Genomic DNA, 72089 nt, shown 5'->3' on the forward strand with positions numbered 1-72089 from the left:
ATGCTCACTTGCTCTCAATCTTCCAATCTCTCAACCCAACTCACTTTTCTTCTCAAATCACACACTATAATGGAGTGGGGAGAAGTTATTTTGGCTCTAAGAAGTGTTCTTTTTCGTTCTCCAGCCGTCACCAAAGGAGGGGGGTTGAGGGGGTATAAATACCCATATCTAAAAAACTAGCCGTTAGAGACTTTTCTGGCCTGATCCGGAGTATCCGGGGTAATTCGGAGTATCCGGGTCAACTGAAATAGCCCAACCCGAGACTCTCTGGTGGAGCCTCACCTGGAGACTCCGGACAACCCGGAGTATCCGGCCTAACCCGGAGAATCCGGGTTTAGCACAACTGACCTCTGAAAAACGGCGATAACTTTTGATCCCAGAGTCTGATTTTGACGACTTTGGACTCTATGGAAAGCTTATTCAGAGGGATACACATCCCAACTGAATTCATGACCTAAAACATATAGGATAAAATTAGGAACACTCCGAAACCCAATTCGGACACTTCCACACTTTCCACACCGGGATTTCTAAAAAGAACTCTCACTTGGGTTTGGTTAGAAACTCTTGAGCACTGAGACATGACAGTTAGCTCACATTGCATCCCTCTTAATAGTGTGGAATACCTATACTCAAGTTCAAAGATAAAACTCGTTTGAACCACTTTGAGCGTTTGAAAACTTTCAAGTACCGCTTCTTTCTTTCGAACCTTGAGGGTTGCCAACTTTCATATATTCTTCACTTCATCTCTTCTTAATTCTTCATATGATTGATGTGAATCACCCATAGCTAACCATGGCATCACACGGTACATCGGCGCAAAGCCTTCACTCGCTCTTCACCACCGCCTTGGTCCTTGGCGCCAAGCCATTTGTTTGCCCTTCACCCTCGGATGGTTCATCGCAGCCGAGTCTTGCTTGCCCTTCACCGTCTTGCCATAGAAACCATTTTGTATTAGACATCTTCAAGGAATTCACTTTATCAAATATGGAATCCACTCTTGTTCTTCACTCTTGGCACATATGATTTTAATTCAACTTATACCTTCTTATGGATCCTAACCCTAACTCACTCTCAAGCACAAAGCACATGGGTTAGTCCATAAAACCTAAATAATAACTTTTATACCTTAAGTTACTTGAACTCCACAAGTAACTTATTAGCCTTCATGCATATTGTCAATCTTCATATAGAACCTAACCCTACTCATTCTTAAACACATAGCAAACGGGTTAGTCCATAAAACTCTATTAACAAGTCATACCTTTAGTTACTTGGTCTCCACAAGTAACTTAACCTTCAAGCTTATTGCTAATCTTATTGAGCTTCTTCTTCTTATGAGCATCACTAAAATCTCAATGACTTTCGATGCAATTCTTTGAACTCATGACATTTCTCAAAGAATCCATGCTTCATCATTTATGCATCTCTTATGGAATAACCTAATAGCAATTCTCAATATGATTGTTAGTCCATAGGCATTGTCATCACTTTCCCGAGCATCACCTAGAGCTCATTCATCTTGATGCATTTTCAATCTCCCCATTCACCTAGAGCTCATGCATATCTCTCATTCATGCATCACCTATGGAATAACCTACTAACAAACTCACCACCATTGTTAGTCCATAGGTATTGTCATTAATTACCAAAACCACACATAGGAGCTAGATGCAGTTTCAGTGAGCCACTCCTTTAAGAATCTAAGTTTGCACTGCTAGAAACTGCTTGAGGGAAGGCTACGGCAGTGGAGGGGGATTGTCATTGCCTTGTCCATCACAAGCATTGGCATTGTTTCTTAGGTTCACCATCTGAATCGGTGCAGGAAGATGAGGAAACAAGGAAATAGATAGAACAACAGAAGCAAGAACGGACAGAAAAAGACAGAGATAGACTCCCAAACTAACTAATATATTATTATAAGGATGCATTCATGAAGAATCTCTTCACAATACATCACTCACTCAAACAAGATCCAAATCATTACATAGCACACCACCAACTCAACTCACTAACTAACACACTATTCTAACGACTCAAAACATCTAAAGGGGTAACCTCCTAAACGAACTCAGAACTCTGCTAAAACCTCAGGGTAATGGTGCTGGACGACGACGGCTTGAAGACGGTGCGGGGAGCACGGAGTCTCTTCCTCAGACTCGTAGTCAGAAGAAGAAGATTCCCAACAATCCAGGTGATGACGCTTCTTGTTGCATAGCTCACTCTGCGCCTGAGCTAGCTTGCCTCTGACATACTGCAACTCCTCGGCGGTACGATCCAAATCACGACTCAGCTCCAAATCCAGGGCAGTCTGCTCTCCAAGCCTGGTAGCGCCTTCTACGATGACGGGTGTAGCGGCGATGTTGGTGTAGCCACTAATACGCTGAGGGTAATGGTTGAACTGAGTGAAGATCAGGTCGTCGTTGTGGCGGTGGCAAAGGACCAGAAGGGCTTCGCGTGCGGGGTCATGAATTCCAGCCTTGAAGGCATACTCAAGTGCCTTCTCGAATCCCAGATTGTGAAGTATCTCCCAAAGCTTGGCGGGGAACCATCATGCACGGCATCCATTGGAGTGCTAGACACGACTCCAATGCTGAACACGGGGCAGTTGCGGTCTTCCAAAAGCCATAGCACAGGTCGAGGTCAACGGTCGAGCAGGAAGATGACCACCAGTGCTCTTGCGTGCAGTTTGACAGTTCCGGGCCATCTACAACATTTTGAAAAGAACAGGGAGAGTCAGTAACAGGGTTTAAACAGAATAAGCCAATAAAAGCGCAGAAAAGCCAAGGCAAAGTTTTTTTGAAAATAGTTTTCTTAACAAAAATAATCCTTAAGACTCGACTATTCTAACTAGGCTCGCATCCTATGGTCAACATGGCTCTGATACCACCTCTGTTACACCCAGTTTTATAAAGGGACAAAAACCAGATGCAAACCACATGTATGCCATGATCAAATTTCATACATGCAGCGACTTCATCATTGTATCAACGCAGTGCCATTATTACAACGTTTAACTAAAACAAAATAGATAGACCTCAAAGTCTTTAACTAAAGCACACAAACTAAACACAGCGAAGCTCCCATCTTCCACAGGCAATTGATCGGGGGATACACCAGCCTAGCAATCTTCATCTTCATCGATGTAAAAGTCTGGTTCTCCTTCAATGTCTCCATTGTCTGAGCAGCAATTTGATGCATATTTGGATGAAAATAGCAAGTGTGAGTACATATTGTACCCCGTAAGTGTGGGAAATATATGACATGCAAGCTTGATTAAAGGAATAGGCTATAACAAGTAAATTTTCATAAATGGCAACTATGCTATCATAAAAAGAGTTATAAAACCAACCTATTTATCTATGTGAACCCCTAAACTCCCAACTCCTAGAAATATCTCCACATGTTTCCCAACTACTTGAATTCCACGTCAGGTTCCTAAACCAACCAACTTGATACCCATCACACGTAACCAAGAACCATCCACTGAGATTTACCCTTCATAGGTAACCAACCAAAGCATCTAATCATGTGAGGATCCAATTCTCTCATGACCGTGAGCATGATTGATATATCATATTGTACACTCTGCAGAGGTTATCCAGCTTTCCCCATGAGTCATGATTTCCTTGTTGCCGTGTTGCACAAACACTTAACACACGCCAGTTGTGTGTCGCCCGAAGATCACTACAAGGCTGTTAGAAAGCATCCTCCCAACAAGAATAAGCCCGCTAAGGTTTCACCACCGTCAAAGTGGAGTCACACCACCCAGAAGCCCCCTCATGTGCCTTGTAGCTCCGGAAAGAATCACTCTTCCCTTCCACTACACCACCAGTGGCTCATTCTATGCTGAGGATCCTCTAATTACTAAGCCAGGCCGTACCCATATAAGCCTCATGGATGGACGATAATTCTTGGGTTGTCACTCCATGAACCAGTCCTTAGGACACCGAGCAAACACTACCACCCACCAAAGTGTTTCACACACTTGTGCCTCACGCACCATCATCAACCAACCTTCTGCTCGACATCCCTAAGTTCCATTTTGCCACACAAGTTACCATAATTCCCAACTCATAGTTGCATAGTTCATTAATCATGTTTAACTGATAACCCATCCATACCCTTGTGCAAAGCTAAGCATAAACTACCCATAAACCACTACTGACAGCTAGGCGACAATGAATATATGAAACATGGTACTATAAGTAAGTGGGATTCAAAATTAATAGCATTCATGTTTGAAATAAATAACACATTTGAAAACTTGGATCAAATGTTCAAAGACACTTGCCACTTCCAACTTGCTGCTCAGACTCTTCAAAGGCTTGGTCCTGGAGATTCTCGAACTGCTCTTCGTCTGCTCTCGGAACACACCGAAAAAGCACACACAAAACTAGCTAAGAACAGTATACCAAACAATATCTAACATCTATGAAAAGTGTACTAAAAGATAGGATACGCTGCTATGAACGCGAGAGCACAAAAATCGCCTAAAACAGAGCTAAAACGAGAAAGTTATGCTAAAAATAAGTTTAGGGTTAAATCTGAAATAGAAAATGACTTATTTTGAATAAAACAGAGGGGAAAGGGGTCTTTTTAAAAATAGAGGGACTAATTGCAAATATTAGAAAGTTTAGGGACTAAGATGTAAAAAGACATGGGCTTTAGGGTAAATATAGGAAAGTCCAGGGGCTAAAGTGCAAAAGTGCCACTTTTCCCCGAATTAAAATAATTCAGAAAGCTGACTGGGTAAAGCTATGGTGATGTGGCATGACACGTGGGCAATTTGTTGAGGTTGATGTTGACATGGCAGGCTGAGGTGGCACAAGAGCTTACTGGGATTACACATGCCACGTGGCAAAATTCCATTGACTCGGGCGAAGGGGTATTCTGAAGCTAATCTAGACCGTCAGTTATAGATCGGGCAGTGAGAGATGAGGGAGGGGAACGGCGATGGCGAACTCGCCGGCGAAGGCGAAAACCTCGTCGCTAGGCACAAGGGACGACGGCGAGTGGCGGAGGAGAGAGAGGACTGGACGGTGAACCCGTTTGATGGCTTACCTCGGATGGTGCAGTTCCGGAAGGTAGTCGGCGGCAGTGCACGGGAAGAATTGGGGAAGGAGCTCTGGTGACTGAGACGCGAAGGGGTGCGGTGGAATCGGCTCCTCGTGAGCACACGGTCCCGAAGTTTTGCTCAGTTAGGGCGGAGAGGCGACGAGTGCGGTGGATGGTGGAGCTCGGCGCGATGGCAACAATGGCGGCGGCGGCTGGAGCTAGAGGCGGCTCAGTTCGAGGAAAAATAGATCGAAGGAGGGGGGCACGGGTTTATATAGGTGGGGGAAGAGATAGATGCGGAGAGTAGCTTGGATTCAGTGGGAGTTTGTTGGGATACGGGCTCGGGGAGGCAGTGACGTGGTCATCTCGTGTCCAGCTCGGACTCAGGCGGTGCGGCACGAGGAAGGAGACGGCGCGGGGCCCACCGATCAGCGGTGCTGAAGAGGAGGCGGGATTTGGCCGAGTGCCTTCGGAGCAGCAGTAGCAGGATTGCTGGGCCTGGCCTTCGGCTGGCCCAAGCAGGAGGCATGTGCGGGATTGGGCTCCTGAGCGGCGGCCCAAGCGGGGAGGAGGAGAAGGAGGGGGGAATGTGCTGGGCAGGCGAAAAAGGATAATGGGCTGGAAGAAAAAGGAGAAAAGGAAAAGAGAGGAAAAGATTAGGCCAAGGAGAAGGGAATTGATTTTTTTTTCAAATTCTTCCCAAAACTCAAACGGCGCACCTCGAGGTTTTCAAAAATCATTTTTCACACAATAAAACTCTAATGCTTCTACTCTAGCATGAATGCATCAAACTTTAATATAGCCTAAGTTAATTATTAAATTTAGAATAAGTTTTCCACCTAGGATTTTGAGAAGAAGAACAACACCTTAATTCTAAAGAAAAGGTAAATTATTACTATTTTCAAATTTTTGAAAATTAGGGTGTTACATTGATTGTCTTGTGTTGTGTAGGTGATGGATACAACTTAGTGGTCGACAGCGGGATAATTGGGGCTAAGCGGGGTGCTTGGTGCCAGACGATCGAGGAGGCTGGGCGGAGTTAAGGGTGATCCTAGCTATACACATGGAGCTCAAGTAAATCGAGAGAAGTTGGATGAAGATGACATGTTGACTAAGTCAAACGAAGGGGATGCCGGTGTAAGTGACAAGGCGGCCCGAGGGATCGGGAATGGGAGAGGCTTGCCGATAGTCAAGATTGCAAGACGGAGTATATGTATTGACATTGGAGTGCTTGATTAAGGTGTGAGCAAGTGGTGGGTGAGTCACGTTTTGAGAAGCGTGCAAGGCGGTTTCACAGTTTGGTCTCAAAATCGTGGAAGGATGGAGCGCACGTGGCATCATTGCGAAACTTGCGTCAAGGCGAAGTTAAGTCATGAAGAAGCCACAACAATTCGATGGACAGAGCAAAAAATAGACCAAAATGCCCCGGTGATATGTAGGAGGCTATTAGAAGAGAGGGGTATTTTAGGAACAAGAAAACTTAAGGGTCAAGGAACCTCCCTAGGCAGGGTTGTAGGAGAGGTTTGAGCCATCCATTTGAGTTTATATGCTAGGCTTTTAGAGGAAAGGAGAGATGAGAGTTTAGCCTTTGTAATATGTGATAGCTTTTTGTGAGGAAAATACCTTGTCATCTGCTGAAAAGAGGGCTGACATTTGCAAGAAATGAATTGTTTGTTTCCTCCGATGCTTGTGTTCAGCTCTTTCTAGTTTCCCTCTATTGGTTTTCTTCCTTTGTTGTAAGTTTTTTCTTTTTCATTGTTATTTTTGTTTTGATTGATGAGCTGAAATTTTCTTATCTTGAAAAGTTATTCTTCTTGTTGCTAAAGGCATAAAATTTACATTTAGAATTGATCTGGAATTTCCTGGTCTCTAAATCATCAACTTAGAGAATTTCTTCTTCTGATGATCTTTTTGTTAAATCAAAGGTTTCTTCCTTCAAGTTGCTATCTTTTGTGGCAATAACCATTGGAATGAGTTTCAATGGAACTTAAGGTTTATGTACATCCATGAGAGTCATGTTTTCCTTGGAAATTTTCATAGCAACTTGTTTATCTCTTGTTTTGCTTCCACTCTTAGTTTTGATATGCGTTGGGTGACTAAAATAGGAGGAGGTCATCAAAAAAATTTATGAGTCACCTATTCACCCCCTCTAGTCGCCATTCTCAGTCCTACAATATGCATATTTAGCAATTAGATGTAGTATTTAAACATATGTTAGGTATTAGATATAGGATTTAGACATATTGTAGTCATAAGTTAGGAAGTAGATGTAGGATTTGGAGGTGTTTGATGTAGCGACCTAGGAATATTTTGTTGCAGTATAGAATACATGTTGGGCCATGTTTGTAATGAATGTTCCAGTATAGAATACATGTTTTACCTAATTATTTATATTTTGTCGCAATGATGTTAGGATTCTTTTATGGTTGCCAGGTATGTCGGATCTGTGACAGTTTAGGATTTTTTATGGGAACAATGAAATATTATATGGTGAAGAAGGGGTAGTATTGTCTGTATTTCTGTCAATGAACAAGGGTATCTCCATACATATGCACAAAAGTGTCGGACACTTGTATTCTTAGTTGATGCGGGGCTTCAAAATAGTTCCTAAGGTTCAAGAGATGACCATTAGCATTATAGGCAATTGTCTAAGAGATGGTGTGTACTGGGAGGTGTACCCATTTACAAAAGATCAAGTGTGGAGGAGGTACCTGCATGATGTTGCGCAAAGAGGTTGGCTTCCGATGTTGCTTGTGCAATGAAAAAATAAGGAGATAGTTGGGGAGATGGAGGGTGGGGTACGTGGAATAGGAGGGTTATGAGGAGGAGAATGATAACAATGTCGATCGGAATGGTGCACATTTATCGGATTATCCGATTGAACCAACCGGTGAGACAGACGAGGATGAAAGAATCCCTTCTCTAATTAAACAGATGGAGCGGGATGATCATAAGGCGGATGAATGTGCTGAGTATGACATGTCGGATGATGAGGACAATGCTCCTATTTCTGTGGACTAGAAAAATTCCAACTTTAACAACCTTGTGGTGAATGAGGAGAATCAAGTGCCCTGGGAGTATACTCATAATGAGATGGCCGAGGGTGCTAGGTATCCTACTAGTCAGGACATGAAGGATGTTGTGACTCAATGGGCGACATCGCTTTGACGATAGTTTTATGTTGTTATGTCAACCAAAAAGAAATATAATGTGAAGTGTGTGAAGGAGGGTTGCCCATGGTGGGTGCATGGCTTCAAGGGGAAGTGAGTTGAGTACTAGGAGGTGTCAATAGTGATAGATCACACTTGCACCTTGGATGAACTTGAGCCCAGCTATAGGAACATCACCTCAGCCTTTGTCGCCAATGCGATGTACGCCCAGATTGTGAACAATCTGAACTACGAACCAGGATCCATAATCAAGCAAATTGAGGAGGAATACAATTACACTATTAGCTACAACAAGGTATGGAGGATTAAGAGGAAAGCAATTGATATGAGGTTCAGGACCTACGAAGCATTATATGATAATCTTCCGCATTTAATACAGACCATAGCTTGAAAGGACCTGGGGACGTATTACAACTTTGATAAGGATGCATTATTGTTCAAACCTGGCAAATATGTCTTGAAGCGATTCTTCTTCGTATTAGGAGCATGTATCAAAGCTTTTGAGCTTTGTCGGCCTATCCTGTGAATCGACGGTACTTTCCTTACTGGGAAGTACAAGGGCTAGATCCTGACTACTATTGGTGTTGATGGAAAAAACCAAGTTCTGATGTTGGCATTTGCATTTATGGAGAGTGAGAATACCACAAGTTGGTACTGGTTCATGTACCGTATCAAGATGATAATTGTTGGTGCTCGACCGAACGTGTGCCTTACATGACCGTCATGCTGGGATGCTAGCAGCAATTCAGGATCAGAAAAATGGAAGGACAATGGCGTGATGGGACTTGTGTGGCCAGATTTGCAAAGTAGGTAGTGCATAAGGCATTTGGGTGCAAGATTCTTTTGCCAATTCAAGAACAAAAACCTCATGAACATGCTCAAGAAGTTGTGTGGTCAGAACCAGTAGCATTAGTTTGATGCTCTTTGGAAGACACTGGATGAGCTAACAAAGAAGCAAACACATGAGCGTGCAGGGAGGCCCGTAAGGGGACCAGAGGATGAATCAGTACCTCTCGAATCCCTGCAAATAGACAATAAAGCAGGCATAACGCGGAGGATTGAGTCATCAACTAGGTCATTTAGCGAGTGGATTGAGAATGAGATGAAGGAGTAGTGAGATCTGCTCTACGACACAAACAGGGCTAATTACGGCATTATGACTACAAATTTGGTAGAGGTTTATAACTAGGTGATCAAAAGTGTGAGGGGGTTACTGCTGGTGGGGATTGTAGAGCTCATACTTCAATGGACATACAAGTATTTCAGGAAATACTATGCAATAGTGCACCCAGCGCTGAATGATGCTCATCCGATTTATGGGACGAAGATGACTGAGTACATGAAAGATAAAATAGAGAAGACAAAGTGCACCGAATGAAGATCATGGGAACTGCACATCACATATATGAAATTCTATGTACGGACAAAAGAAGGAGGGGCGGGGGGCAAGCGTGAGAGAGTTATCCAAGAGTGCATCATCTTCGATGACAGGTGTGTTTGCATTTGCTACAAGCTGATGCTACTGCACAAGCCATGCTCTCATGTGATTGCCGCATGTGTTGTGACAGAGATGAGAACTCAGAGGTACGTCTCTAACTACTTCAGGAAGGAAGCTCTATTCAACACCTAGAAATATGAGGTCTATGGTTTCGGGACATATGGATCTTTCACGAAGGAACCTGGGCTCAATTGTGTTTTCATCCCTGATCCCAACAAGATGAAGCACAAGAAGGGACATCATCGAACTACGAGGTTTTGTAATGACATGGAAGAAGTAAAAGCCGAACATCGCGTGAAATGGTGCAGCAAGTGTAACGGAACCGGGTACACTTACAAGAAATGCACCGTTGGTGTCCCAAGTGTTAACCCTGTGGAAGTGGGTCCTTCTGGCTCAGGTGCAGATGGGAGACATCCTCATGGTCATCGATCGTCTACTTCATCTAGTTATATATTGTAATTCGTGTTGTGATGGATATTCATGTGCACAATATTGTAGTTTACTGTTATAGTACTGAGATTTCCAGTATGTTTATGTTGGTTTTCATTAACATATTTATGTACGCTTTGAACAATCAATTATGTTATATTATATGTTGGATGCTTACTTCTTACTCTATGTTTGTTTTCTTATAAAAATATAAATAACTTGTGAACATGCAGGTAAGGCATAGCTGAAGCTGCTTAACCCCCAGTTTGACATTTAGCACCGTTCATATCACTTCACTGTGCAGGTTGAGGAGATGTCGATACTACGACCTCGTGTGCCGGATGAGCTCATTAGGATTGACAAGCGCTAGATCTCGAGGTTTGTCCATTTTCAATTTGACATTGTATACAGCTTGTTTTCCATATCCATCGCTAACTTTGTTATGTTTTCATGTTGCGTGCTGCTGGGCTGCTTCTGTTGTGTCAGTTGGTGGAGGTGGAAATGTTGGTGTGGGGCTCAAAGGCAGCCACACGATTCAACTACGATCGGGCCCTGCTCGTAGCCCTTGTTGACAGGTGGCATCCCGAGACGCACACGTTTCACCTCTCGTGCGGCGAGATGGCGCCGACACTCAAGGATGTCTTGCTCCCAATGGGCCTGTCTTACGCGGGTGCCGCTGTTGGGGCTAGGAACATGGCAGCACTGAAAAGTCTATTAGCTAGACTACATCGACCTATTAGGGCTAGCACTGAAAAGTCTATTCGCTAGACTGCATCGGCCTATTAGGGGAACACTAAAAAGCCTATTCGCTAGTCTGCATCGGCCTATTAGGGGTAGAACTGAACATTTTTTTTTTGTGTTCATATAATATTTAATGAAGTTTACGTGAGCTCATATAGGAGTCTTTATGGCATCACTTGCATCTGATCAGATGTGTTGTTTTACTCGAAATCAATCCACAGTCAAGGAACACCGCAAACATCCTTAGAAAGCTACTTAAATATTGTATCCAAAAATTCGAAGTGTATGCTTTGACTGTCGCAATAAGGAACTGAAAATTGTATTATTTCTGAAAACATCATGGAGGGCCTCATAACTTACTTTGAAGTATCATAATTTTTTTTGCGCAATTTATTCATACATTTCCATATATCTTGTGTGCTACATAAACGTCATGGAGGACATTTTTCGATAACACCAAAGCACCACACACACTAATAAGTAGATCCACACTGATAAGGTGAAGGAAAAGAAGATCCACACTGATAAGGTGAAGGAAAAGAAGATCCACACTGAGTCATCTTCTTCACTCTCGAAGCGTGTTTGAATATAGAAATAGGGGGGATGAAACGATGGCGTATATATGAATCATGGCTTTAATGGCATGCACAATGACCAATCACTCAGTCCGTGCACCGCCACTCGGAAACTACACGCCCGTGACTTGTCAGAAGTGCGCCTGTGACTTGGTTCCAACACATGGCTAGATTCCCTAAGATCTTTAACACATGCCACCACTATCCACTCTATATAAGGGTAACCCTAAGGACGAATATGCTTTAGTGCATATAGATTGACTACTTCATCTCCACCATAATCCCATGCGTGGCTTCCGGGTCCGGGTCCAACAAGGGTAAGGGAAAGATGGACCCTTATGAGTTATGATGTGACATCCTTGATACACTCAAGTGTGAGGGTGAAGAGTGAAAGAGAAATAAAGACCCAGAGTAGAAGAAAAGGGGGATGGAGCTGCAGATACAAGCGCACGAGGCACGCATGCCATGGTGCGACTACGGTAAAATAACACACCAGAAACCATTCCTGCGTGTACGGTTGCTTGGTACCGATATGGGGTAAGTGTACATGACATCCTACCATGCTACAAATTTCATCTAATTCACATGCTTCCCTCCAACAGCACGATAAGCCTAGGTGCAAGTATAAATGGTATGCGAACGAAGAAGAGTATACGAATATCAACTGTGGCTACGAGGAGACTGAGGCAATGAGATGCACGAATGTCAAACGGTTGAAGATGAGGCTACAGGAGCTTAATGAAGAGTGGTGGGATAAGTACCTCACTATATGTGGTAACATGCAGGTTCCTCTACAATACGTGTGTGGCCTACCGGCTATGTCGGTGTCTATGTCACATGGATGGCACAAGGGTACATGTGCAGCAAGCCCTACCCCCATGGTTGCAACTTTCAAAAGATTCGTTGGGAATATCTGAATGAGAAGCCTCAATCTTTTCCACCAGCCCCGCAGAAGTTTTCTTGCACCCAGCAATTTATCTTTCTATAAGGCATGCTTCATTTAGCGATAGAGTACTACATGCCGTTATAATTTGTCGTAGATTCTGTAGGGATAGGGTCCGAGTCGGTGCATGTTGCCTTATGTACTGTAGCAACATACATGCAACGAATGCTTACGATGAGTCTTAAGTGATGTACTTTACATTCATCAATGAAATGATCGGAATTTATCATTATACCAATACATCTTTCTACGCCCAAAACTTTCTAGGATTCTCTGCCTTCTATGTAGAGGCAACAATAACTCCTTGTTGAACTTTTGCAGAATGACATGACCACACCAAGCAACAGCTTTCATAGAAAATCTCTACCATGAATCAATGGCACAACTTTTTCAGTTTTCACAGGGAATCACAGGTCTTTTGTCCTTGTGCACAATACTCCCGTGCTCCAGCCCCCAGTCATTCCCATGCACCGGCCCCGACCACCATAAATAACCCTAGCCTAAACCATGGGTACACCACTCCTTCCTCCCCTCTCTCAATTGCAATGTCTTCCTCAACTCCACCAAATTCACCCAAGAAACATTAGGCAACTTCCATCCCCTAGGGGGTCTAACCGCCGATGTGCTTTTTGTGGTGACTCTTGTAGGCTTCACGAGTCCTAGAACATCCCCTACATCTATGGTAGACGCTTCTTCATATGTGTCAACTACCAATACGACCTGTCTCGATATGGACTGTATGACTACCCACCGGTATAGCGACATAGATTATTCATGTGGCAGCTTTCATATGATTTCATGCACCATCTTACTAATCTTCTCTCTTGTTTCATTTGTCCAGTTTCCTACACCTATATGTGACTTCATGGGATGGCTGGACATACAGCAAACTGAGAACAAGAAGCGGTGGATCAACATGAGCATCTGGTGGAGGAGGCAAGCTTATGAACGTCGAGAGTACGAGCAGCAGCAGGAGGAACTACGGCTGAAGCGTCAGGAGGAGCGCATGAGGAAGATAGCAAAGGAGTGCACCGCGGCTGAAACACGCGAAACTGAGAGGGAAATGAAGTGGGAGAGGGTCCGTCGTGCTAAGGCGGCAGGCCTCGATGCTCTCATGAAGGGCAAACATCCTAGGTGCACTCAGTAGAGCATTTATTACAACCCGATCTATTTTCATTCCCCAAAGCATATTAGGTTTAGCAGCAACACACAATTATGTTAGTCTTTAGGCGTACCGTACATCTCAACGTTTGTTGTCATCATCTCTTTATGGTTAGGGTCTATTCGTGTAGTGACGAAAAACCCCATGACCCATATAATATTTATCAGCGTATGTAACCCCTGTGTCGAGTTATATTCAAAGGACAATGATGTCGCATAGAGGGGGGTGAATATGCGTTTTAACAAAACTTCAACCCCTTTTACTATTTGGCCTAAACTTGCAACGGAAATAAACTAACAGATTTTTCACAATTCAAAAACCTAAATATGTTAGGCTCAACTAGTGCACAATAACCCTAAATTAGTGTAAATGTTATAATCCTAGTGTGTGACAAAGATTATTCAAATCTAACAAGATATGCAAGAAAACTCTAATTGAAAGTTTTAAAATTATTGTTTAGCGAAAGTTCCTATTTTACCATTCACCGCAAGTTCTGATACTGTTCATCAGAACTTCCGGTCAACTCAGAAAAATAGATTTGAATATCATGAAATTAACTCAATGCACATACAAATAAGCATATAAGAATGTATATTAAAGTAATGCATAAGGGCAAGAAATACGGAGATAAATGATTTTTTACCGAAGTTTGGATATCTACCGATATCCTATGCCTCTATTGAGGAAGCTCGATCACACTTGAGCTAGGTCTTTTTCAACTCTTTTCCTCACGACGTTTCATACATGCACTCCTCGTCTCCACTATGGCCAACTCTTCCTGTACTCTAGAGATGATGAGTTTCGCAACCACTTCTAAGCCTCCTCACAATCTTTGCTTAAGGAGATCACCAGCAATCCGTAACTGAGCCGTCTAGAGGACAGTGGTCTCCAAGAGTAATAAACTCACAAATTCGCGCACGATCAACACTGACTGCTCAAATACATGCAACTAATGCGACATGTACAAGCAACCTAAGCTTCACATACCTCACTCTGTCCTCACTAAGCCACTAAGACTTGATTTTCACAAATTATTGATAAAGAAGGGAGGGGAGCATTCAAATATAGAACACCAAGTTCTAACATCTCTCATAAACACCACAAAGGCAGCAAAAACCACTTCAAAGCTCTGCCCCCACACAAGGGGTATTTATACCCCCCACTATAAAAAATCTAGCCGTTACAGGCATTCCGATCTAACCCAGAACTTACGGGTCCTAAGTGGGAACTTCTAACTTAGGTCGAACAATTACTGTTACAACTGAACTCGGAACTTCCGGTTCAAAACTGGAACTTCTGGTTCCATGATAAAGCCAAAACCGAAAGCTTTCTTTTGGGTTGAACCCAGAACCCCTGACTAACTTGGAACTTTCGGTCCAAAACCAGAACTTCCGAAATCATCATAGCTGTCACTCTGAAAATAGTGATAACCTTTGATCCTGATGTCCGATTTCAGCGATTTTGAACTCTATGGAAAGCTTATTCAGAGGGCTACATATCCCTACTGAATTCATGATCTCAAACATTTGATCAAACTAAGAATACTCTGAAGACTGATTTGGACACTTCCTCCAATTTTCCAAAGCTTAATCCTCCAAGATTAAACTAGGAACCACATGGAACATGCCAAACACCACTAAAGCTTGACTACAACCACTTTTCGCCAGTAAGGATGACAACACAAAGGGTTAATTCTAAAACACCTTTTAGATACCCCGAATTCCTAAAATAAACTCTCAACACAAACTCATCCCGCACTAAGCATGGTTTGAGCACTCGACATAACAATTGAGCAACGCTTTCAGTAGCCCCTCTTGATAGTACTGCTATCGATCCTATAACCTAGTCTCCCACCAAACTCCTTGCGGCTAGTAAAACTAGAAAACCTATTCTAATTATACCTTTGCTTTGAGCAATCCTGGACTTGATGAATACATCATCCAAGCATCGATGCTTCTCATAGCTCTTCAAGTCTTCTCGTCACTTCTCTTCATCTTGATGACGATGATCATCCTCGCTTCTTACTTTGATCTTCACTTGATCTCGAGAAGCTCGATGAAGCACACTTGATTGCTTCATATGAACTAAGAATGGAAAGACTTCTCTCTTTTCATCATTTTCATCCGCTTCACCACTTAGACATGAATCGCAAGCATCAAGCACGCAAGTTATCCACTAAGCTTGTCTTAATCCTGCTCTTCCAACTTGGCATATTGAATACCTCAATTCAACTCATGTATTCTTATGGAACTACCCAACTCACTATTAAACACAAAACACATAAGTTAATTCATAAAACCTAATTGACAACTTTATACCTTAAGTCACTTAATCTTCACACATAACTTGACATTCACTTTTATTATCAATCTTTATATGGAACATAATCCTACTCACTCTCAAACATATATATATATATATATATATATATATATATATATATATATATATCCACAAAACAGTCGTGCTCCGCACGAGGCCCAGCCCACAGTGGGTCGTCAGAGCTAACAGCAAACTACTAAACAATCACCTCAAATCAAAGGAGAACACCTTGTTTTTGGCATGGATCTCGACAATTCAGATGGAACAAGGACACCTCAATAATATGGTGATAAATTACAGAAAAGGCACAAACTTTTAGAAGCAGATGATTTTGTGAGCCAACACAGCAAGCAAATGAGCAAGTAACAACTAAATTTTTTTCACTCATCACAGGCGACCACTCTTCTGCATTGGCGATTCAAAACGACACACAAGCGAATACATGCTATCTGAAAGCAACAACAGCACCGAAAAGTTTAGGCATTTCTACTAGTTAAAAAAAAACATATAACATATCCTTGCAAGATAAAATATCGTGCTGTACCCTTACACAATGGAACTAGGAAGGGTAATGCATAAGGATTCAAGTCTGGCGCATAATCCAATAACAGTAAACTACCAATAACCAAAATGCACTCTCAAGTTTCTTCCCCACGTCCATGCATCATCCCCAACCCGAGAACATCACAATCTCAATCCCATTTAGGTGAACCGGCAGGCGATCTACTTCTCGGAGGAGTTGGGCCCGCGCTTCTTGCCGAAGCCGACGACGGCGGTAACGAAGCGGCGGTTGTACTGCATGCGCTTGTGGGCGCGGCCCCGGGGCTTCTTCTTCTTGTCCTGCTTCGCCACCTTGGGCGTCTGCCCGCGCACCTTCCCCGCGCGCGCCAGCGACCCGTGCACCTTGCCTGCACCATTGGCGCGACGCCCAAAGGTCAGATCCCCAAACCAAGAAAACCTGGCAAAACCGCTTCGGGCCAGGCCCGTGGGGAAGTTTTGGAATGAGCAGGGAAGAGGTGGTGGCTTGCTTACCCATGGCTGCGACGAGGAGGGGCGAGTGGTGGCTGGCGCGGCGGCGGACGGGGCTAGCGTTTCGTGCTGGCGGCGCGGCGGCGGAGAAGAAGGGAAGCTGGAGATCTCGTTGGGTTTTATGGTGTGGGGATTTTCCACTTTGGCCCTCGGTTTTCAAAATCTACGCCAACTGTGCTGCGGAGACGGAAGCGTAAAATAGAAGCGTATTCTCCGGGAACACCCATCAAGGATTCCAAACAGAGAGGATAGCAAGAAAGTGGATACGACTTCAAAAGATGGAGCTTGCAGCTTGAGCCAACAGAAAAATGGTAATGTCATTTTAGATTTTATTTATTCGGATTGTGTCAACGGTTGAAAAAAGGAAACAACTATATATGAAAAACCTTGAAAGTCAGTTGAAATTTGAGTCCACCTCTTAATAGTTATTTTTTAAAAAAAAACTCATTTTCTTTCATTCTTTCTTTCTCTTTTTTTTATGCAACACTCCTTCCTCGCCCCAAAACATACGAGCTGTGTTTGGGAAGTTCATATATAAGTACCTATGTTTTTTTATTTATCGTTTAGGATATCACATGGTCTTTAATACACATGTTTAACATTATTTTTTATACTTATTTTTAGTGAATTTGGCTAAATAAAATCATATGAAAGTATTTTTCATAGGAAGTCTACTTGTATCATTTTTATATGTTAAATACTAATAATTTTGTGTATATTAATGGTAAAAGTTTTTTAAATTTGATTATATGGCATCTATTTGAGAATAAAAATAGTACAATATAGTCTCTCCACGTGATGAAATTAGATGACACGATTTATAGGCCTATGTGGCCTATCGGGTTTGTTCCATCTTCCGTGTCTTAAGAGCAACCTAGTGCAGCGTATAAATTTTAGGAATGTATGGATAACAAATGGTTTATTTGTCACACCAGTTTTGTCTTTGAATACCGAACACAGAGCAAAGAATTCATGCTATTGGTTACTTTCTTTTTTGAAAACTCCGGTACAACACATAGACGTATACACACTCACACCACCATGAGCATATACTCATGCAACACATATTAAAGACTAAAAATATGGAACTTGTATATTGACGAAATTATTATAAATATCTCGTTACCGACAGGTATATCACCTACTATTTCACGAAAAATACTACCAACTTCACTAATCATGCAAGCATTCTCATGCCGTTGGTTACTTTGCTCTACGTAGCCTACACTTCTTCACGGATCAACTTGGAACACAGAAACTTGAGTCTCACACCACATGACCAATTTAAATGTGAATATTTTACCATACATTTAACAAAAATTATCCTTGCCTCCCAAAAAATTCTGTAATATCCCAAACAGAACTTTAAAGGTACTTACGGTAAAGTTACATCATATGAAGCATGGAATTTCATACAGTGAGTTCATATAGCTCCCGTTCTCTATAATACATTGTAAGGCCCTAACTAGTGAACCGTTACACTACTCTTGGAACTGAGAAAGCAAAAGATAACCATGTCCTGTGACTAGTCATGCTATAATTCAGTGAGTGCTTAATTCCGATGTTGCAAAAGGTTTTTTTTTATTACGAAGGAAACACAGTACATCCCTGTCCTTTTACAGGACCCTAGAATAAAAGAAAAATACAAAGAAAAACAACCAGGTCCTTTCCTCCACCTTCCATATCTCCAGTACCCTCCACCGCAAGCACACGCCAAAGCTGGAGCGAGGCCCACCTACCAAGTCAATGAGAGACTCCAAACCATGAATATGCCGCAAAAAACGACACTTGGTCCGAGACACATCTAACACCTTGAAGTTTACCGGCCATCACCTCACCGAAATCGGTAGGGGAATAAGACCAGCGCCATCCACCATGAGAGCCAAAGCAGACAGCCCAGAAGAAAAATCCACCGTCGTCAGCATCTACCGCTGGCGAGGAGGAAATCAAACCCAAAAAAGGGACGAGCAAGACTTTCCCTTTCACACAAAAGAGGAAGTAAACTAACCTCCAAGCCGCCAACCCTTGCAAAAGGTAAATTGTTCAAACATCATTCGGGAACCAATAATAGGTTGTACTAAGAATCACAAACAAGAGCACACTTACATCGGTGCTGACTTATTTTAACAGTCCAACGAATAGAATGGCGATGAAGATGAATAGCTACAATAACTGAGTAATATCTATTGTTCAGACATTCAAGTTCCAAAACAAGATTAGCCCTGTCAAGGTGGCATTACATGTGAAGAATTGTCGATCATACTACCATTGCAATGCTGATGTGCTCGAGTCCATCAATGCAGACTATCTTTGATCTGTCCCTTTACTGCCGACTGCCGCGATCACATCGTGGGGCCAAAACTTTCCATGATTAGAATTATAATTTACACATTTACTAAAGAATCAACAAGGCCGCAGTCCGTTAGCGCTGCAACAAGTGATCTTGTGGACATCTGCGGCCTCTTCTAGCCCCAAGGAACTGACTACAATGTCCTGCACTCTCTGTTTGCAGTTGAAAGCCTAAGGCCTTCACGGAGAGCAAGCCCAAAAATCAACAACTTTCTGTAGGGCATTCTCTACGCATAATACATATACAAGCTATTTGCAGCAGCACATGCGATGGAATTCTCAGTTGGGTGCCAGGCGAGATGGAGCAACTTCGTCGAGAAGTCAAATGAATTTCCATTGGCATCAGCGCCTGCATTTTCTCCACCTATAGCATAGATCAATGTTGAGACTGGATGAACACAATAACTGCTAATCTCATGAAAATAATTAAGTCAATGTTGAAGAGAAGTCACCTCTCCGAACACCACAGGTGAAAGAAGCTAATGTCCGTGTGGGCCTTGTCGGATTTGCAACCTGACGCCTGATGATACCCCAAATCCAACAAAATGCTTAGCATTACAATTGGAGAACGAATAGTTACAAGACTTTTGACTTCATATAGCAACTAAAATGTGAAGAGGGCAACAGTAATATGGTGCGCTGGGAACTGATCTTGACTTCTGAAGGCTTGTGACTCATTCAAATATAATGGAACGGAGAAAATCTATGTTCCTAGAAAGAAAGGGGGCAACAGTGCTCCATGTAGTACTATTGAAAGAGTTACTTTTATGATGCAACTTGAAAACAGAAGAGAAACGTAGTTCCTGGTTGGAGTTTTATTCTATCCACCAGTCATCACCCCTCCCCACTTTCCAGGCCACATTCCCAAACAGGATGGCAAGGGGTACCATTCCCTGGTAACTCATGGGGAAACCCTATATATGAACATATTTACATGCATAGATTGATACATATACATGTCTAAAACTCTCGTGTTTAGGCTTCCATTATCGTACTATGAATTTACTTGCACAATGCATAGATTGATAAATTAATACATAAACTTACACAATTGATTTAATATCAAATGAAATCATGTCCCTAATGAGGCCCATTTCCCACTACATCCCCAGTAATGGATAGGGACAGGAGTAAACTAGCACTATATCTAAATGGGGGCAGGAAGGTAGCCCCCACCCCCCAAAAAAAATCAAACCCAGGCCCATGGCCACAAAGGAAAAAGAAAACAGTGTGTATATTAAAATGTTACCTCATGGGATTCCTACTTGCTTCCAAAGTAGTTGCCTCCATACTTCCAGGAGTACAACCAAAAACACGAAACATATTACTGCATTTAAAGATACCAGCAAAATGAAGTGTTAATAGACAGGAATTGTATAACATCACACACCTAGTCAATAATGATTTAAAGAAATACCCATAAGAACCAGTTGCAACACGAAGTCCATCCCCGCTAAGACAACACTCAAACTTGTCAAATATTGAGTCATTCTCATACAGATCACAAAGCTGAAAATAGTGGTAGCATACAACTAGATTATATATTTGTCATCACATGGCTTGTTCATTAATCATTAAGTTCAGAAAACTTCACCTTAGGTCTTAAATGTTCATGGACCTGGAAGGTTGAAACAGGACCAGAATCCATGTTAAGATCCCAGAGCTGGACAGAAGAAAAAGATCAAACTTCTCTTTTTGAAATGGAGTATAAAAAGAATACACTTGAAAAGAAAATATTGGAACCAACTCTACTAAAAATAAGCACTCTGAAACAGATCTTGATATTCAACTATGTAAACATAAACTTGTATACTGTTAAATGAACTATCATCACAAACTTTTAATGCGCAAGCACTGCAAGTAATAAAAAGAAGCAGAAAAAGATTATTTTTAAGTTCATGGAGATTTACTGGTTTTAGCCAATATTTATATAATTAGATCCATCAACCAACTAGCAATATTCAACCAAACATTAAAGGCAGATCAGAGTGGAAGGCTAAGAAAGTTGGCATTAAGGAGATGATAAGTAATCTCATAATCTATTCCTGTTAGTAGCTAAGCATAGTTCAAATAATAAAACAGTTCCTAATCATGCATACGGGTGTTAACAAACAGGCTGGAGCCATTGGAACACTTCTATAGCCATACACTTGACTGTTGATTCGTTTTTTCAGTACACGCACTCAATTTCATGCAATACTACATAGAAGGGCTACACCCAACCGTTTTTTTCCCTCAAACAATAAGGCATCCAATTAACTTCTGACTTGAAGCAGTAGCAAATATTTGAAAATGATATGTAGTATGAAGTCATAAAACAACTTTTGATGCCACAACATTCAGTAAATGTTCTGAATTTGAACAAAATTTTGGGGGTAAGCTAGGTAAAAGAGTGGAGAAGCTAGTAACACACCTTGAGAGTCATATAATCACGACCAAGAATATATCTTCCATCCCTTGAAAACTTTATGTCCGAAATTGACGCAATAATCTCCGTAAAGAAGGATCTTGATCCAGGTGCTTCATGTTCCTCAAATCTGTTTATAGGCTTTTGTTAACTCACAAAGCATCGAGCTAAACTTTTGCAATATAAATAAAGGTAGCACATTCCCGATCCATCAGACAAGTCACCGATATTGTCCAGTACAGAAGGATAGTTACAAGGAGAAGGTACAAGGGGGTTAACTAACATCTTGGAATGGTTGTCACACAATGCTGATTGTCGCAGATCAATAAGTCGGATAGAGCCCTTTGAGCTACTATAGGCCAGTGTATTGCAATGGGTTGGATGGAACTCCGCACATGTAATCACCTCTGAAATATGAACAGGATTGTATAATAAAGTACATATACCAAGACAAAAATAATCATCAAATACGACTTCTAGCAATTGCAAGGAAAATGAAGCTGGAGAACGCCATGCTTATATCAATAAAGAAATAATATATATCGAGTGCCAGATTGGGTAGTTTTGATCTCATACTCTTCTATAAAACAACTACATTTAATTAACAAACTATCTCTCACATGAAGAATCAGCCCCATAAAAGATTTCAAGATGGCCAGAACTCATATGCAAACTACATTTGTAAAGTTGTGCTTCTATTATTTGATTGCCAAAATTCCATTAAAAGCCGACTCTAAACAAAAATGATTCATAAGATTCAAACAGCCCCATCAGTTGTAGTTACTTATAGTATCACAAGCGCAGTACAGTAGCCCACATGCTACATGAGTGTCCAATTCTCAAATTGGTACCAAGTCCATCTGCTCTATTTTAATCTACCAGATTACTACTTAATCCAGAAATTACTTAGTGCCTAGTGCAATTGTACCAGTGGCCATCCAGATAGCAGCCCCACCAATCCCAGCAATAACACATATGCTACCATGAAACTTTCCAGAGAATGACTGTAGTACTGGCCCATGTCAAGTTGAAGTAACAGAATGGAACCAGCAGTTTCTAATTTGTTCAAGAAAATGTGAAGCGTCATGTTTACATACAAAAACAGTGAAGAATATGCTTAGTGTAAATTTTTCATTTCATGGGATTAATCAGTCAATGAAAACCAGCACTGGAACCCTATTTGTAACTTCCTTTTTGGTAGGTGGTTTCATTGTACCATTAACTATAATACCCTTATTTGACCAAAAAAACCTCACCATACAGAAACCAATACAAGGTAAGTTTGTGTAGACAACTCAAGTGCCAAAACAAGATGGTGGGGACAAAAAAATATTGTACGGTCTTCACCTGCCATCACATAACTTTGTTTCTGAAAATACTATGATATGACATAAAGATGACCAACCATGATAATATCCTTGTCCTTATCCACACTCATTTAACTGAAAAATATTCTACAGCTAGAGATAAGTAGATTCATCCGTGCACCTCCATATAACAAACGCCTACTGAACAAAGTGATAACATAACAAATTATCATTTGCTACAAGTTTTGGAAAAAAACATGAGTTTTCAACAGCTGGGGTCCGAGGCTAATGGGGCGAACCACAGCTGTGATGATGAACCAAACATTAGCCACCAAAAGTCTAAGTTCCTAGCTTGGTGGCAAGCCAAACAACTATCAGGGAAAAATCCTAACCTGGATTGTAATTTAAGTAATAAAGAGAGAGGCACAAACTATTATCTCAAAATAAGATGGAAGTCATAATGATCAAAACCTATCCAGTTAAGTAGTTAACTGTAAGACATGTATAGCCAGCACATTTCAGTATGTCATCATGCCACACCAGCAATATTGCAACATTTTCGTGATAAATGGTAAAGAAACTCTTCATCAAGTCAAATTGCTCCATGCTGCATCATTTAGTGAGGAAACATGAGACTAAGTTAAATTACCCGTTAGATCTTCCATGTTTGAAGGCTTCACGTCAACAATATTAAAACTCTGGCTGTTTATTTCCAAGTTCCATAGATTTATTCGCAGATCATCTGCTGATATGAATGTCTCACCATCACTGTGGATTAACAAACAATAGAACAATGTATCAACACAATGCACAATATTTACATCATCGATAAAGGATACAACCACGGAGAACTGTTGAATTACTGTGGTATAATATTAATGAGTAAACATAGGTGACTATGTGAGCAATTCACCCATTAAAAGGCATAATAGCTAATCGTGCATGGCACTTATCTAGAAGGTAATATATGAGAAGGTGTGGGAAAACTTTTCATGAAAGAGCAACCCGCAAGGGTTAGGTGATAAAATAATACTAAGCTGTAATGGTGGCCACAGCCGGCTGCTCATGTGGGCCCAAGGAGCACCACAACAGCAGCAGGAGATAAGTCTTACCTTTTTAATTAGGAGATAAGTTTGATATGTTATGATTCGAGTTGATTTGCTTAGAGATAAGTTTGGTAGGAGATAAGTTAGGAGTCAGATTGAATTAGGACTGCTTAGAGTAAGTTTGGTAGGAGATGAGTTAGGAGTTGGAATTTAGGATTGTAATTTCCCCTCTCTACATAACAGGATAGCCGCACATCATTGTAATCAAGCAAGAGAAGAATTAATCTAAGACTCCCCCAATATTCTAAGTCTCCCTTATTTATAGTCTAATCTCTCATCCCTAACAACCGACGCCATTCGGCTATCCTCCCAGCAGATGTTTATCGCCTAATAATCCTAGGATCATAACATAAGTATTACTGCTAACTCTTTGAAAGTGAGGAAAAACCCGCGAGGGTAAAATCATTTTATCTTGTTTTCTGTTTGAATGTGAGGAACACCAAACATAAGGGAGGGATGCGATTGGAAAGAAAGAGTGCAAAAGGGATCCCATTGAAAAGGTAGAATTCAATGTCATGGCATGACTGACCTATTATTTGAAATAGAATTTATATGGTAATCATGAGCATGAGCATATACACGTCGACATCTAGCAACAGGGTTTGCCTCTAGACTTGTAACCTGCATGGGGTTGAAACTGAAGTCAGTTGGACTGGACAACTGCAAGTTTTGCATGGCTGGCACTAAACAATTATATAATTTCAATTTCAAATGCTAGAGCTGATCATATGAGTGTTTTGCAGATAATATAAAAACAGAGGCTCAGTATAACTACCACAGGCAAACGGAGTGATGCGTAACCTCCAGGTGGAAATGAGAGATCATTGTTCGGACAATTGAACTTCTCTGAACATCCACCATTTGGAAGAGGTGCCTTAGAACTACTGGTACCTGCACTAACAGCACTACTACTTCCTACACTTTGGGAAGTGTCCAAATTCATGACTGAAACTCGTTTGACTTTCTTCTCTTGCACCTGTACAGCAATTAAAGCAATAGGTAACCAAAGTCAAAGTGGATGGCACTTGGTAAGAGCATACTCAATTAAAAAACGCAAAACAATAATGCCACGTGATAAAACCACGAAGAACAAACTCTACACTTTGTTAGTGTTTTCAAAGTTCTAAAAGTAATAATAAAACGATATGACTGGTGCAATAATCAAATTTCTATATGACCAAAGTGTACAGCCAATGTTGACGTAAATTTCATGAATTTTTCTTATTCCAGAATCTAGTTCAACACAGACCCCTATGACAGTATTAGCATGGAGCATGCTCAAATTCAACAACGGACATACAATTCCACCATGTTAGGGCTAGAATTACACTGAACAAGTATATATGAATTAGGATCAAAAATAAAATGGCATGCCCAGAGAATTTAAACATCGCTCCTAACATAATTTTTCCTCCATACCTTCCAGTATTTGATTGTTTTATCATTTGTGGACAAAAGGGAGAGAGCATTGTTGGCTGTCTGGCACCATTTGATCTTGTTGATCTTCTCCTCTATTTCCAAACTTTTGAGGTAGTCAAACTACAAAAATCACATAAAAATAAGAAGAGCATTGATATAACTTTCTATCTACCAATAAATTCAACAAAAAAACAAGAATAGCACATTGTGCTGCAATGCTCTATTCTATGCTCCGAGTGTGTATAGCAGTGTGAAATACAAAAAATGGTACCATGCCCAGGCTAAATAACTTTTTTTTTCTCTGAGCTGTTATTCTCAACATCAACTTCTCAGTTTTATTATGTGAACACAACTTTATGGCAATGGAGAGTTTCAAATGAAATGACAAAATCCTGCTTATTAACATGCCTCAGGTTCATGACTCTGAAATTCGGTTTTGTAACGGAACTCCAGGTGCCTAGTAATTGGAACATCTTGTCTCTCCAGTTCTCTCCGGCTGCCATTCTGCTGATAGTACGACTTTATTAGAGCAAAATTTGAAATTGAAACCAACATATGCTCAAATATGTGGTGCTTAGTGCTTACATCCCGAGCATCTGTCCTTTCGAACAAAACCACACGTCCTCCTTTATCCCCCGTGGCAAGATGATCACCAGATCTATCAAACTCGATGGCAGAGATGATGTCAACTGCAACAGAACAGCATACCGAATCAACATACAAGGCAACATTTTTAACTTAGCTAACACAAAAGAATGAGATTCCTCGCCCATTTAACGATGCAATGGATCCGGGAAGTAGGTTTAGACTCGTTGTACCATATACAGTAGTTATCCTTCAAGTCCCAAATAAAAAAGGATAGTTATCGAATGGTCAATAACCCAATTCACCAAGTAAGTCCTCAGGATAGAGCAAAATCTAAATATAACTTTCAGATGGATAAATGTGTTGTACCTTCAACGAGTCTAATTTGATCGTATGGATAAATGTGTTTTACAATCAAATTAGACTCGTATGGAGTCATCATGGTTATTAAGGCGTAAAGGCGAGGCATGGCGATTCACTATTGCCTTACCGCCTTAGTGCCTAAGGCGTGAGGCGAGGCAACGCCATATCATCATCCTATCCTAGTAAAGTAGTAAGCATAGCTACAAATTCAAGGGGCGCGATGGAGGTTGGATCTGGCAGCGTCGCGGCGTGGCGCAGGAGCTGGAGATTGGGTCTCTCCCTATGTGTTCTCTCTCTCCCTCTCCTCTCTCCTACTTATTGCGCCAATTTTGGATTCCCTCCTCTCTCTCTTGCTTCTTCCCGCCAGAGGCTACGGGCTGCCCATATGGCGCCCGCCTCACCCCGCCTTAAGCCATGGAGGCGCTTTACGGCCGCCTTATGGACGCCTTGAGAATAAAGCGGACGCCATACCACTTCAAAGCATGGCGTCTAGCACGGCGTCGCCCTCTAGCCGCCTTACCACTTAAGCGACGCCTTAATAACCATGGGAGTCATTCCCCACAAACATATCGTACTCAGTTCACCTCTCGAACAAAACAAAGTAGGAAATCAAATAAAAGACAAAGACATCCACCATCAGTAATTCAGTATCATGAGCCTCCCTTCACAGTAGCCTGTTTTGACTCAGAAAAATGTAATCACAAGCTTCATAATAAGAAGCATCAGGTCCGGATATCAATTTCTTCCATTTTCTGAACAAGAAATGATCAGATGAACACAACTGGACCAATGTGGCATGTTGATAAAAAAAAATCACAGATGGACCATATATAGTGTCTCACATGGAAACAAGGGCATCACTGAATGGAGGCAGTTCTGTTCCGACAACATACATTCAAAACGAATACAAGAGCAAAGGCACTGTGCACCAATGCCAAATCATCCTAGTGGCAGAACCTAAGATAACGAATTTCCTACAAGACGACAAGCCAAGAGCACATGATGAACCCGAACCAGACAAATTCAGGAAACCTAACATCACTCTAACCGACTGTACAGCTCACTTCTAACATACACCTAAACTCTCGCGGGCTTTCCATCCCATGCCATCAAACCACCTTATGAAATTCAATTAAAGTTAGCAGTTTAGCATTACGTCAACACAAGCACGAAGCAAAACAGCAATATATCTCCTACAAATCCAGCGCCAGTGCCACAAGGGTTTGCACGATGGACATCATCTAACAACCATATTGCATTCCTTAAAACACAAAACTATGCACCTATGTTTGAATGAAATCTTATTAACCATTTAAGTTTCCAACATACAGAAGACTGAGCTCCGTGACCTTCTCCCGAGGTCAGCTAATATAGCAGCAATCAAAACATCCAAATTGACTCTACATACACCGCTGTACTCATACTCCAATACAATCCAAAGCTAACATTTTGCGAAAGGTAACATCAAGTACCACTACCGGAGGCCAATCAAGCGTGCGCATTTCCTACGAGCCCAAAGCTCCCAGACCCGAACAACTCGAATCCACCATCACCACCGCACGAACCGACCCTCCCGATCCCCACTACCCCAGCCTCAGAGCCAGAGCCCCCCAAATAGAGCGGATCTCGGGACGGCAGCGTGCGCACGGCACGCACGCAGGTACGTACCTTCCTGCACGTCCTCGCCGGCCGCGCGCTCGCCGAAGACCTGCGCGAAGCGCCACTCCAGCGGCTGCGGCTGCGCCGCCTCGCCGCCGTCGGGGCCATCCATGGCGCCCGTCACGCGATCGCGCCGCGGGGGCACCGCATCGAGGGCGCCCCGGATCGGGGACGGGGAGGAAGGCTCCGGCGGAGGTGAGAACGGGGCGTGGGATTCGCGGTGGGATGCGGCGGCGGCGGCGGCGGAGAGACAGAGATCGAGTCGAGGAGGGAGGGTGGGGGGTGGGACGCGACCAGAGAGAGGGGGAGGAGGCCAAGTGATGTGGGGGAGGGCGAGGTCGAGGTCTCCTCTGTCTGTGGGAGCTCGCTCCTTTCTCTCTCTTTCTGACATGGTGGTATTTTTGCAGTTCGAGCCCTGTGGAGAAACGAAATGTTCTTCTTACAACTCCGGTGTGTCACCCCGCTGTCTTCTTCACCTCCGGTGTGCCAATTGCTCGTGCTGACTCTGCCTCCGCCCACCGCTACTGCTGGCTCTATGATTTGATCGCACATTACGCGTGACATGCTATGGCCTTGTTATGCTTCCCCTCCCCGCCACCGTGAATCTATTTGTTCCGGCGTACGTATGTCCCTGCTGCCACAGGGTTATATGATCAACTGGATTGTGGAATCCAAATACTCAAGATATCCACAGTGTAGAGTAAGTTTACCAAGGTGGCAGCATGGTCGGCGAGAGGGGGCGACGAGGTGTGATCAACTGGATTGTGGTACTTTAAGTATGTACTATATCAAACATACAAAGTTAGCACCGGATAAAAAGTGTGATGAAATGAAGGTAGCATCATACTTATATAGCCAAGAGAAGCATCATGATGTGTATACACCGTCAGAAACAACATTATAAAAGATGAATAGTCAGTAAATGACGTGATATGAAGGAGTACTGGATATAGCAAATTAATGTGACATGAAGGAATGCTGGATGCAACAGGTTCATCAATATGCACTGGCTCGAGCAGCAGCTTCATCAATGCGCACTAGCGTGAACACAGGAGGCTTATTTGTCGTCTGGTTATTGTTTTCTTTTTCGTCTGACATGCTATCAAGAATCAGTGACAGTAGTATGCACTGCGCTAGTTGTGCCTCCTGTGCATGTATAATATTATGTTGTATCATTAAATCCTCTTATGGATGCAAGCTGTGCAAGGCTGCTAAGTCCTCCTTCATGCTCTCTCTCTCCTTTGTCTGTTCTCATATACACTAATATTATAATGAGTCTAACGTGGCTATGCTCAGAGTAATATGAAGGAGCACTAAATATAGCAAATTAATATGATATGAAGGAATATTTGATGCAACAGGTTCATGAATACTCACTGTCTCGGACAGCAGCTTCATCAATGTGCACCGTCGTGTACGTGAACACATGAGGCTTCTTTGTCGTTTGGTTATTGTTCCTTCATGTCAAACAATCACTTACTGACTATTTACCTTTTGTAATGTTATGTTTGAAACGGAGCACTATCTCGGACATAAAGGGACACTAGTTATCGCTAATCATTTCGAATGACCTTCATCTAGATCATACAAAACATATCAAACGGAGCAACTAAAATAGACTAACGTGGATACGCTCGAAGCCTGCCGAGACGGCACGGCTTAATACTCTTAATATGTTATTATTGTGTCGATAATATGTAGGTCTAGATTTTACATGTCATCATCACGTTAGATAACGTATTATGGATTAGATAGTTATTCGGTGATATATATGAATTCATTCCAAACCTTGACATGTTTTATTATTCTTTGTTCGCCTCTGTCTATGGAAGATTGTACTCACGTCCACCATCTAGGATGCTGATTTACCGATCACATTAACACACGCAGTTTAAAGCAATAAGGCACATCATGCTTTCCAAAATTGATCCAACGCTTATAAGTAAAACTGATTCAACGAATCGTTCAAATGCATTTATGTTTTACCATGAACTAGATTATGTAGTATAGCGTGAACTCGAACTGTAGGAAATAATATTTGGTTCGATCCTGTACCTTAAAAACTAGAACTCAATGATGCAATGTCAGCCCCGTTTGAGTGTTTTCACAAGCATATATAATTTGTTGATAATAATAGATAAACAATGCTTCATGATTTAATTTAAACTAATATTTCATAAACGTTCCAAAAGCGTGTGTAAACACAAGTTAGGTACATGGGTTGCTCATACCAAAAAAAAGGCACTAAAATACGGAAAAACCATACAGCAGTAAAAACAATAAGAAATATTACAAATCGTAAGAAATCGAGAAAGGGTGCTAAATTTCCACCAACATTCAGTTCAGTCCTTACATCCATACATTTCATGCATGGATAAAAACCAGTTTAGTTACTACATGCCCCTACAGCACTAATCATTAACCAGATCCAGCGGGCGTATTTTTTGTGCAGGCTCCTCAAATGATATGGAAGGCACAATCTGGAAGAATAGTGGAGATTGACATAGAATTGTGGACAGATGAAGTTGCCTGTACAAGTCTGTTCGTAGTTCTAAAACCATGCACTGGGTTTATGGGTTTCTACAGGTATGGTGTGTTGGTTTCTACAGGTGTGCTACAGTCAACACATCTGATAGGGAAGCACAAAATACAAGTGGCAACACAGATGCAGTAGATGGGCACAACTGAATATTTCTAATAGCATATGGGGTGTGTTTCGCGGATTCGAAACATGTACTTTTGAAATATTGTATTGTAACAGTATATGTCGTGAGCGTACCAGTATATGTAAAGTAGACAAAAGAAACAAAGACAATTGTAATTGAAACACGTAATTTTATTAATTTAGTATCGAAATCATAAAGTACAATTTCATCCGATTACAACATTTACTCCACACACATACGCACACGCTATCTGACTAAACTTCCTCAATGATTGCTGTCCTGTTTCCTGGCAAGTCGTCTTCGAGTCTGTAAGGCTGTAGTCACATACATCATAGACAAAAGCAGAGTAAATGTTAGAAATCAAAACAGTAGAAGAAACGGGACAAACAGTCTAGCATGAGCCTTATAGACTGTAACAGGTGACGGGTCATAATATTATCAATCACCTATGACATAAGTGACATGTAATGAATAAATCCGTCACCTATAATCTGGTCATAAGTGACGGATTTTCCCGCACTAGTTATAGGTGATGGGTCATTGTACGACCCGTCACTTATGACATGGCATAGGTGACGGGTCTCCTTGGGCCAGTAATAAGTGACGGGTTGTAATATGACTCGTCATTTATGAGAAGTAATAAGTGACGGGTAATATTATCACCCATCACTTATTACTTAGATCTTTATAAGGGCTGGTCAGCCACTGTGCGGGTCGAACAGTTGTCAATAGTATCGCGCGCTTAGTTCTGGCAATTTTTTTCGGTTTCACTGGAGACTCTCTAATATTTTGTTAATTTGAAGTTTGAATTGCTGCTATATCTTTGAAGGTTTGTATCTCCCCCTTTTCTTCTCCTCTAATCCCTATTTGGTAGACTTGTTGTGCTTTGAGTTGGTAGATTTGTTATGCTTTAAGTTGTAATCGGTCATTTTGCATCTTTATCTAAAATCTTAGTACAAATGAGTTGTATTTATGTTAGATTTGATACTAGGTTTGTCCGAGTACCGCGAGATGCCACAGATCTAGTGTATTTGTTGGGAATTTTTAATCGCGTGCTTATCCACGAAATTAAAGTCATTGTTAATGAAGAATGAATGTTTTTACATTAATTGTAGATGACGGACAGAAGTTGGATGTACCTCAAGAGCCAGACTTGTTCGGAGTACCTGAACGAGGTGAAGCATTTCATGAGTGCTGCCTTGGAGGATATGAAAGATCGTGGTATAACGGTAATGTATTGTCCATGTCGCGACTGCAGGAATGAAAAGAAGTTCCCGAAACCAGACAATATCCATGCACACTTGGTCATGCATGGATTTAAAGAGAATTATATATGTTGGAACAAACATTGTGAAGAAGGCCTTAACGAGGGAAAGATGAATCGGGCCCTCCATATCGACAGTGTGGATCAAGGACTTACACCCGATGAAATGGATTATGATATTAGGGATGAGAACATATTAGGTTTGAATGATAATAATCTCGAGGATTTTGTGGAGAATGTGGACCAGATGGTGCGGGATGTTGAGCGGCACGACAAGTATAACAATGGTGAGTTTGCTAAATTCCAAGAATTTGTGCAGGATTCCAAAACGCCCCTTTATCCCAACTGTAAGGAGAGGTACACGTGGATCTTTGGGAACCTAAAGCTTCTACAACTGAAGGTAACCCATGGTTGGATTGATAAGAGTTTCGAAGTATTGATGGATCTGCTAAGGGACATACTACCGAAGGGGAACTTGGTGTCCAAGGGCGTCTATGACGTGAAGAAGATAATTTGTCCTTTAGGACTGGGAATAGAAAAAATACATGCATGTAAGCAGGATTGTATCTTGTTTCGTGGAGAGTATGCAGAGTTGGATCAATGCCCCATGTGTGGAACCCATCGATATAAGCGTAGAAATGACGGTGGTGATGGGGACGAAGGCAAGAAAAGTAAAGGTGGTCTTAGTAAGGTGGTGTGGTATTTTTCTGTAATTCCCCGTTTGAAGCGTCTGTTTGCCAACAGAAAGGAGGTCCAATTGGTACGTTGGCATAAGGAGGGTTGTAAGAACGACACAATGATACGGCACTCAGCAGATTCCGCTCAGTGGCGAATCGTAGATTCCACATTTGGTTGGTTCGCCGAAGAATTGAGAAATATTAGGTTTGCTATGAGCATAGATGGCATGAATCCATTCGGTAACATAAATACCTCACATAGCACCTAGCCTGTTGTATTATCAATCTACAACCTTCCACCCTGGCTTTGTAACAAGTGGAAATATATTATGTTGTCGATCTTGATATCAGGACCTAAACAAACCTAGCAACGATATAGATGTGTACCTCAGGCCTTTAGTCGATGATCTTAAGAAACTCTGGTCGGAAGGCGTCGAGGTTTGGGATCAGGACAAGTAAGAGTACTTTACCTTGCACGCCATGTTGTTCGTCACCATCAATGATTTGCCAGCACTTCGTAACTTGTCAGGTCAGAGTAAAAGAAAAGGTGAAGCATGCCCCCCATTGCTTAGATGACACATGCAGTTTGAGATTGAACAACTCAAAGAAAACAGTATACATGCGGCATCGACATTTCCTTCCTAGGAAACACCCGTACCGAAACATGGACAAGCAATTCGATGGCACAAGGGAGAAAGTGTTACCTTCGAGGCATTTCAGCGAGGAAGATGTGCACAATCAGGTTAAGAATATCAATGTTGTCCTTGGTAAGCGAAATCAATCCTCTAAGAATGATGAACAGTTAGGAATGTGGAATAAGAAATCTATACTATTTGAGCTAAAGTATTGGAAAAAATTAGATGTTCGTCACTCTATCGACAACATGCATGTAAAGAAGAATATCTGCGAGAGTCTGATCGGTACATTGCTCCAAATGAAGGGAAAAGGAAAGGATTATGAGAATGCACGAGCTGACCTTGAAGAAATGGGCTTAAGCCTGGAGCTCCATGCACAAGATACGGACAAAGGAAAACACCTATCCCCAGTAGCTATCACTCTCTCCAGGAAGGAGACAAAAAGAATTCTACGAGTTCTTACACAGTGAGAAAGTTCCCTTCGGTTACTCGTCCAACATCGCAAGACTTGTCTCGGTGAAAGAGCTAAAAATGAATTTCACCATGATGAAGTCCCATGATTGCCATGTGATGATGACATTACTGCTTGCGGTAGCAATTAGGAACATCCTCCCAATAAAGGTTCGCGAGGCTATCCTGAGCCTATGCTTTTTCTTCAATGCAATTGAACAAAAGGTGCTCGATCCAGACTCGCTGGAGGAGCTAGAAAGAAGACACTTTGAGACTCTATGTATTCTTGAGGTGTATTTTTCACCATCATTTTTGATAGCATGGTACATCTCACTGCTCATCTTGTGAAGGAGATACACTACATTGGCCCCGTGTTCCTGCATCACATGTTTCCATACGAGAGATATATGGGCATTCTCAAGTCGTGCATAAGGAATCGAGCCTTTCCTGAGGGATGCATCGTGCAGGGTTACGCAACAGAGGAGGCATTGGAGTGGTCTGTTAATTACATTGACCCAAATAACCTAATTGGCATACCTAAGTCTCGCCATGAGGGGAGGCTCGCAGGTGTGGGAGTTCTGGGGAAGATGGCAATAACTCCTGATCCGAAGGATTACGACCAAGCTTATTTTCTCGTGCTGCAACAAATGAGCGAAGTGTGCCGATATGTTGATGAGCACAAGCAGATGCTGCTTGAAGAGAATCCAGGGCAGACTGAAGCTTGGGTTGCAAGGCAACATATGCGAAGGTTTACAACTTGGTTCCGAGATCGAATCAGACAATCGAGTACTCCTACAAGTGCTCTGATAAAAAACTGGCATCGGGCCCTATATACACAATTATGACATATCAAGGGTACGATATAAACGGATACACATTTTACACGGTTACCTAAGATGAGAAGAGCATATACCAAAACAGTAGTGTCCGTATAGATGCTTATGACAACGACATGCAGAGGGGCACATACTACGATCAAATAAAGGAGATTTGGGAGCTGAACTACTTGGGATTCAAGGTAGCTCTGTTTCAGTGCCGTTGGGTACATGGGGCAAAGGGCGTCACTAATGACAAGTATGGGTTCACTAGCATTGATCTCAAACATGTCGGATACAAGTCTGAACCCTTCGTACTCGCTAAAGATGTTCGCCAAGTCTTTTATGTGACTAACACAACAAAGAAGAAATGTCATGTGGTTCTCGCTGGGAAAAGACGCATTGTCGGAGTTGCAAACGTCGTTGATGTGGAGTTCAATCAATTCGATGAAATTTCCCCTTTTGCTACTACAGTCGTGCCACGCCTTTCGTCGATCGAGAAAACTCCATACATCCGCCCCGACCATAACGAAGGGATCCATGTCAAGAAAGCACGAAAATGACAAATTTGAATTTCAGTGTCAAATTTGTAATATTAATGTCGTATTTGTAATATTAATGGAAAATTTGACTTTTAAGTTATTTGAATTGTTAATGTTAATGTCAAATTTGAATTTTAAGTTTCAAGTTATTTGAATTTGTAATATTAATGTCAAATTTGAATTTTTAATATTAATGTCAAATTTGAATTTGTAATATTAGGTTTGCTAAAAGGTGATGGGTCATACTCATAGGTGACGGGTGGCATTTATGACCCGTCACCTTTGACTTAAAGGCCGAGTCAAAGTAAAAGGTGACGGGTTATGAATCATAACCCGTTACCTTTTACTTACAATAAGTGACAGGTGACATTTATAACCCGTCACCTATCACTTATATATACAGGCCGAGTCGAAGTAAAAGGTGACAGGTGATATTAATAACCCATCACCTTTTACTTACAATAAGTGACGGGTGATATTTATAACCCGTCACCTATCACTTATATATACAGGCCGAGTCGAAGTAAAAGGTGACGGTGATATTCTTAACCCGTCACCTTTTAATTACAATAAGTGACGGGTGATACTTATAGGTGACGGGTAACATTTATAACCCACCACCTATGACTTGTTTGTATATAACCCTAGCTAGTCCCCGCACGCGCAATTTCGTTTTGCCTAAGTCTTTTTGCCTGCGCAAGCTAGGGTTCGCTGTCACCGTCGCCCTCCACCCGCCGCCATGAGCTGTCGCCGTCACCCTCCACCCGTCGCCGTCGACCCGTCTCCCCGTCACCGCTGTCACCCCGTCGCCCGTAGCCGTCCACCCGTCGCCATCGCCCCCTAACCCGTCTTTGTCCCCATCGTCACCCCGTCGCCCATCGCCTGTCACCGTCGTCGAGAACCCCGAGCTCCAAGTACTTCTCTCTCCTTGCCCCTTCTCCTTCTCCCTTCTCCTTCTCCCTGGGCATCATGTGGCAATATCATCAATATTTTTAAACAATGGATATTATCTAATCCTCAATCATGTTTTACTTGTTGTTCACACTGTTATCCATTATGGAATAGGACCATAACTCATGAAAAACAAAAGAAAAAATGGGTTGTGAACATGAGTAACTAGTGATTAATGGTACGTAGATATGCATATTTGTGTGTTGCTTCTAGTATATATATATCAACATGTCTCTGGTTAATTTGTTTAACATTTCAAACATGATTTAGATTAAAAAAATTACATGGCAAGGACAATTGCGAGGGGGAAAGTAATGATGGTTAACATCTCGGTCCAGCCAAGAGGCAAACCATCCGAACTCTGGCATTACAACCATTCACAAAAATAGCAACCCTAGTAATGGCTTATGAGCTAGCATCCACGAAAGGTGGTTTGTTTGTCAACCTGCTGTCAAAATTGCTCTTGTTATGTTATTTGTGAAATTTTAATGTTCATGCTCTTATTATCGCACAAATGCCTCTTATAAGTAGTTCATCATCTGTAGCCACTAATCTGAAGAACTATATTGCATATACCAATTTGCTCGAACTCATTTGTTAAACTGTGATTTACATACAATCTTCACAAATTGAATCTATGTTGAGTGCACATGTGACATTTCTAGACAGTGATGGTTATTAAATAACTTGACTGACTTGTGCATCCTAAATCCTTAACTATGTTATTGCATGCGCTCTTACTATACGAGACAATTGTTGTCCTGTTGTTAAATTAACACCATATGTATAAGATTATTCCAAGGCATACTCCTTCCTGAAAATCGTATGTTGCTGTAGGCAAGAGAGCTTTTAGCTCAAAAACAAAAAAAAAACTCTTGCAAAACTAGGAAAGAGTATTCATTGTATGATATGCTCAAAGGTCTACAGTTTGACAGGTGTAACAACTGTATACCTTATATTTTGATGAAACAAAGGGATTAACACTTTGTACTTGAGCATACTTTGATGTTGTGTAGTTAGACAAATTTGTTGAAATTAGTTGCCTTTCTACACCTCTTATAGTTAGACTGATGCTACCCTGTTCTTAACTTTGATTCCTTTTCTTTCCTCTATTGAGAATAGAATATACTACACTTGATTTTCATGGGGCAAAAGAAGACTGTCACCCCTGAGAAACCAAAAGCACAAAGGATGCTAGCACTAGAGGGCCCCCCAGCACAAGATGGGGAGGATAGGAGCCCAAGCCCGCACTCGGCGTCCTCCTCTGGCAGTAGCGAAAGCCAGTATCACAACCCAAGCTCTGACCCGTCACCGAATCGGGAGAGCCGACGTCGGGCAAGTGACGAAGAATACAATCCCGCCGAAGAGGTATTGATACGAGCGGGTCAATACATTTTATACTTGTTGAATGGAGGAATATTCTTTGTTTATGTCAACTCCCCTTTTTTCTCTCTAGATGGCGGTAGCACAGTCTCCAAGCCAGATAGCTGGTAGTGTTGCACGAGCATGAAAGCCAAGGACACAAACACAGTGGCCGACGGACAAGGTTACCATCATAGGAATCGATGCTGACGGGCTGCCTATGGATGAAAAGGCCCTGAATAGATTCCGGAGGGTCGCAGGGCTCATTGCTCGGGAGAGGGTGCCGATAACGACTAAGTTCGATTACCTCAGTGACGAAGTGAAGAGGGACTTGTTCAATAATGTCGTCATAGAGTATCTGGAGTACCCTGGAAACATGAGCGAGCGTCAAAAGAACACCGCGGTCAATGCAGCAATGAAAGCAATCACGAAACTTCATCGAAGCTTTAAGAGCAAGCTTGTGAATCGGTACTTAGCAAAAGGAGTGGCACCCTTTGAGAGCTACAAACACTTAAAACTGGAAGATTGGGATGCTTTTGTACAGATGAAGAACTCAGAGCAGTTCAAGAAGGAGAGTGAGAAGAAGAAGCAGATTCGGGCTAAGAACAAGCATGACCACAGGACCGGCGCAGCCGGGTACACTGGGAAAAGGGTGAAATGGCAAGCAGAGGACGAGAAATTAGCCAGAGAAGGCCACGAGAATCCTTGAAAACAATTCCCGGGACGATCACGGTCATATTTACGTGCAAGGGGTGAGCTATCCAAAAGCGGGGAAATCGCATTCAGAAACAGCGAAACCTAGGCAGTCACAGAAAAAGTCCAAGAAAAGCCAGCCGAAGCCAGCCAAGGTTCTTTCACCGGGGTCAGGGAAAGTGATGTTCTCACAACGGCGCTGGGAAACCTGGAGCACCCAGGTCGAGTCGAGGTGTATCAAGTTCCCAGGGCTGGAAATACAGCTTTCTCGAAGACATCAGGATGTACAAGAAGAGGAAGAGGTCGGATGCAGTGGATGTGGATGCATTGACACGGGACTTCACCCGGAAAGTTTACTCAAGCATCATGGGGAAACTTGCAGCAAAGGGAATGGAGATTTCCATGCCACACGATTTTAGCCCCGGAGCTGCAGGGAAGAGTAGCTGCGCCTCTAGGGAGGTCGAGCAACAAGTAGTTGCTACCGAGACTGAGCCAGATACAATTGACCTACTAGAAGGGCCCACGTGCTGCAGCCTTGTAATCAGGCCTAGCGGATATCACATCAAGGTTGCAAGGGGCTAGGTGCTTCCAGGCATCCATATCTTACATACGGTCTTGATACGTGCAGGCTATGCCGTGGTTACGGTGGATATGGTATATAGCAATGCCACTGATCACGTATTGGAGGTCCCCCCCAATGAGGAAGTCATAACTCTCGGTGAAGCTCTTCATCAAAGGATTCAGTGGAAGAGAGACGACATCATGGTCTCCAGTGCATCCCAGTCTGGACGAGCTCCAAGTGCACCGCAGCCACACCGGTCACTTCCTGAGAAGGCAGCCTCCTCTAGAGAAGCCGGCTTCACCGTATTCTCCTCTGCATCCGACAACCTCTCTTCTAGACCCAATATTGTCCCCCCCCCCCAGAGAGCCCAAAAAAGAAGAAGGAAAAGGAGGTCGAGGAGAAAGACACTAAGAATCCCCTGCTGGAGATGTCGAAGGCCATTGTACCGATGAAGTCAAAGTCCATTGTACTGGTGAAGAGTCCACGGACATTGCACCAGTGTGGACTTAGGCCAACACGAAATTCAAATATGAGAATCCCTTGATGACGGTATATGAGCTAGCAAGGGCGGGAAAAGCATGTATCAACCCGCATAATTACTACGTACAGGCTTTGTAGAGACAGCAATGATCAATCCATTGTCGTATAGTACAAATGACGACACTTCTTAAGTGATCAGGACGACTACTTCTTTGTGGGTTTCAATGACTTATATGACCTCTTCAACCTTGATGGCCTGGACGTATTGTTATTACGAGTCTTCACATTGTAAGTCCCTTGATACTGGATATTCATTAATTAATACCATTAAGACTTGAATTTAACTGTGTCCTTATCTATAGACACGTGATGAAAGAAACAAGGAAGAACAAGGATCCCGTCTCATTTCTTGACCCTGAGGCCATTACAATATCGGTCATCCAACTTCATCCCAACTACGCTGCGAATCATGTGGCCAGGGCAATGCAACAATACTCAAAAGTGAAATACCTGATGAGCGCCCACAACACCGGTGGCCATTGGATCTTACTTAACATTTGCCTCGAGTGGGACTTGGTGTTCTACATCGACTCGTGAAGACCAATATCTACAAAAGGCAAACTTAGATCGCGTGATTACAGCACTGTAAAATAATTCATCGACACGTAAGTTCTGCCTGTCTTAGTTCACATATTAAACTTTTCTAACATTCGAAGGCTCCATAATCGATCCCTCTTTATGTAGGGTTTTCGATAAGTACCTTTGAGCTCAACCTGACTACGACGCGAAAGCTGGTCGTAGGCTGACACACAAGACCAGGTACACGGTAAGTGCTACCAAACAATTACCAAATATTCTCTGTTGCTGTTTTTTTTCTCTTTTCATCTAACAGTAAAGTTTCTTTTCAGCAGTGTCACCAACAACCACCGGGCAACACCTACAGATTCTATGTTGCGTGGAACATGCTCCTCACGCTCTGAGCAAAGAATATCAAATCCCCCGATGTAAGTTCAATACAAGATTATTCATAACTAATTTTGGTAATTAGTTTAATTCCATGATAACATGACATTGGTTATGCGTTAAATTATGCAGAAATACAAGTGTATGTTTCTCGACGCCGGTGCACTCTCGGATATTCGACGATGAATCACTAAGTTCAGGGTGTCTAATGTTATCAGCCCACAGGGCGAGTTGCACTATAGAAGCCTTAAGTTGTGAAGTCTTAAGTAATTATGAGTTGATCGAAATTTTATAACATTTGTGATTCTATAATGAATACATTTGAACTTTGTAATATTTGCAATTCTATGATGAAGCGAGTACTCCTACAAGTGTGTTTGTTGATATGTATTGATGCGTTGCTATTGTTTGCAGGGAGAAGACAGCTGCCAAATTCTGGTTACGTTCCAGGATGCAGCCAGGAAACAACTCATTCCTATGGATAAACTGTCTACCCGTCACTTATGTTCTTTATAAGTTACCTGTCACTTATGTCCTTCTCCTAGTACATGGGTGAAAGTCATAAGTGACGGGTAATATAGTTACTCGTCACTTATAAAGAATATAAGTGACGGTTGAAGAAGTCACCCGTTACTTATAAATTTCTCCTCAACACATGTGAGACGATCATAGGAATCTATAAGTGACGGTAACCTAGTTACTCGTCACCTATAAATTTCTCCCCAGCACATGGAAGATGTTCATAGGTGACGGGTAACAGTTATTATCCATCACCTTTGTTCATCATTGGTGACAGGTCTGTACCCGTTACCAATGACTAGTCATCACTGACGTGTTTACGGTGACAGATACATCACCTATAAATATTATCATCCGTCACTCGTATCTTTTTCACATAGTGACATATCTTATTTTTCCTTTCCTACGTGCCATTTCTATCACCTCCGTTATCCAAATTTGTCGTTAGCCTTCAGTCTGTTGTCAAATTTTGCGTTAATGATCAAATTGCCCTTTGCCTCTTTCTCCCCTTGTGTTGCAGTACTCATTTTGATCAGATTAGCTCCTCCTCTGGCCTCGTTTTGATCACAACAAGAGTTCTCGGTGATGGTGCAAAAGGCTCCACAGCGGCCTGCTGCAAATGCTCGTCGATGGTGGCAATGCCGCCATCTTCGCGTTCGCTGGGCCCACCACAGCCGTCCCGCCTATCCACTGCAGCACTCACGGGCACGTATGTGCCGCCGCCTCCGCATTGACCCTCGCTGCCTTTCCACTCGTGTGTCTCATAGCTATGTCCCTGCCCATAGTCGCCGATGTGCCGCAGTAGCGGAGTGCATCGAGCAGGTGTTCCATCTGGCTATGGACGGAGCAACAGTTGGTAGTGAGGAATTGGTGAGGTGGCTGAAATTCCCAGGCAGGCCGACTAGCTCACCACCCTCATCTTCTCTTGGTTCATCCACGCCAAAATCTTCCAAAAAGGATCCAATAGTTAGCTACATCAAAAGATGGCTCCACCAAGCTCATGCTATCAAGCCAGACACGCAAATACACTGCTCAGCATATTGGTGCAAGAAAACGGAAAGGACAGATCACCTGTTCACAATCAAAACAAGGAATGATGCGACAAACTAGACTTTTCATTATGGCTTGTTTGATTTGGTACAGAAAAGGAATGTACTGTTGTGAGGAAGAAGGAAGAAGAAAGGGTGAAGGGTAAATTGGTTTTTTTGCTCCTCAATTAACTCCATTTGAACCGAAGTGGCATGTAGTGAAAGGAAAAATAAAAATACTGGCACATAAGGGACCATCAATTTTTTAGTGGCAAATTGAGATTTTTATTATTATTCCATAACACAGAAGGAATTGTTTGTAACATAAAATATGTATGGCATGCTTGCTTCCGAGCATAAGAAACAATTAGTAAGACAATAACCTAACAGGTACACGCCAAAAATATAAAACAATGAATGATGAACATAAATAAAACAATAAACAACCTAACACCCGTATCAAATGCTAGATCCATCAATATAAGTGTCTCAATCCAACAATTATGCAATACTTTCACATCCATGATTATATATCATGAGTTCCCTCAGGGTTGCAAATATAACATATATGCACATATGTTATTCAAGTCATTAATTTCTAAAAGCTCAATATTGAATTTTGCCTAAAAACTTGCTTTTTGGTTGTCCTTGAGCCTATCACTGCAAGATTAAAAAATAATAATTAGACAACGTCTGAACATATAATACATCTTCCTTTCAATATCATGGTTATGAACCGCTGCGAAGCTGTTGGATGATCAGCATTTGGATGCTACGTACTTGAATGCCTCTTTCATTTGATAGTGTCTCCACCAAGGGCGTTCGAATAATGGAAATGAACCTCATTCCTATTGTCTTTCCTGGTTGACATGGCCAAACTATCTGTCCATAGTGGAAGAGCTATATCTTTACATGTCTCAGCAACGGGGATATGGTGACCACATTCAACAACATAACTTTTTTCCATAGCATACCACAATCTATTTATTAATGACTGCCTGCACATGGATTTCATCAATAATGAATTATTGTAGATAAACATTTGACATCTTCTATCATGAACATCTGGCTGATCGACCGACTACTCCAAGGATAAAATAGAATCATCAAACTCAATAAGCTTATCTAGCCATCTAACAATAAGCTGTTCAATACGATACATGTAATCATATTTACCACCTCTCTGAGTGAAGTCATAATAAGTAAGACCATCAGGATTTATGTCAACATTGAAAAGGAATCATCGTCTGACAATTCGTAATTTTAAGTTTACAATATCTAATGTGTCATATTAAAAAATTTCCATCTTGATGTATTTTGATACAAACAAGAAGAATACTATGCTTGAATGTCTAAATATGAGAAGAAATCCATCTTGCAATCAAAACCTACACACCACATAACCATATTATTTCAACCGTAAGTTTTCAAACAATGACAAACAATAAATAATTAAAGGATTTATAATTGTTGTTTATTTTCATTTTTATATTAAAAAGTACAAATCGGAAGTTATATATCCTCCTCTCAAACAAGAAGTCAACTCAAGTGTACAACTATGATCAGCATTGTAGTTGAGTAGGTAAAGATCGAATTGTAAATCTTTCTCTTGAAAGACTATTCAAAGCTCTAATACGCAAACATTTTTTTCTTTCTCTAGCAATGAAAAAATACTTCCGATATCATATACTAGAAGTTGAATACACCTTTTCTTTGTATTTAACATTTTCTTTTAACAAATATTCACTTACAACAACAGATAAATTATCCATACTATAGAATTTGCAATCAAACATTGTATGCCCTAAAAGACAACACGTTCTTTAGTTTGTTAACACATAATTCTAGTATGGAAAGAATGAAGCTGAATCTCGCTAAACTATTTCTACATCTATACTCCTATATAATTCACCAGTTATGATAAATTCAAACGATATCCACCATCCACCCGAGTTGATAAATGTTCACCGTGCAAAGTTGGATCCCATTTCACTACTACAAAACCGGTCATATATGCCGGTCCATCATTGCTGGTTCCTAATGAGCTAGCAGTGATGGTATATCGCTGCCAGTTTATAAGCCTCGTGTGAAAAATCAACCAATATAACTTACAAATCAGCAGTGATAAGGGGCATCACTGTCGCCTGATGACATGAGCCGGCAGTGATGCCTAAATCCATTTTCACTACCGGTTAAAGCCTTGGACCGGCAGTGATCTTGATGCCGGACTCGAATTTTACCTTCAATCCAATTAAATCTCGCGTATGTCCGCTCGTCTGGCCAGCAAAAATAATCTACTTTATCTCTCCCACCTCGAACTCTCTCTCTCTCCCTTATCCTTTCTCCGCCGCACACAACTCGATCTCTGTGTGTGCCATGGCGGGATCCCAGGTGATACCCAATGAGGGCCGAGTGCAGGGTGGTGGTGGAGGTGTCGCTAGCGGAGGAGCACGAGAAGGCGCGGGAGCACCGGGATCAGCTACGGTCGGCGCGGGAGCAGACTGAGCGGGAGATGGAGGAGTGCGCAACAGTGATGCGCCAGGAGGCAATCGAGTGGGAGCACCGGGCGGAGGAGCAATGAAGCCTCATCACGTAGCTCATGTGTAGGAGCAGACGGAGCGGGAGATGGAGGAGTACATTGCGGTGCTGCGCCAGGAGGCAGCCAAGTGGGAGCAGCAGGTAGCGGAGCAGCGAAGGCTCATCGCGTAGCTCATGCGCAGGAGTAGACCCAGTGGGAGATGGAGGAGCCCACAGTGGTGCTGCGCCGAGAGGCATCATAGTGGGAGTGGTAGGTGGAGGAGCAGCAAAGGCTGGTCCCACCGCAACCCTCCTCCTCCAACGACCTCCGACCGAGCTCCTCCTCCAGCCGCGGCCTTCCTCCTCCAATAGCCTCCGGCCGAGCGCAAGGTGGCTTTGGCGGTGGCGATTGGATCCGTGGAGGATGTTTGATCTTGCTGTGATTTTGTATGATCCGTGACGACCTCCAGATCTTTGTTGTGATTTTGTTTTCGATGATGTGAATGTTTGATGTTACTGTGAATGTTCGATGATGTGAATGTTCGATGTTACTGTGAATGTTTGATCTTGCTGCACTTACGGATGAAACCGGCGGTGGTGGTGGCGCAGTGGTGGTTGTCGGACGCGCGGTGGTGGAGCGGGCGCTGGGGCTGAGTGGAAGCAATTGTTTTTTTTATTTTTTTATTTTCAAATACCATTACTGTCGGTGGATAACAGTAGGCAGTGATAGCAACTCGGCTATCACTACCGCTTGCGTACTGCTGTTTACAAAACTGGCAGTGAAAGCCAGTTTTGAACCAGTAGTGAACGCCTATTTTACAGTAGTGTTTCCTTAAAAAAAAAACCAATCACCCATTATTTGCCTTCCATAATAGATATATCCTTCCATCTGGTAATTCAACCATTCCACCGAGTTGCTTGTTGGTATCGCGAGCTCATCTCCATCATTGTTCGTGCCGCCATGACTGTCATTGATGCCAAGCTCAAGGGTCATGATGCTAAGCTAATGAGTACCTCACCCGTGGCTGTCTCAGTTTGATTAGCTCACCAACCTCGATCGCGTCTCAACACTTGAAACCGAGCTACTGGACTACATTGCTACATCCTCCTTGACGTTGTCCATGTCATCCCTGACCACATTTCTGACGTTGCGGCTCCCAAGAACACCACCTCTCATGGTGCTGGTCGAGTGAGACACGAGGACAAGGAGAAAGAGAGGGCTAGGAAAATCACATAGCAATCGTGGATGTATCAGTTCAAGGTGTTTAACGTTGACCTTCATAGCTCGTCGTCGGCAACCTTGCTGAAGTGTTGTGGTGATTACCCCTTGTGCCTTTTTTATGCCTTCAGATTGCTAGATTTGGTTAGGTCCATAAGAACTCCATGTAAGATTTAGGTACAATATTTTTTATCTGAAGATTGCATCATTGCAACACACTTGTTTAATTTCTAGTCCATCGAAACCAAATCTAAAGGACATTGTCTAGCACATCCCAACTGCTGCATCTTGGTGCCCTCTTAGCGTCATCAGCGGTAGTACATGATTGGAGGTGCCACAGCTTACACATGGCAGCTGCCCGTGCCGTTGGGCGGCGATGTGAGTCTGAGTGCCGCCCAAGTGTTCCAACCATCTGGTTCCAATCCTGCCAACTTCTCTATGCTTTTACTACTCAGTTAGATGAAAAGAGAGTGGCAGATGACCGAGATGAAAAGGAAAACAGATAAGTAGCACCTGCCACTTGTGTGGGTGGAGACAACACAACGTGTTGGCAAACGAGAAAACTGTAGCCAATTACACGGAGCCGCATAGATGGGATTAGGGATGGGAATAGAAGAGGGGAGCAATCTCGTCCACTTCAATCAATGCATAATTTTCTCGCTAGTTCAAACAACAAAGTGGAGCCAGCCCCCGCCTTGCAGCACAAGGAAGTGGCCCCCACCTTCCTCACCCCGCCCACTGTGGTGCTACATCATCCTCCTACGTCGTGGGCGGTGGCACCGCTTCCTGCTACAACTGCTCCCGTGCATGTAGGGGGCTCGACCTGCACCCTTCTGATTGCACGACCTGTCACTAGGTGAGGTTCCCTCTCTACAAATTAAATCTCTCCTTCACTTGAAATGGGCAGCGATTTAGTAATCTGGCCGCTCGAATTACCAGCGTTGACTGCTATGGGGACGTGGTGTGCTCACAAATCATGTTGCCATTTTGGATCAATTGATCAGTGTGTATGTCTCGTGTTCTGCTGCAAGGGTTCTGATTTGGTTATTCCTTGTGTGTTTCAAGGTGAGGTTCTATGTCAATGTTGGTTCTGGGTGGCCTGTGGTGCTCATGGGAACAATCAAATAGAGGTTTCATAGGGGTTTAAGTGCCACAGGGATGGGTGCCGATGTTGTGGATCGAGCTAGTGATGAAGAGATAGTTCACATTACCAATGAGAACCTTTGTGCCACCATCATATCCTTCCATGCCTTTCATCCAATTCATAGTGTTGGAATCACTATCACCCATGGGACGACGGCTGCCGCTCCTCCATAGCATGCGAAGCCACTGCTCTTCTCCCTCTACTTCTTCCTGTCGCTCGCACTTGACAACCTCACTCTGATCCACCTGAGCATTCCCACAAGTCTTGCGCCTCCGTTGTCACATGCCTGCCACAGAGGAGGCGATAGAAGGTGAAGGCGACTGCGTGGAACACAGAGAAACTGCAACGAACGGGGAGGTGAGCCATCACGGTGGCGCGCATGAGAGGATGGATCGACTTCACTGCCAACATGAAGCCAAGCGTCGCAATTTGCATAACAATGTATGTCATTATGCACTCAAATTCTTTTGGTGATTTCATTTGTACAAGGTTGATTGGTTACATAGCAATGTAATGCTTAATCATATGTTTGGTGGATTACACGTAGAATTAATACTTGGTTAAAACATGTGTCAAATTCTTCAATGATTTTTTTACAATTCAAGTAGTCAATCAATTTCTTTAATGCAAAATAGATTGAGTAAAGCAGAATTAGTACATAATGGTTCCAATAATGCAAGTAAAAGTTCTACCAGATGAATTAGTTTTCACCTTTGCTTGATTCATCTCTTCTTGGATATGTGTCAAATAATTGTACAGAGTTGATTATGTATACCAGGTTCCCTCATAAATATGAGAGGAGGGCCACTATTAGTAACCAAGATAGCTTAGCGATAGGTTTTCAAGGGGCGACCGTTCTGCCAATAACCCCAAGAAGCAGCTAGTGTTGCTAGTTGGGAAGAAGAGTCCGTAGTCATGCCTTAGAGATATAGGCTTCAACTGATCTTCATTAACAAATATCATGCTTCTGGTGTCGTCTATGATTATGTACATCATCTTGGTAGATTGATCTATTGCTTTCACATATGGCTAATTTCCTAATAAGTAGTATTAGAGCCATGGTTAAATTAGATCTAGAGGCGGCGTATGGAAGATCACATAGAGGCACGAGGATTGTGCTTCTACAAGACATCATGCAATGCACGAGCAGTGCGAGCGGACACGGCGCAAGGTGAAGCAGCGATGGCGATGGCAAAAGACATGGTGAACTTCGGAGGTTGATAGATGCATTCGAGTGTTGCAACAATATGATGTTTCTAGAAAGGACACATATGTGTGTTGAGTTCGTCGACCACAACAATAGGCACAGAGGATGGCATCGTGGCTGCGCATAGCCAGTGGCGGATCCAACCAGCCAAAGCAGGTAGGGCAACTTTAAGACGTGATTAAAGAAAAGTACCTTAATTAAGATAATAATTAAGAGAAGTGAACTAGTCCCCAACATAAGTCGATAAAACCATATGAACCAGCAAAATGGAAAATAACAGAAGGTAAACATATATGCAATTAAGCAAAGTAACCAAATGTAACCAAAGACAATAGAAGTAATTAAGTAAAGAAACTTACGGAACCACAACCACTAATTATGTCTAGAACTAGAAGGCTTAGGCAAATTCATCTTCCGTTTGATGATGTCCATAGCCGAGAAGAATCTTTCAACAGATGTTTTTGCAACTAGTAGTACCAATCCTAACTCAATAAGGTGGTACACAAATGGAAACACAATATGTCTTTGGGTTTCTACCATCTTCATTGATAGACTTGCAAGATCGTGACAAACAATAAAATCTTCAACTCTTCGAACCTGAAGAATGAATGTTTCAAGTTGATCTTTTATAATGGCACGATCGCTGATAGAGAAATCTATGTCATATATCTCCGTAAGTCTAGCAATCTTGTGCACATCAAACTTAGAGAATCTATCTCCTGGATCAAGACAAGAAAAACATATAAGCAACTCTGAAGATAGCTCACTGAAACGATGAGTCATCTCTATGTTAATAGCATCAAGAGCTGCATAAAAGGTGTCAACACGATAATGATGGTCTTGAGTGACGTTGATCTTACTTCACCTTTATTGGCCCCATCTGGATATTGCTTCATCCATATTTGGAATTGGTATTTCATTTTGTCCACAAAATGTTTTGACTTCCGCACACAATGGCTCCCAACCATGATTCCTCAAGTTAAGCAAACATCGCTGGTGTAGTGCTGCCTGGCGTTGGCCGCCACCACAGGCAACTGCCGTTGCCCACCCACCGCCAGGAGCCTGGGAGCTAGGGTTGCGCTTGCGCAGGGTGGATCAGAGATTTGGAGTTGTGGTGGAGTTGTGGAGATTTGGAGTTTTGGAGTTTGATTTTGGGGGATCCGACCGGTTCAAGATTTACTTGTGGGCTGTGGGCCACTGGGCTATGCGCCCGTGCGTCGGCCTCACAGCCCAATTGCCCAAATGGAGAAATGGGTCTTCTTCTTCAGTTCTTCCTCAGCTCGGTGGTGGAATGGTACTTCTTTGGTTCTTCCTTAGCTCTTAGCTCGGTGAATCACCAAAATCCATGGGGAGGAGGGGGTTCCAGCCGATGGGGAGCTCGAGCGACCACCCATGCTCGTCCTAGCGGTGGATCCACCCCTACGCATAGCGCATCGAGGCCATGGTGGCTATGGTGAGGATGTTGTCAGCGGTTGGCATGTTGGATGTGGAGTTAGCATGTAGGAGTTCTCGTAGAGTTTGGCTTCTGAACGCCTAGCGCAGGCGCTCAGTCTGGCGCAAAGGCGTGTGGAACTCACACGACCGGAGGCGCGGTCCGTATGGGCATGTCGGCCTAGGATGTAGGCCTGTGGGAGAGGTGGCCCAGTGGCAGCCCAACGAAAGGGCACGGCCTAGTGGAGCTTGGGCGCAAGGCAGCCCAGCCCTATAGGGTCGGTGAGGCAGCAATGCCCGATTGGGACTCCCGGCCCAGTTAGTGACAACAGGCAGATGAGGCTTTGCAGCCCAGGTGGGCTGACCTGGCGCTAGGTTGGCTTGGGCTACGGGGTGGTAGTGTGCGAGGCCCAGGTTGGGGTGAGGTGGCCTAGGTGGCCAGGCCTGGCGGATGCGGCTGCAGCCCAGTCGGCAGAAGGCGTGTCACTCACTGACGGTATGCAGCGAACCGACAATAATACGAGTGTAATAAGTAATATCATTAGTGGCAACTTCTAAACATCATCCTTTAGAATCCACATAAGCAGCTCTAGGCAAGATTTAGATTCTAATGTTAAAGTAGCTTTTAATTTCTAACAATATCAAATTAATTGTAGACTAACAATTGTCATGAATAAAATGTTGTGTGACTTTCTTAATTGTAGATAGACTGAGATGGATGTATGGTGTGGACCATACTGGCCTTGAGTTCATTAACGGCACACCTACTTTTCTAAGTGTCGCGTTTAGTGCAAGTAAGATAAAACAAGGAATTTATATGTTGTCAATGTGTTGATTGTAAGAATTAGAAGAAATTTTCTACCACAGGGCATATCTATTCACAGTTAATTCAAAGTGGTTTCAAACATGTGTATACCTGTTGGATTGAGCATGATAAAGAGGAGATTGTACAAGAAGGTCACAACATTATCGATGATCAAGATAACAATATGACGACATACATAGGATATGGTGCGATACAGATAGGTTGGACCTCATGGTGGAAAATGATCTAGATCAAATGTTTCATGACGGATAGGGGGGACTGCACCAGTGAAAGACAGATTAAAAATTCCAGTGTACAGTAGAGGGCTCAAAAACAATATTGTTCCCGTGTTACAAGGAGAACACACAAAGTTATATATCGTGCTTTCACTCTCTAATTGAAGTAAATTAATGGTTGGTTTGACAATAACTTTATAGAGTTGTTTCGACTCTTGGCAGACATGCTCACTACGTAAGAAACCATCAAAGAAGACATATCATTAGTGTCAGCCGACTAGAACCCGTCACTAATGCACTATTAGTGACGGGTCCAGTGATGACCCATCCAATGTCACATGGCATCACTCTCAGCAAGAGTCATTGTCCTTCGACCACTGATGAGCTTGAGAGGATGAGTGCGATCCTGTATACTTCCGCTATCAGGTCCATCATGTATGCCGTGCTTTGTACATGCCCAAATGTTTCTTATGCTCTAAGTTTTATGAGTAGATACCAATCAAACACGGGTAAAGGTCACTAGGTAAATGTAAAGAATATCCTCAAGTACTTAAGAAGAACTATAGATATATTCTTAGTCTATGGTGGTGAGGAGGAGCTCGTTGTAAATGGTTACACCGATGCTAGCTTCCAAATTGACAAGAATAATTTGAGATCGCAATCTGGTTTTGTGTTCTACCTCAATGGAGGAGCAGTGAGTTAAAAGAGTTTCAAGCAAGAAACAGTGGCCGATTCAACAACGAAGGCCTAGTATATCGCAACTTCTAAAGCTGCAAAGGAGTCTATTTGGGTCATAAAGTTTGTTTCTGAGTTAGGTGTGATACGTAGTGCTTCTAGTCCAATAGATCTCTATTGTGATAATAGTGGAGCCATTACACAAGCCAAACAACCTATGTATCAGAAGTCCAAGCACATAATGCGGCGCTATCACCTCATTCGAGAGATTTTAGATGGAGGTGATGTGAAGATATGCATGGTCCACACTAATTTGAATATTTCTGATCCGTTGACAAATCCACTCCCGTGGTCCAAGCATGAGGCGCACATGAGAGCTGTGGGTATTAGATACTTACATGATTGACTCTAATGCAAGTGGGAGATTGAAGGTGATATGCCCTAGAGGCAATCATATAGATGATTGTATCATACATCTATGTTCATATACTTCTGAATAATATGTTATTGTTTGGATGACTATCATTTACATTGATTAGCAAGTATGTGACTTGTTCGCGGAACATTTTGTTTATATCATGATGTTATTCTGATTTGATCCCTGGTCACATATCATTATGATGATTCATAAGACCAACACATGTATTGATTGATGCTCATGTTAGAGAATATGATGTTGGATAGACCCACTTTGTTATACTGCTGGGATTGTTAATTATGATGTGCAATCATTTGTTCCCTCAGATGGTGTACCTGCAAGATCCTTAGACCTGAGATGGTCATTGATTCCCAGAATATGCAGTGACATAATTTGGTACTGCCAAATGCTATTCTGGAACTGGGTAGTCATAAAAATAGTTTTTAAGTTTGTCATAAAACATGTCGTGGGGTTTGAGCAATCAAGATGAAATTTGCCCCTCTTTGATAACGGGAGAGATATCTCTGGGCCCCTCGAGGTAGTTGGATTGAGAAAGTGCTTGGCCATACTAATATTATTAAAGAGTTAATTATGATGAATCGACTATTTGATCGAGTGAATGGTCGAGCTATCATAAAAGTGGCACATATCTCACCTTGAGCTTGAATAATATCGTGAGGCAAAGGGCAGTGCATGTGTATATCAAGGTTCAACCGATATGATCTTTGTGTATACTCGGGAGTCAACATGTCCTACTAGGGACCACTATTGACTTCAGTTGAGCACCATGACAAGGGCAAAGCCATTGACCAGCCGAATAAAAAGGCGTCAAAGGCACAGAAAGATTGGGACCGGTCCATAGCGGTTGCAAATGCTTCAGAGGGTCAGAGAGGGTTTCAGATAATAAACAGCTCTCCTCTACGTCGATCCACCCGCACTCGTTCTATCATGGGGTAAGGCTTGATGCCTGTAGCCAGTCAGGCAGCCGGAATAGGGCTCGTCAGGAACCAAAGACAGGAGGAGGAGCATCCTCAGGGGGAGCTGCCCTAGGAGTAGCCTCCAACACAGGGTGAGATTCGCTTGCGTGACTTGACATCCTTCAAGTCACCATGGATCAAGAAGCTGAGGTTCATGCCCGCTGAGGAATGGTTTACCCTACACAGAGATGAGGGGGGCAAATCCCATGTTTTGGACCCTCCTGCAGGAGAGTTTTCATGCATCTTACTTAAGGAGGAAGGTCAATTTGAGGAGCACAATACGCTCAACTGGCATTACATGCAGTTGGCTGCAGGAGGAGTGGACATGAGACAACACTTTGATGCATTCCTTGGATTATCAGCTCTGCTCACGGATGTGGACATATATGTTGATGAATGGGTTAAAGTATTCTATGCCACCATGTGGATTGTTCCAAAGCGCAACTTCATTAAGTTCATGTTTTAGGGAGAGCGGGTGAGGTTATAGTGGAACAACATTCTTGAGGCTTTGGGGGTTCAGGCTAGTAGCATATATCTTCACAAGATCGTTCATCTAGACACTGCACCCCCATACTACGCTCTTGTTGGAGGCATTTTCTCTACACATGATGAGATCAGGCCACTATTCTAATAACCGTTCGTTCCAGGTTCTCCTCATTTGCCAGACATGCTCACACCTTAGGAAAAGGCTATTGATATGGCCATGAGACGTAGTTTGTTGCCAAGGATTGGAAACATATGCCATGGTCAACGTGTGATGTTTCACGCTTAGGAGCAGGTCCCAGTTGCCGAGAGAGAGAGAGAGAGAGAGAGAGAGAGAGAGAGAGAGAGAGTTGCAGCTGAGATCAGGCCCTTGTAGAGGCCGAGGTAGAGTTACCTCAGGTGTTCTTTGACTTAGACAGTGACTCAGATTCAGATGGCGTGGAGTACTTCTCGCCAGTCGCTAGGTCTCACAACGTCGAGACAGGAGGATCTTCTTAGGTAGTTCCATAGCCTTCAGTGCCACAGCCTTCAGTACCGGAGATGACACCTCCAGTCCCTAATGTTGCACTACCTTTAGAGTTGACAGCTATACTTTAGCAATTGCATCAGCAACAGGCTGTTTAGGCACATACACTGGCCATTTAGGCTGAGACACAGAGACTTCATGAGGAAGCTTAGGTGAAGCTTCATGCAGATCTTGTGCGCCAGTAGGAGCAGTAGATGGTGCTCTCTTATTCTTCTTACCTTAGCAGCACAGAATAGGAACCATTATACATTTCTGCTCAAGTTTGATGTAAGGAGCGGCAAACAGTGCGAAACTTAGAGGTCGAGAACTCAATCTCCTAGGACATTTTTGGCCTTGAAAAATTCACCAAATGTCAAGATTAGTTCACGAAACAAACCAATCTCATCTATGTGCTGAGCACAGGAATCAATTCTAACATATAGTGACTTCATTGATGATAATCATTATAATATCCATACTTGATCGAATTAACCATCTTACAAAAAGTGACCTTCAAAGGTCGAAAAACCAAATAAACTGCAGCAAAACTAAATGAACTATGAAGACTCTAATCATTTATGACTCTTCCACATATATCATCAATGTAGAAAGCATCTTAGAACGATCCACATTCAGTGTACTCCTTGATACCTTCTCTAACTGAGTGTTTGGTGATAGCAAGAGTGAGTACTTGTCATACTCAGCAAGTTGTGAAGGAAATAGTATGCATATGAAGGCTTGACAAGAATAAGGCTAATATGACTCTCTTTCATAAATTAGCATTTAAGTAAAAATATTTAAAAAGCAATAATAATTAACAAATCACCTCAAGATTCCATCCATCTTGACTTAACCAACTAACCAACCTCAACCAAAGCTCCATCTACTAGGGTTGAACCCTCAATCATAGTTCCCACCACTATGATTGACCATCTTCAACCATGATTCCCACCATCACAGATGACCCGACTAACCATAACATCAAGTTATAATCATGGTACGTTTTTAATGCCGCTCATGAATGTGAGCACGACTGAATATTCATTATTAACTCTGCAGAGGTTGTACTTATCCACAAGACGTTTTCATCCTGTTTTGTCGAGCATCCGTTAACCGATGGAAAACTCTTACACATTGCCGAGGTGTGTGCTAAGAATCCACTACAAAGCCTTTACAATGCCTCCTCTCAGCACATGTCTACCCGCTAAGGTTTCACTACCGTGTGATTCTATTTCAACAACAGAAGCCCCCTCTTGCGTCTTTCGGATCTCAAGACATCATCTATTCACCGCTCTTTTGCCTGGTCTACACTATGCTGAGAGTAACCAAAATTACTTGGCTAGGTCCGTCCCATTCCAAACTTATGATTGTACAATAAACATAGAAATGTCACCCCACGAACCGGTCCTTAGATTTGAGCAAGACTATCACTTACCCAACCATGCATCTCATCATACCACCTGCTCAAATCCCTATACCATATTGCTACAAAAATTATTCCATCATATTTTATCATTGTTGCATAGGATCATTATCCAGTTCGTGGAACAATTATCATGATTACCATCCAAAGCAAAACTAAAAATCATATACCCATCTATAACCCAAAACCATACTATGACGACAAGGATGATAAGGAAAAAACTAGGGTAAATCCTAACTCTTGTGATTCCCAATAAAATTATAAGCATGCATATTTGTAAACAAAACATTTGTAAAACTAGGATAAAAGTGATCAAGAACACAACTGGCCTACATTGAACTCAGTTGGGTCTTTAAAATCCTGATCATGCAAACATTCTAGCTCCTCCTGAATGTTGGCGTCTACTTGAAACATACATAGAAAAACAACAGAATAGAAACACCAAGATCCAAAAAGAACCAAACATCACACAACAAAAACTATCATCACAAGATTACACTATTCCGAACAATTTGGCAAAAGAACAGATCAGAATGGAGCTACGGTTTACAAGTTATGATTTTCTAAAGATTAGAACAAGACTAAAAAGATTATCTACAAATAAAATTATGTTGCTAGGAATTTTCTAGGATTTTTCCAAAGTTATCTATGATGTTCTAGGATATTTCTGGAATTTTTTTTATCACTTATTTGAATTATAAACTATTTAAAACTATTAAATAGAATTAGATAGAACTATATAACATTTTTAAATTTTTTAGAAATTAATTACCTAATTACTATTAATTTTTAGTATTATTTTCTCACTGGAAAACTATTTATTGCGTAATATTTAAGCTTTATGATGTCAGCACATAATTAAAATAATTAAAAAGAAAACCAACGTTGACTGTAATATTGACTAGGCATCCTTTGCTAAGATGGCATGACACGTAAGCAAAAATGCTGATGTGGTTGGATAACTTGGCTCGGTGACGTGGCGTCCAGCTGACTGGGATTATGACTTGACACGTGGCACTTCATGATTGGCTACTGAAGGGATATGAGGGGTTTCTAATCTCGACTCTTGGTCTCAGATTGGACGGCTCACGTGCACTAGCTCTCATCTCCAGCTAAACAGAGGCGGCGTCGACAGCTTCCGCGGTGGTGCAACGCCAGAATCTTGTCAGAACGGGGCTCTGATGACTTATCTACTCTGGTGAGTGACGGAACAGGGTCAGGGAGACATGGGGAACTCACTTAGGGAACGTATTGGTGCCGGCAAAGCTCCAGTGATGCGAGTGACTGCACACGGTGGCAAACCTCCTCGGAGGTCGTTAGAACTCTGTCCTGGGCGATGATTGGAGGTCGAGATCGCGTCGGGAAGCTTGCTCGCGCCCTTGCGATGTTGGAGAACTCCTCTTTGGTAGCTTTCGGGCTACGGTGGTCGAGATCGATGGCGACAGCTTCCTCTTCTGATGCGGTGGCAAAATCAGGGCTCTAGACTAAAGGCTTGGTTTGGGATGCTCTAGGGGAGGGGTCTAGGGTGTTATTTATACCCGGAGGAGATAGAGTTCGAGGGTGTATCGACTTCGATTTGAACGACATCGACATCTACTCGGACTCCAATTTGAGCTCGGTTCCAATTGGAGATAAGGAATACTCGTTCAGGACTTTACTTATCTGTGAGCTAGCAAGCTTCTAGAAGCTCCTTTCCATCGTATGGGCGTCGGGCTTCATCCGTGGCTCATGGCCGGCTCAGTCTTCTCGGCGGTGTAGCGTGGAGATGGGAGAGAGTAAGAGAGAGAGGCTAGAGATAGGGGATGAGCTCGGCGGGCCGGGCAAAAGAAGTGGGCTGCAACCCAGAGAAAGAGATAGGAGGGGAAAGATGGTGGCGGGCTGGGCTGAAACTGAGAGGGAGAGAAGGGAGCTGGGCTTAGCTCAAAAGCTTCTCTATTTCTTATATAATTTCTCTCATGTATATGCACTTGTATAATTATACATACAACGTATATACTACCTATACAAATACATTAGCTCACATAATCAAGTAATCAAACAAGCAAACTAAAAAGTGTGTGTGTGTGTGTATATATTCTTTTATAGGAAAATAGACCTCAATGTATACATGTGTTTATACACATAACACATATATCCACATATATGCATATATGTATAAAGCACACATACACACTTAGGGATGTATTTAATTTTGCAAAACTCTTTTTATTTTCTCTTGAATTTTTTTTATCTTCTTGGTTTTTAGAATTTTGGGCTATTACACCAAATACAACAAGTTTGGGAAGAAACGGATATAACTTTTTCTGTAGATATCAGTAGAGTAAAAAAAACGTCAAAATCGGAGTCCGTATACAAAAGTTATGCCTATTTTACCTAAGGTCACTCCGAGTCACCTATTAAATTAAATTTATATAAAAAAGCAGTCATAAGTGACGGGTCATAACCGTGACCCATCACTTGTGATAGCAAAAAATGTTAAAACGATAAAATATTTGTCTTCCTTCAGAACGCAGGCGAGGGTGTTGTGGTATGGGGCAACGCACGCGAGCGGAGGTCGCGAGTTCAATTCCTATGGAATGCAGAGTTTAAAAATAATGTGAAAAATAGCATGTGACACATGGCGAGTGGTGATAGTCCCTGCGTTGGGATGGTTTGGGGAAAAAATATATTTGTTGACTTTTTTGTGTCCAAAAAACAAGAAAATTATTCATCAGTTTTAAGTGACAGGTCACAGTTATGATGCATCACTTATGACATTATAACTTTTTATAAGTGATGGGTCATAGTTTTGACCCATCACTTGTTACCTTCGTTAGTGACAGGTTACGTTGTGACCCATCAACAATTATCTTATAATTGACGGATCCTTACCTGTCACTTATGATTAGTCATCAATGGCATATTTGGGGTGACGGTCCCGCACCCATTACTTATGATCCTTTTTCACGTAGTGCGAGCATCCGTTTGTTCTTTAGCAAACAGTGAGCCATCGCGAGTATGGAATGGTTGTGCCTCTCAACCACAATGTTCTATTGCGGTGAATATGGCGCGGTGAGGTCCCTGGTGACGCCTTGGTCGGCACAATAGCATCCAAATTTGACGGAGGTGAACTCCCCACCCCCCCCCCCCACCCCCTCCGGAGAATGTGCAACACATGCCTTGAATTGCTTGATGACGCTTGGAGCTTCATCCTTTGCTCAGAGCAGCCGCACACACATATATACTTATACATGTATATGCATACCTTCACATGTATGTATACAAACACATATGCATATATATACAAGTTTAGGGTTTATTGATTTTGCAAAAGTTTTATTTCCGTTGTAAAATAATTTTTATTTCCTTTAGTTTTAGAAATTGGTTTGTTACATCGCCACATAGATATCCACCATTACCACCACCACGAACTAATGTTCATTACAACTAGGGAGTCCTAGACAGTACCATCCCGTGCTTGCAAATTTTAAATCCAATTTGTATCTTGTGTCGGTTCTATATGTTGTAATATATATATATATGTGCTTGTGATGCATTTTATTTATTTATTACATGATTGTCCAGATTATGCATGATGACTTGATTATGCTCATTTTAGGCCCATCGTGATCTAATATCACTACAATAGAACTAGTTATCTGTGTCAGGATATCAGTGCTGGCTGAGTCAGAACCGACACTAATGAAGTATCAATATTGAGTTGGGTTTAACCAACACTGATACTCAATATCAGTGCTGGCTCTTGGAACGAACTGGCACTGATAATTTAATGCTGGCTGGTAATCTTGATCCGGCATGAATGCTGATGACCCTATGTATTTAAGGAATGATACAGTTCACATCCGTTCATCTCTCGGCGCCCACCACCCTTGATTTGTTTCCTCCAGGCCACCGGTAAGCACTGATATGCACACAATTAATTAGATAGGTTATCGATAGAGACGATGGTCGGTTTTTTGGGATGACTTTATTCATGGAAAGAGGCAATGCTCACAAGTAGGAACCAAAAAATTGATCAATGCAAATCTGAGGTGTGTCATCTGATTTTTTAATCCCCTGTCATTTCAAGTAACTAGGAGATACTCTGGTGTGCACACAGAAAGGGGATTTAGATAGTTTTGATATTTGAGAAAGAGGGCGAGTTGGTTTCTGTGGTTTGATATCAAGTCAGACACCTTGTACACCGAAGTTTAACCTGTAAACTGCTAATTTTTGTTCTAGTGGATTGAGGGTTAGAGATGTTTGTTACTATTTTTATTTAGTCGCGATCATTTCTGTTTTGTATGATGTGTTCTTTTTTGTACAAACATATGTTTTATGTGTAAGGTTTCATTGATTAATAAGGTGGACTCGAAATGTAATTTCTGATTTGTGATATATATATATATATACTGTCGACTAGGTTACATCTGTTGTTCAGTTCTGTCAGCACATATGCCCTACTCTTTATAGAAGCCGCGTGGATCTAGCAGGTATCATGGATGTAGCCGAATGAGTGTCTACCTAGTTTGGTTGAACAACTGATAATTGAAAATTGTGTTATTGTTAAAGATTTGCCTATATTGATGTAGGTGATTTCTTCTCTAGTTTGGTTAAACAGAATGATTACTGACATAGAGGGTTGTACACAACCTGTTGTGACTACCACTATAAGTGATAGTGATACAAGGAAGATATCAATTAATTTTCGGATACTGGCAATATGAGAAGAATCTATCAATATTGTTGCCTCTAGCATCAGATCACATGAGGGCTATGTGGCTAAAAAAAGCGCAGTGGCAGCGGTTTTGAAAGAGGTTAAAGATCAAGTTAGGTATGTTTTACCAGACTACAAATATTTTAAATTGAAAGCGCTTGAGAAGAATGTGGACTAGTCTCTTACGATTATATGCACTTGACACGGTTGGTGACATATATTTTATTCTATAGTATTGTTTTATATATTATAAAATTTTCTCTTCATATTTATCATCTTTGCCTGTAGAATTTTTACTAGAATAGCAGGATGCATTTGGATGTTAGCTTGGATTCACTCTTATGTTATGTCATGATGCAACTTAATTACACAATGATTGGCTCGGAAGTGAAGAGGGTTCATGAAGGCAGGTATCAGGCTAATCACAACTCAGAGGAGGTTTCACTATTTATGGAATGCCGATGGATCTACTCTTTCTTGCTCGAGATAGTGCCCTCGTTTATGCACTACGCCATTTGGATGAGATAGATGGAGTTGATATCGCATATATCAACTATGAAGACTATATGATTCGACGTGCACCGTAGAATCAGGGATGAGTAAATTTGTAATGTGTTTAACTTTATAGTGTGAACTGTGATAATATTTTTGTGTGGATGGTGATGAATTCATGACTATGTATGGATGTTGATGAACTCATGATTACGTGTGGATGCGGATTAACTATTTATGATGTATGTGTTTATGTATATATCTTCCTATAATAAATGCCTACATATATCAATACAAATTTGAAATCAAATTTTGAATGCTATATTATTAAATTCATAATTTATTTGTGCCTACAAAAATATCAATATCGGTTTGTCTCACTAGCTGACACTAATACTCCGAATATTAATATCGATTCTTTGTTATGGACTGGTACTAATACTCATTATCAATGCCAGTTCACAAATTAAACCGACATTAATAGTCATAGACTATTAATACCGATTTCAAAAATCACCACTGATAATATTTTTTAGTTCACACTGATAATCTTTTCTATAGTATTGTATGAACCAGGGTTTACTTGCACTATTGCTTTGCTTTCATTGTTCACTGTATGCAATCTTAATGCCAGTGTGAGAGATGTCCTTCCACTATGATCTAGTGGCAACGGTTAATCTATGAAGCCTAAGGCGTTTGTCCGGCCCTTGTGTCTCGACACTAGAAAAATAATCAGAAAGGACGCTAGAAAGGTACCAAGAGGTACCAAAAGTATGCGTAAATTTAGTACCTAAGGTACTAAAAATAGGCACTTCCTCCTTTTAAAAATAATAGACATATTTTTTTTCTATTTTTAATGTTAGATTTTGACTAAGGTTTTTCTCACAAATATATCATTTATAGCTACAAAGTCTATATTATATAAAATTATTTTAATTTGGAACTTAGTTGTATAATTTTTATATACTAGATATTCTTATAAGTTGATTAAATATTAATCAAAATATACAAAATTTGGTTTAAAAAAAAAAGAAATATAGAGGGAGTACCTCTCTAATTATAAATTGTGCTAACTCTTGATAGCTTTCTAAGGACCATAGAAAACCTCTTCCTAAGAACGCAACCTTTCTAAATATGATCAGTCGGTATTAAAAGAAGCATTTATAGGTTGACAACGATGAGCTTTATCAATTATTGGCTGACCACGGTATCCCGGCCTCATGTATACACTAAACGATTCGCATCATCCGTTGGGCACAATTATTGGTTTCCTGCATCCGAACTAACCGGGAATCCAAGTGCCTTATAATATGTTGATGGAGGACATTAATCTATGCAGGTTTTAGTACTTGGCACTAGCAAAAGGCCAGGGAGGTGATGCAAGATCCCAAAGTCAGACGAAGAATCCTCCACGCTCTGACGAAGATCCGCTGTGCAGGCACATTATTATTTGGATTATATTGCTCCTTGCTATAAGCACAAAAGATTCTTATATTTTGCTGTTGCATGCTTGCAGGAAGCAAAGGGCCGGGGTAAAGTACGCATTTGGAATCCCATAACCTTGCATGTTTATTTACATATATATTGCCCATCTCCTAGCTTGTATTTGTAGTACTCTTTTGTTATTCCAAGCAAACTCAACAATGCTTCCAAAGTACATTTCAGCAATCTTAATTTATCGTATGACAGGGAAAATTAGTACTGTTAGGGTGACATTAGGTTCTAAAATCGACATTGTGCAAATTTAAAAACGACAGTGAATTAGCGGCAGCTACCGGTTCATGTCCAACTACCACTTTTAATTTATGTTTTGAACTCCTAATGATAATTCATCCACATGTAAAAAAATACTCTTCCACGAGGGATGACTTATGTGATCAAATTAGATGTTGCAATTGTCCAATGAGAATAAAATGCAGCAGGGATTCAACTGGTCGTTGTCCTAACAAGTTTCTGTCTGTGCCTGGGATTAAGCTGATAATGACGATGCAATGCAAGTGCTAAATACGTTGCCAAGTTGCATTTTTTCAGCTAACAAAAAGCAGGGCGAAGATACTTAAAAGGAAGTCCAGTGGACCAAAACCTCTCTGTTGTCAGATATGTAGCCGATGCATGCTTCCTGCACGACGGCGTTTGAGCTGGAGTCGTCAGAGCATTCATCTCCAGTAACATTACGAACGTGGCCCAGTGAGCTGACGTACGTGGCCTCCGAAGTCCAAACTCCCAAAGTCATAGTGCTGAATATTCCCCTCCAATCAGGCGCACTTGCCGTCTATTATAGCGCGCACTTGCCATCTATTATAGCGACACCAACCAGCTCGATTGCCAAAAGAACCCCATCCTCGGGGAGCCACGACGCGCGCCATTCGCGAGCTCGGTGAGACGCAGCACTCCGCTGCCGTGCGCGGTGGCTCTCCGGTGGCCCCATAAGATCACCCGGCTCACTGTCCCCAACCAACGTGCCCTCCTGTCCACCTGCGCGCGCTCCTGGCCGGCCGGTCCCCGTCGCGCTATATAAATTCGTCGCTGGGCTGCGGCCGTATAGACAAGTACCAACTTACAGTACGGGTAAAGTTAGTCGGGAGATAGGGAGTAAGACACTGTGACGAGGGAGGTCAGATGGCGGAGGAGTTCAAGACGGCGGCCATCGAGGTGGAGGGGGCTGTGCCCGCGTCCAAGACGCGGTTCAGGATGCCCGTGGACTCGGACAACAAGGCCACAGAGTTCTGGCTCTTCTCCTTCTCGAGGCCGCACATGAGCGCCTTCCACATGGCGTGGTTCTCCTTCTTCTGCTGCTTCGTGTCCACCTTTGCGGCGCCGCCGCTACTGCCACTCATCCGGGACACGCTTGGCCTCACGGCCACGGACATTGGCAACGCCGGGATCGCGTCCGTGTCTGGCGCGGTCTTCGCTCGTCTCGCCATGGGCACGGCGTGCGACCTTGTCGGACCCCGGCTCGCTTCAGCGGCGATCATACTCCTGACAACACCGGCCGTATACTGCTCGGCCATTATGAATTCGGCGTCGTCGTTCCTGCTCGCGCGGTTCTTCACGGGCATATCGCTGGCGTCGTTCGTGTCCACCCAATTCTGGATGAGCTCCATGTTCTCATCAAACAAGGTGGGACTGGCTAACGGTTACGCCGGAGGGTGGGGCAACCTCGGTGGCGGCGTTGTGCAGATGCTGATGCCGCTGGTGTACGAGGCCATCCTCAAGATTGGGAGCACGCCGTTCACGGCATGGCGCGTGGCTTTCTTCATCCCAGGCCTGATGCAGGCGTTCTCAGCCATCGCAGTGCTGGCGTTCGGGCAGGACATGCCCGACGGAAACTACCGGAAGCTCCACAAGACCGGGGAGATGCACAGGGCCAGCTTCGGCAGCGTGCTTCGCCACGCGGTGGGCAACTACCGCGGCTGGATCCTAGCGCTCACCTATGGCTACTCCTTCGGCGTGGAGCTCACTGTGAACAACATTGTCGCGCAATACTTCTTCGACCGCTTTGGTGTTAACCTCCGCACGGCCGGCCTAATCGCGGCCAGCTTCGGAATGGTCAACCTCTTCTCCCGACCCTTCGGCGGGAGCTTGTCCGACTGGCTTTCCAGCCGGTACGGCATGCGTGGCAGGCTTTGGGGGCTGTGGATCATCCAGACCATCGAAGGCGTCCTGTGCATTGTTCTTGGCGTCGTCAGCAGCTCCTACGCCACGTCCGTCGCCATCATGATACTCTTCTCCTTATTCGTGCAGGCTGCTGAAGGTCTCACCTTCGGTGTCGTGCCATTCGTATCGCGGAGGTCGTTGGGGCTGGTCAATGGCATGACCGGCGGTGGTGGCAGCGTGGGTGCTGTGCTGACGCAGCTCATCTTCTTCCACGGTAGCAAGTACACGACGCAGACAGGGATCATGTACATGGGGTTCATGATTATCGCGTGCACGCTGCCCGTCGCGCTCATATACTTCCCGCAGTGGGGCGGCATGTTGGCGGGGCCGCGGCCAGGGGCAACGGCGGAGGACTACTACAACGGGGAATGGACTGCGCAGGAGCGCGAGAAGGGGTTCAACACCGCTAGCGAGCGGTTTGCGGAGAACAGCGTGCGCGAGGGTGGACGGAGGTCGGCATCGGGCATCCAGCCCACGCACACCGTTCCAGTCTGAGTCCTCGTCGGTCGACATGTGAAAAAAAAAGTTAATATTACGCGCCTATACGTATAATTAAAATCCCCCCAGGCAATGATGTGTACCGTTCTTGGTATCCATGTCGTCATGTGGTCGACCGGCTTGTAGACCGGCTTGTATCTGTGTATGTGAGCTCGGTTTTACGTACCTGGCCTTTCCAGGAGTGATTGTTATCGTTGGCATATGGTTTGTTCCTTTATTTATGTTTTTGGATGATTCTCAAATGTACGTATATATGGCGGCCAATTATTACCGGTTTATTATGAGCCAATAATAATAGTGTATTATTATTGATTCGTATTAAGAACCGGTATAAAAATCAATTCGAAAAAATCCGACAGTGATAATTAAATATCACTAATGATTCTAACTATAAACCGGCACTTATACTAACACTACCGTTTTTTTAAAACTAACTAATATTTAAGCTCTGATTGAACCCGATTTTTTCGTGCAATCTAATTTTAACTCACAACCTCGCGTTGGGCCAGTTCTCTATCTTATCTCACATCTAGCTGGAGTCAACCTTATCTCTTCGACTTTGCCCCAACTGGCCTCCTCCCCACCATCGACGATTGCAGAATATCTCATCAGTATCGGTTCAAAATCGTCATCTATGGCGGATTTTGAACTGACACTGATTACTCGGCACTGATAGTTAATGACTATTAGTGTCGGGTATGTAACTGGTACTAAAAAATCATTATCAGTGCTGGTTATATCCACGAACCAGTACTGATAATGAATTATCAGTATCGGTCCCTATTAGGAACCGGTACTGATACTGATTATCAGTGTCGGTTCTAAAATAGAACCGACACTGATAGATATTCGGTAGCAAAAAAAAAACTGTACAATCCAAAATACATCACATGCACATGTATCTATTCTTCTAATGTTTAAGTCACGATAAACACTTAATACATTAATTCAAACTATAAGCATTTCTAAAATTACATCAAATACCATTACATGCATAGTTGATATATAAAATTTCAACTCCAAATATTGCATCGAAATGATTCAGTGCATAAATAAGCGCACTAGCTGTTACTTCAAACGGAAGTTCTATTGGACTTCTGTAAATAACGAAACTATTACTATCACACTGAAACTTAATGTGTGACCGGTACTTTCCTTCCCGGATCTTCCTGCATTGAGGACTAAGTAATGTGTACTCCCATTGCTAGGCAAGAAGACGTAAAATTGAAGTCAAGCTATGATCCATCCGTGTCCTAGTGTTCCAGTGAAAATCCACAGACAAAGAGTAACAATATAGAGGAAAAATTTAATATTATTGAAATAATCCTAGCTACAAACTACAGGTTCATGTCACCAACCGTTTCAGCTGCATGTAACCGTGAGAGCCTAAGAGTCATTGCAAGCACATCCTCATTCTGTTCAAGTGCTTTCAATTTGAAATAGCTATAGTCCGAAAACATGTATCTAAGTTGCAGGTTAAGCGATTGTAGAATCTCATGGATAGCAGATCTTTGAGCCATAAGTCTTTGGTTTATTTCGGAGCTTGATGCTGTTAAAATGATATCTCCTTCTTTAGAAAAAGAAATGCTAAAAGAGATAGTGATCTTCATTTTATTATTATCAGCCAATATAGTCTTCACCACATGTGGTGTGCCACCAAGATCCGCAATAGTGTCATGTATCCATTGTAGATAAGGAAGCATCTACATCAATCGACATGTTAGTTTCTAAATTTGTTAACTACATACTGCAATATTAACTGACTTTCTTATAATTTATAGCAAAGAAATTTTCATCTCTTAACATGCAGATGTACCTAGGACAAGTTATAGATACATCTACATGCCCAGAGAAAAAAAACACCAATACCATATCAATCGGCACATGTGGATAATCTCGTAATTATGTCAAATTATCAATCATAGAATAAGGAAGTACCAAACTAGTGACTCACTGAGAAGTGATGGTAACATCTAAAACACCAATATAGCGATAAACATCTAATATCATCACATACACATCTAATAATAAGCCAACATATTTTGAACTATAATACATATCCAATTTCAAGACCTAAATTGGCTAACTAAAATTGCTAACTATAATTTGCTAGCTACAATTTGCTAATTTAAAATTGAGAACTAACCTAGGTGTTTCGTGGTCTTTCCGGGTAGGAAGGGGATACGCCGTTGAGAATGTGGAGGCTGAGAGTACGAGGGGGGTCATCCGGACCCGGGCAATCGGATAGGATGGAGCGGCTGCCTCCATGCCGCCTAGATCTACGCCCTCCACCTCCACTGTCGTTGCTGCTCGCCATGGGGACATCGAGGAGGCGACGGTGGGCCAGCGTGGGACGAGGATGAGGAGGCGACGACGGGCCAACTCACGACGAGGAGGAGGAGGCGGTGGTCGGCGTGCAGCAAGGAGGAGGAGGTGGCAGGCCGACACACGACGAGGATGAGGATGAGGAGGCGACGAGACGACACACGACGAGGAGGCTACGGATGGGGAGGAGGCGACAATCGGGGAGGAGGAGCAGCGTCAGGTTGGATGGAGCGAATAAGGAGAGGGGCTAAGTGTTGGATATACATATAACAAAGGTATCAGTGCCTATTCTAGTTCCTACCAGCACTGATTGTAACTATCAGTGCCAATTCTTAAACTCCAGCGCACGAGCAATAACTAAGGCGCCGAGAACCGGCACGAGCAATCATGGTTCACGTGTGGGAGTTTAAGAACCGACATTGATACGTCAACACTACCGGTTGCGCTTGAACTGACACTCATGAGGCGCTACTTATGACCTGTTCTGTAGTAGTGGCCTCTCCTCCCATGCCGTCTCCCCACTACTGACCTCATTCCCACACACCTCTCCCATCGGCCTCCTCCCAACGCCCCTCCCCCACTGCTAGCCCCCTCCCCTCGCTCCTCCCCACCGCTGGCCTCCTCCTCTGGCTCCTCCCCACCATCGGCCTCCTCCGCATGCCCCTTCACCCCTCATGAGATCCATGGTAGGATCCAGCTAGAATCTGACCATGAATCTCACTAGGGGCAGAGATCCATGGCTAGCGACAATAGCGGAGATCCACATCGATCAACCGTCCTCCATAGCAGTGCTTCCTCGAGCTATGTCGAGTGGAAGCAGTGGAGAGCAGGCGCATGCGGCGGGGCCATCAAGTGGGAGCACATGGCGAAGAGGGAGGAGGTGGAGAGCATGTGCATAATGGGGCGATGTGATGACGAGATCAACAATTGCGGCCTCATCAGCGTGTTCTGTGGTGGCAGCCTTCATGCCGCCACATCTGGATTTGTGTGTGTGTGTGTGTGTGTGTGTGTGTGTGTGTGGCTGATTGGGATGATGACGATCAGTGGTGGATTGGGATGACATTGGTCGGTGGCGGATTGGGATGGTGGCAGGGGCAGTTCTAGCTCGATTTGAGCTAGCTCATGATTTTTTTTTAATTTTTTGGAAGAGGCTTCATTGCCGGTTGAGGACCCAATAGTGATAGCTTGAGCACTATCACCAACACGTGCCCACTATCGGTTTTGAAACTGACAGTGAAGGGGTTATTAGAACCGGTAGTGATGGCACTTTCGTAGTAGTGGTAATAATGTAAGTGGAGTCTCTAGTGTTCCATATTTCCATTCCACAAGTTGATTAGTGGAAAGAGTAACGGTACCAAATTATCCAACTGTTGCATGCAGTACCTTCACTTGTAGCATGATGGGCCGTTCAGGTAAGTACCTCTGGATGCTTTTGTTTTAGCAATCAATGCACTTGCAGTATGATAAGTGGTGAAGTAGCAGCCATATAATAATATTGTTAGTTGTTACTAAGGTAGCGTTTGGTTGGTTGAACGAAGTTGATTGGGATAGGATCGTCTTGTACGGGATTGTCTTTGATGAGGTTGTCCAAGTAGGTTGTTTAGTTGGATGTATAGGATGATACGTGAATGTGTTTGGTTAGATGTATGGGATGATATGAGAACATGTTTAGTTGTTTAAAAGCCATGAATTATATCCATGGATAACTTAATTATTTTACAGAAATAATAATTTTTATATTTGTTATTATCAATAAACTATGCTAATTAGTACTGATCATTACTAATTTCAATTAATCATAACTTAAGTTGTCAATAGTCATCACTAAATGCTCATAATAATAATTAGATATTGTTAATAATATCTAATTGTAACTAATATTTAACTCAAAATCCTTAGTAACCACTAATAGTCACTAATTATCACTAACCACAAGTGATTAATGGAGTTGCCAGAACTTGTACGGGGTCATTCGTCCGATTTTCACGCACGAGATGGTTCAACATCTGGATAGAATATTACTAGAATGTGTACCACTCTATCCCGGATAGTTTGGTTCAATCCAACCAACAAAACGCGGGGACGAGGGCTCGTCCTGGACGAGGTTCTCCCTCGTACGCCCAACTAAACACATGGTAAGTTACTTATTTTACTACCACAAGATGCCACAGATATATTGTAATTGTATGAAATTTTTAATTGTATGCTTAATCACGCAATTAAGGTAATAGTTAATGAAGAATGAATGTTTTTACATTGTAGATGGCGAACAGAAGTTGGATGTACCGTGAGACTCGAACTTGTCCAGCGTACTTAAGCGGGGTGAAGTATTTCATGAGTGTTGTTTTGGCGCATATGAAAGATTTTAGTAAAACGATAATGTATTATCCATATCGCGATTGCAGGACTGATAAGAAGTTCTTGAAACCAAACAATGTCCATGCACACTTGATCATGTATGGATTTAAAGAGAATTATACATGTTCGAACAAACATGACGATAAAGGTCTTAATGAAGGAGAGATGTATCGGGACCTCCATGCCGATAGTGTGGATCAAGGACTTACACCTGAGGATATGGATCATGATCTTAGGGACGAGGGCATAATATGTTTCAATGATAATGATTTCAGGGATTTTGTGGAGAATATGGACCAGATGGTGCAGGATGTCGAGCGGCACGACGATAGCAGTGGTGAGCTTGCTAAATTCCAAAAATTTGTACGAGATTCTAAGGTGCTCCTTTATCCTAACTATAAGGAGAAGTACACACTGCTATTTGAGTATCTAAAGCTTCTATAGCTAAAGGCAATTCATGGTTGGACTGACAAGAGTTTCGAAGCATTGCTGTATCTGCTAATTTGTCTTTTGGGATTGGAAACCAAAAAAATACATGTATGTAAGCAGGATTGTATCTTGCTTAGTGGGGAGTATGCAGAGCTGGATCACTGCTCTGTTTGTGGAACTCATCGATATAAACGTAGAAATGATGGTGGTGATGGGGATGAAGGAAAGAAAAGTAAAAGGCCTCCTAGGAAGGTGGTATGGTATTTTTCTGTAATTCCTCATCTGAAGCGTTTGTTTGCTAACAGAATGGAGGCACAATTGATGCGTTGGCATAAGGAGGATCGTAAGAACAATGCAATGATACGACACCCTGCGGATTCCGCTCAGTGGCGAACCATTGATTCTACATTTGGTTGGTTCACTGAAGAATTGAGAAATATTAGGTTTGCTATAAGCACAGATATCATGAATCCATTCGGTAATATGAGTATCTCACATAGCACCCGGTCTATTGTATTATCGATCTACAACCTTCCACCCTGACTTTGTAACAACCAGAAATACATTATGTTGTCGATCTTAATATCAAGACCAAAATAACCTGGCAACGATATTGATGTGTAACTCGAGCCTTTAGTGGATGATCTTAAGAAACTATGGTCGGAAGGCATCAAGGTTTGGAATCAGTACAAGCAAGAATACTTTGGCTTGCACGCCATGTTGTTCATTACCATCAATGATCTATCAGCACTTCTTAACTTGTCAAGTCAAACGAAAAGAAAATGTGAAGCTTTCCCCCATTACTTAGATGACACATGCAGTTTAAGGTTGAACAACTCAAATAAAATAATGTACATACAGCATTGACATTTTCTTCCCAGGAAGTATCCATACCAGAACATGGACAAGCAATTTGATGGCACAAGGGAGAAAGAGTTACCTCCAAGTCATTTCAGCGGGAAGATGTCCACATTCATATTAAGAATATCAATGTTGTCGTTGGCAAGCAAAAACAATCCTCCAAGGATGTTGAACAAAAAAAAATGTGGAATAAGAAATCAATACTATTCGATCTAGAGTATTGGAAAAAAATAAATGTTTGTCACTCTATTGACAGCATTCGTGTAAAGAAGAATATATGCGAGAGTCTGATCTTACATTACTCCAAATGAAAGGAAAAGGAAATGATCATGAGAACCCATGAACTGTCCTTGAAGAAATGGGCTTAAGGCCGAACTTCATGAACATGCAGAATTGAGGAGGAATTCAATCAATTCGATGAAATCCCCCCTTTTGCTACTGCAATCGTGCCATGCCTTTCGCCGACTGAGAAAACTCCATACCTGCTCTCCAACCATAATGAAGGGATCCATATCAAGAAAGCATGAAAATAGCGAATTTGAATTTGAGTGCCAAATTTGTAATCTTAATGTCAAATTCGAATTTACATATATTAAATTTGTAATATTAATGACAAATTTGTAATATTAATGTCAAATTTGTAATATTAAGTGTTATCTTACATATAACAAGTTAGATGGTTTTGAATTTGAATTAAGTGTAAAATTTCACATAACAATTTATGAATTTGAATCTAAAAGGTTTATGTCAAAGTGATAGGTGATGGGTCATAAGTAAAAGGTGACACGTGATACTCTTCGCACATCACCTATTATAAATAAAAGGTGACGGGTGATACTATTCACCCATCACCTTTTCTAAGTCATAGGTGACGGATTAAAAGTATCACCCGTCACCTATGATTTATTATAAGTGATGTTTTTTCACCCGTGGGTGCCACCCGAAACCCGAAACCCCGCCCCACCCGCCTGCACGCCCCGCCCCGCCCGCCCGCTCCGCTCCGCTCTACCCCGAACCGCCCGCCCGACCCGCCGCACCCGCCCCGCTCGCCCGCCCCAACCCGCCCCGCCGCCGTTACACTGTCGGGTTTCGGGTTGCCCGTCGGGTTTCGGTTCCCCGTCGGGGCCGGGGGCGGGGGTGGTTTTGCGCCCGATATGGATTTCGGGTTCGGGTCGGGTTTGACGAGTCGGGTTTCGGGTTCAGGTCCGTTCCAGCAAAACCCGACGGGGGCAGACCCGTTGCCACCCTTATTCGTGTCATTTTGCCTAAGTCCCAGCCCGCTCACCTGTGGCACCCACTCGCGCTAGGGTTCAAACCCGCCAAGCTCCACTGCACCTCTTTGATGTGCCATCGTGCTTCCTCCTTGTCCCCGACGTGCCACCCGGCCTCTTGTCCCAACACAATGCCCTGACCTCCTCCTTCCCCACCAGTTGCGAGCCCCGGTCTCCTTCTCCCCGGATCTGAACTCTCTAACGTTCAGTCGTGCTTCCTCCTCGTCCCCGACGTGCTGCCCCAGCCTCCTCCTTCCCCACCAGCTGCGCGCCTCGATCTCCTCCTCCCTAGATTTGAGCTCCCCAACGGAAACCGTGTTTCCTCCTCATCCCTAACGCACCGCACGGCCTCCTCGTCCCTGATGCACCACCCCAACCTCCTCCTTCCCCACGAGGTGCATAGGGTTTCTGAGACAGAGGTAGAGTTGTCGTGCCTACTTTTGATCATTAGTTCCTTTCAGCAGGTGACTACGTGAGCACTTTCCTCCTCCTCTACTCTAAGCAGTAAGGTTGTATGTGATGTGATACTTGATGATGAAAATATGATCTAAGATAAGGCATGTTTTTCTAAGTACAATGGTTTAGGCCTGTACTTTGTTATGTCTATGCAGCACTGTCCATGATGATTTAAATCTAAAGATTTATGTATAGGGTTCTAAAACTAGATGAGAACTTAGAAATATACCCAGCCGATGATTTGTTCAATGGAACAGTTAGGAGCAGGACCTCTGTT

General features: G+C 42.6%; 3 protein-coding genes across 4 annotated transcripts; 1 reads left to right on the plus strand and 2 right to left on the minus strand.

Moving 5' to 3' along the window:
• Window positions 1–16362: 16362 nt before the first annotated feature.
• LOC133931136 (small ribosomal subunit protein eS30z/eS30y/eS30x) lies at window positions 16363–17093 on the minus strand. Its single transcript, XM_062377943.1, has 2 exons — window positions 16931–17093; window positions 16363–16806 (listed from the first exon to the last, which is right to left on the minus strand). Exons 1-2 carry the CDS (start codon window positions 16932–16934, stop codon window positions 16622–16624), a joined length of 189 nt encoding a protein of 62 aa, XP_062233927.1. The 5' UTR covers window positions 16935–17093; the 3' UTR covers window positions 16363–16621.
• A 1971-nt stretch (window positions 17094–19064) lies between these two features.
• On the minus strand, window positions 19065–28480 carry LOC133883575 (serine/threonine protein phosphatase 2A 55 kDa regulatory subunit B alpha isoform). Of its 2 annotated transcripts, none has more exons than XM_062322935.1 (14): window positions 28132–28480; window positions 26101–26204; window positions 25924–26019; window positions 25516–25635; window positions 24872–25072; window positions 24626–24717; window positions 23640–23758; window positions 21967–22090; window positions 21690–21813; window positions 20871–20939; window positions 20694–20785; window positions 20526–20603; window positions 19729–19796; window positions 19065–19640 (listed from the first exon to the last, which is right to left on the minus strand). In XM_062322935.1, exons 1-14 carry the CDS (start codon window positions 28232–28234, stop codon window positions 19504–19506), a joined length of 1527 nt encoding a protein of 508 aa, XP_062178919.1. In that variant the 5' UTR covers window positions 28235–28480; the 3' UTR covers window positions 19065–19503. The 2 variants fall into 2 exon arrangements, with proteins under 2 accessions (XP_062178919.1, XP_062178918.1); XM_062322934.1 differs by having other exon boundaries at window positions 25924–26022.
• A 33994-nt stretch (window positions 28481–62474) lies between these two features.
• LOC133930469 (high-affinity nitrate transporter 2.3-like) lies at window positions 62475–64333 on the plus strand. The gene has a single exon (XM_062377124.1). It carries the CDS (start codon window positions 62577–62579, stop codon window positions 64107–64109), a length of 1533 nt encoding a protein of 510 aa, XP_062233108.1. The 5' UTR covers window positions 62475–62576; the 3' UTR covers window positions 64110–64333.
• The last annotated feature ends 7756 nt before the right edge of the window (window positions 64334–72089 follow it).

Source organism: Phragmites australis, chromosome 10 (genome assembly GCF_958298935.1).
Source record: "Phragmites australis chromosome 10, lpPhrAust1.1, whole genome shotgun sequence".
Lineage (NCBI taxonomy): Eukaryota > Viridiplantae > Streptophyta > Magnoliopsida > Poales > Poaceae > Phragmites > Phragmites australis.

Coding starts and splice junctions, on each gene's coding strand:
- LOC133883575 (XM_062322934.1), bottom strand. CDS start 28,234: ATGGATGGCCCCGACGGCGGCGAGGCGGCGCAGCCGCAGCCGCTGGAG. Junction 25,636..25,923: donor TTCAGAGTCATGAACCTGAG/GCATGTTAATAA, acceptor TGATTTTTGTAG/TTTGACTACCTCAAAAGTTT. Junction 19,641..19,728: donor CACCTGTGGTGTTCGGAGAG/GTGACTTCTCTT, acceptor TCTATGCTATAG/GTGGAGAAAATGCAGGCGCT.
- LOC133930469 (XM_062377124.1), top strand. CDS start 62,577: ATGGCGGAGGAGTTCAAGACGGCGGCCATCGAGGTGGAGGGGGCTGTG.